This window comes from Camellia sinensis, chromosome 5 (genome assembly GCF_055761805.1).
Source record: "Camellia sinensis isolate YWXY chromosome 5, ASM5576180v1, whole genome shotgun sequence".
NCBI classification, from domain to species: Eukaryota; Viridiplantae; Streptophyta; class Magnoliopsida; order Ericales; family Theaceae; genus Camellia; species Camellia sinensis.
Window position 1 is genome coordinate 11250004 of NC_138965.1, and position 72089 is coordinate 11322092.

At 34.7% G+C, this 72089-nt stretch overlaps 4 protein-coding genes, 1 long non-coding RNA gene and 1 other non-coding gene across 8 annotated transcripts; 2 read left to right on the forward strand and 4 right to left on the reverse strand.

The window, feature by feature from the left end:
• Positions 1 to 10360: 10360 nt before the first annotated feature.
• On the reverse strand, positions 10361 to 11149 carry LOC145791217 (disease resistance protein RPV1-like). The gene is made up of 2 exons (XM_082871537.1): positions 11011 to 11149; positions 10361 to 10905 (listed from the first exon to the last, which is right to left on the reverse strand). Exons 1-2 carry the CDS (start codon positions 11147 to 11149, stop codon positions 10361 to 10363), a joined length of 684 nt encoding a protein of 227 aa, XP_082727663.1.
• Positions 11150 to 15145: 3996 nt separating this feature from the next.
• On the forward strand, positions 15146 to 19923 carry LOC114270826 (heavy metal-associated isoprenylated plant protein 26). Its single transcript, XM_028212431.2, has 2 exons — positions 15146 to 15524; positions 18969 to 19923. Exons 1-2 carry the CDS (start codon positions 15438 to 15440, stop codon positions 19350 to 19352), a joined length of 471 nt encoding a protein of 156 aa, XP_028068232.1. The 5' UTR covers positions 15146 to 15437; the 3' UTR covers positions 19353 to 19923.
• Positions 19924 to 23374: 3451 nt separating this feature from the next.
• On the forward strand, positions 23375 to 29117 carry LOC114270823 (WD-40 repeat-containing protein MSI3). Its single transcript, XM_028212427.2, has 6 exons — positions 23375 to 24242; positions 25578 to 25901; positions 26053 to 26196; positions 27321 to 27445; positions 27676 to 27771; positions 28788 to 29117. Exons 1-6 carry the CDS (start codon positions 23931 to 23933, stop codon positions 29011 to 29013), a joined length of 1227 nt encoding a protein of 408 aa, XP_028068228.1. The 5' UTR covers positions 23375 to 23930; the 3' UTR covers positions 29014 to 29117.
• Positions 29118 to 30360: 1243 nt separating this feature from the next.
• LOC114270824 (basic leucine zipper 23) lies at positions 30361 to 34961 on the reverse strand. Of its 2 annotated transcripts, none has more exons than XM_028212428.2 (3): positions 34647 to 34961; positions 33416 to 34365; positions 30361 to 30653 (listed from the first exon to the last, which is right to left on the reverse strand). In XM_028212428.2, exons 2-3 carry the CDS (start codon positions 34203 to 34205, stop codon positions 30631 to 30633), a joined length of 813 nt encoding a protein of 270 aa, XP_028068229.1. In that variant the 5' UTR covers positions 34206 to 34365; positions 34647 to 34961; the 3' UTR covers positions 30361 to 30630. The 2 variants fall into 2 exon arrangements, with proteins under 2 accessions (XP_028068229.1, XP_082724380.1); XM_082868254.1 differs by lacking the exon at positions 30361 to 30653 and adding an exon at positions 30679 to 31330 and having other exon boundaries at positions 34647 to 34937.
• A 3172-nt stretch (positions 34962 to 38133) lies between these two features.
• LOC145790429 (uncharacterized) lies at positions 38134 to 42065 on the reverse strand. The gene is made up of 3 exons (XR_014329113.1): positions 39882 to 42065; positions 39418 to 39501; positions 38134 to 39198 (listed from the first exon to the last, which is right to left on the reverse strand). It is a non-coding gene; the product is annotated as an uncharacterized LOC145790429 (long non-coding RNA).
• Positions 42066 to 42079: 14 nt separating this feature from the next.
• On the reverse strand, positions 42080 to 44206 carry LOC114270825 (uncharacterized). 2 transcript variants are annotated; one of them, XR_014329112.1, is made up of 5 exons: positions 43830 to 44206; positions 43483 to 43703; positions 43260 to 43344; positions 42807 to 43026; positions 42080 to 42685 (listed from the first exon to the last, which is right to left on the reverse strand). It is a non-coding gene; the product is annotated as an uncharacterized LOC114270825 (transcript). The 2 variants fall into 2 exon arrangements; XR_014329111.1 differs by having other exon boundaries at positions 42080 to 43026; positions 43830 to 44203.
• Positions 44207 to 72089: the final 27883 nt, after the last annotated feature.

The following is a 72089-nucleotide window of genomic DNA, read 5'->3' on the forward strand; positions in this document are numbered from 1 at the left end:
GAATGTTATACTCCCTTCGGAATTCGGCCAGGCCACCAAGTGTTTTTACTAAAAACCTATATTTACCCATTTTGTCTTAAGTTATGAATAAATTATACTTGTGATTAAGCTCGGTCGCAGAAGTGGGCTGAGTAGCTCGGTTGAGCGTTCAAAGGAGTGCCTGGGCAACCTAAAGTCTACAAAGTGAAAAAACAAAGGTGTTAAGCACAGACCGTTGGACCGTGCTAAAGAGAAATAAAGGTAAGATATATCAAATCTTAGCTCAGCTATGTGAAACGCTACGTGTCTTAGCCCGGTTTTGAGCAAGGGTTTGGTTATCTCGGTTTGCACTAGGGATTTGGTATCTCGGTTTATACAAGGGGTTCGTTATCTCACTTCGTGCAAGGGTTTTGTTAGCCCGGTTGAACCTCTAGGGGCAACGCTCGTAGTTCGGTTGAACTACGAAGGCTGATTTAGCCCCAGTCATAGCTCAGTCGTGGTCGAGGCTTTCAAACATAGTATTGCATAGACCTAGCACGGTTCAAAAGATCGGCTAGTCGAATCACAAGGAGGTTTTATTTCTTGAAATTACTAGTATAGCATGAAGTATTAGTTCGGTTGGATAAGTCTGACTAAGATTCACAGCAACTACAAACAACTTTCTAGTCCGGTTGCATCATGATTCTGGATCGAAACTAGTGTTTTTCATGTTATTTCTTGAATCCAAGTGGTTCTATTACCAAGTTTTTGCAGAAAAAACAAAGCTAAGAAGAAAATGGAAGCAGGCATGGTGTGTTTTGAAAAACATGTAATGTATTACAAAAAAGGTGCGACATCAACCAAAAGAAGTTAGAAGGATGAGTTACTTACCAGATTACAGCAGAAAATCGAAGATGGAAGCAACGACAGTGAAGAACACGAACTCAACAAACTCAGGGATTGAAGATATGGAGACACAGAAAGGGAGAAAAGGAATTGAATAGTAAAGTAAATGAATCTAAACCCTGAGGATTGTTTTGTGAAAAGAGAATGAAGGTCGAAAAGGCGGGAACTGTTCAAAAAACGCGAGGTACGAGGGCGGCGTGACAGCTGCCTTCAGCCAATAAGAGCTTACCACGTGTCCATGAAATGAGAAGCGTTTCAGTTGCTGTGATTGAAGAGACGTTTTGACCGGACAGGTACAGCCCGGTGTGAATTTAGCTCGGCTGGAAAGGCTAAAAGGGTTTTAAACCCGGCTGGAAAGGCTAAATGGTTTTAGCTCGGTTGGAAGGCTGAAACTTTTTAGCTCGGCTGGTGACAGGTAATCCTTATCATGCAGTGTAGATGGAATTAAGGGGCAATTGAGAGGGTAATTTATATGTAAATTGGGCCGAGCTAGGCAATAGGCTGTTCTTTGGGCCGTAATGAAGAGGCTAGGGAGATGGGCCACGGTCAAGTGTTAGCTCGGTCCAAAGTAAGGCTCTTGCCGCCAGACTAAGTAAAAAGGCTTGGTAATTAGTCTGGTCCTAAAAAGAGCAACGGTTAGTTTGGTCACCACGTTTAGAAGAATTTAGTTCGGTCACGCCATTCAGAGCTGAGATACAGCGACTTCGCACGGTAAGCTTAGCTTTGGCCAGCCCGGTCCAAGCTTGCTACTGTTAGCTCGGTCTCAATAGGTAAAACCAGGGTACAAGCTGTGAAGAGAGAGCTGAGATAACTAGAGTTCGGTCGTTTTGGCCCGTTTAGCATGGCTTTGTTATCCCGGTCATTTTGCCATACTATCGGTTTGAAACCATCTCACTTGGTTTAAGCAGTAAGGGGGGTGTTGAAGGATAAGCATTATCTTTCAGGAGTATGAATCCCAAGAGGACTCTACATGGAAGAGTAAAAGTCCTACTAGGATTATGCCACACAGAACCTACAAAAGCTCACAAACATCACCTATGGAGAGGTAACACACAACTTTGATTCTCGAATACACAGAGCTTTTTGTCTTTGTCTATTTTGCTGACTTAGGCATCAGAGAGGTATCCGGCACACACCCGCCGGCTAGCTCACGTTTGTGTTTTCAGGGAGTAAAGTGACGACGTACGGAGGAGCGCAAACTTGATCAACATGATTATACGGGAAGAATATTTCGTGCCCGTACAGACACAAAGAAGAGTTGGGAAGAGATGAAGATGATGATGATGAGGGAGACGAAGAAAAGTCGGGAACAGGAGATGTTGAAGACGGAGATGAATTTTCTAAGGAGCCTTGACCTTGGCCTTTTCATTGTTTTACTATGCTTAGACTAAATCGATAGTTGAATATGTTATGGATTTTGTGGTTGTCCCAATTTATTTATGAACACTTTTTGCTTACTTTTGGGAGTTTAGTATGATATGTTTTGTGTATAAAAAAATACTTATGGTTGGTGTTTTGGTGAATATGACCTCACCAGGTTGTTTATTGTTTGAAATATGGTAGTATATTGCCTTTTTTTTCTTTTTCTTTTTTTTTTCTTCTAAATTTTTGAAAATTGTGAATGAGGATAAGTTGCTTGATGCTTGAAATATGATGTATTTTGCTTGATATTTTAATGTATTGAATAGTAATTTATGAGGAGATTGTGAATGATACAATTTGTTAACTTCAAACCTTGTCATTATAAAAAATCTAATTTGAAAGTCCATAGCTTGACTAAACACTCAAGATTTTGGCTTTTAGCTTTTATTTGGATTATGGCCAATTGATTTCTATCAAGGCAGTGCATTTTCCAATAGATTTGAAAATTGATTGGGGACCCATTAGTCAATCAATTCTTGCAAAAAAAGTGATAACACCAATCAATTAGCCAATCATTTTGGAGCCCATGGCCATGACAAACAAAAAAAAAACATGCCAAAGTTTGGCATCCTTGTATAATTTGCTTCAATATTATTTACAATCAAATCATAGTGAATCTATTAGGCACTAGGCAATGTTCCAAGCTCACAATCATTTGTGCAATCAATTGTTCTGTACTCTTGCAATATGGATGCATTTTATGCCGAATAGATTGGCATCCAAAATCAAACTTACAACCCTTACACATCAATAATCTACACATACATGGATTACCAAAATCAAATTTACATCCACATTACATCATCCATAAAGAAACCATCCAAATTACATCACATTTATAAAAAGAAATAGTCATTGGTCACGTTTATAAAATTTATTTTTCATTTTTTTTTTGGCTACTAATTATATAGTCGCCAAAAATCTTTGATTTTTTTTGGCTACCAAATATTTAGTCGCCAAAAAACCTTAATTTCCTTTTGACTACCAATTTGGTTCGTCATTAACAACTTCACTTCTTTTTGGCTACTAAATGTTTAGTCGCCAAAAACTTTCTTCAGTTTTGTTTTATATTAATTTCGCCCAATATTTATTCTATGCAACCTGTACCCTGTATATAAATAAAATAATAACAATCTAAGAAAATTTAACTTTTAATGTCAAATTCAAAATATAATAGAAATTCCATACAAACCAAGCATAATCTAATTTAAAATCATAATTCTCTACAAAACAAAGGATTAAACAATACCATGCCAAATGGTAATCTATACCACGCCAAATGTAATATGTTCTATGCCAAAACTAATTGGTACGATGCCAATAGTTATCTGTACAAACAATAGTAATCCACAAAAAACAAAGGACAACATAATAACAGATTATAAAAAAAAACAATGTCCTCCACACACAAATAAAGAATATTCACATTTCCACGCCAAAAACCATTTGTAAAAATAAAATTAACCATTAGTATTGATTGAATAACATTGTCATTTGAAATTATAAAAGAAAATTATATAAAACTCGAATGTATATAATGTTTTCAAAATTGTATAATTATAGTCGTAATCGTATGTTGCATGTCCAGACAAGTTTCTCCCAAGTTTTCCCCTCCCGAAATGCAATTTTTCAGTTTATTTTAAGGCATTTTCAACTTTAACTCCCACCCTAGTTCTCCAACTTTAACTCCCAACCTATGTCTCCTACTCCCATGTTTTCCCCTCCCGGGGGCTGTTTTGAATTTTCGCTCTCAAAACGTCCCTTTTCGTCTAAGTTTAAGGCGTTTTTGGCTCTAACTCCCAACCTATGGGTCCGAATTACATTTCGTCTATTGTCACAGGTCTTATTTTTCATAGGGAACCTATCCGTGAGAGAGCCACACCGTGGTTCGGGGGCTGTTTTGAATTTTCGCCTCTGGAAAGCCCTCTTTCGACTAAGTTTAAGGCGTATTCGGTTCTAACTCCCAACCTGTGAGCCCGAATTACATGTCGTTAGTTGTCATAAGTCCTATTTGTCAAGAGGAAACTGTTCGTGAGAGCCACACGGTGGTTCGGGGGCTGTTTTGAATTTTCGACCCTAAAACGCCCTTTTTCGACTAAGTTTAAGGCGTTTTTGGGTCTAACTCCAAGCCTACGCGTCCTAATTACATTCCGTCAATTGTCACAAGTCTTATTTGTCAAGGGGAAGCTGTTCGTGATAGCCACATGATGGTTTTGAGGCTGTTTTAAATTTTTGAACCCCGAAACGCCCTTTTTCGACTAAGTTTAAGGCATTTTTGAGTCTGGCTCCAAGCCTACGTGTCCTAATTACATTTTGATAGTTGTCACAAGTCCTATTTTTTAAGGGGAAGCTGTCCATGAGATCCGCACGGTGGTTCGGGGGCTGCTTTAAATTTTCGCCCCCGGAACGCTATATTTCGACTAAGTTTAAGGCATTTTCGGGTCTAACTCCAAGCCTACGTGTCCTAATTACATTCCGAAAGTTTTCATAAGTCCAATTTGTCAAGGAGAAGCTCTTCGTAAGATCCACATGGTGGTTTGGGGGCTGTTTTGAATTTTTGCCCCCGGAACACCCTCTTTCGACTAAGTTTAAGGCGTATTCGGCTCTAACTCCCAACCTATGGGTCCGAATTACATGCCGTCAGTTGTCACAAGTCTTATTTGTCAAGGGGAAGCTGTCAGTGAGAGCTACATGGTGGTTCGAGGGCTGTTTTGAATTTTTGACCCCGAAACGCCCTTTTTCGACTAAGTTTAAGGCGTTTTCGGGTCTAACTCCAAGCCTATGCGTCCTAATTACATTCCGTCAGTTGTCACAAGTCCTATTTGTCAAGGGGAAGTCGTCTGTGAGAGCCACATGGTGGTTCGGGGGTTGTTTTGAATTTTCGCCCCCAGAATGCCCTCTTTCAACTAAGTTTAAGACGTATTCGGCTCTAACTCCCAACCTACGGGTCCGAATTACATGCCATCAATTGTCACAAGTCCTATTTGTCAAGGGGAAGCTAGTTTATGGGTTCGTATCAAATTTCATAGCACAAAAGGTTTTTATTGCAATTGTGACTTACAGTCTTTCGCATAACTGGATCATGATAGTGAAGTTGCAAACTATTTTCATGGATCCTATCTAAAATTAAATTGTAGTCATCGCTGGATAGTTGGCAATCATTGAACAGTCAAGATAGATGACCTTTCACTAGAAATGATGAAAGAAAAAATGAAAGTTTTAACTGGAGTTCTTAACCTACCGGTTAGAAATCATGGAGTGCAGAAAGTCAAATTCATTGGAGATGCTGTTGCAGCCAGTAGCTGTCTTCCTTTCTCGTTTTACTTTTCTCTTTTAAAAAATCTATTCAGAAAAAAATAGTAATAGTAATAAAAAGAAGGAATTTATATGCAAATTGATAATGCCAAAAATGAAAATTAAATAGTTTAACAGATTATTGTTTTACCTCTGTCCATACGTCAAAAACACTTTTTAAGGTGTCCTTCCGGCCAACCATCTGAGAACTGATCTCTAACTAAGAACCAATAAACCATGCAAATTATGTTTGCAGGAGATCAATCAAGAGAATAAACATGTATGAAGAAAAAGCCCAACAAAGTTTTCATGAGAAAGACTCGATCTTCGCCGAATGGTATTCTTTCTTTAAGTGTCAATTACCATTTGAATGCTTCTTCCTTAATTTTGTTATCTTTCTATATAACTACTAGCCTTTTTATTCAAGAAACCTTCAAGGAGGGAAGAAAAATTTATTCACAAGGTTGATATGCCTTTGTGGAGGAGCTATTACTCACCAGTATAGGGGTGCAACTTGGGCGGGTTCGGTCGGGTTGGGGGTATGCCCAAGCCCGACCCGAATTGTATTTGGCAGTGCCCAAGCCCGCCCAAGCCCGACCATGAACCCGAGCATTGCTGCCCAAGCCCGGCCCGAGCTTTGTATTTTGAACTCGGGTTAGCCCGAATTGCCCGAGTCCAGAAACCTGTAGGTAGATCTAAAGGTAGGCATAAAAGATGCTAATCTAATGGTAGAAGACTAACCAAAAAAAAATAAAAAATAAAAATTAAGACTAACTCTTTTACTTAATAGAAGACTAACCAAAAAAAAAATAAAAAATAAAAATTAAGACTAACTCTTTTACTTAATTTATATATATTATATAATTTATTAAATTATATATATATTATATATAATTTATTATATAATTTATATAATATATTAAATTCAATTCGGGTTCGGGTTGCTCGGGTTGGCAATTGGTTCTGCCCAAGCCCGGCCCGAATTGCAATTCGGGCATCAAAAATTTGCCCAAGCCCGTCCAGATTACAAGATATAGTTGCCCAAGCCCTAAAAAAACTCGGGCTGGGCTCGGGTTGCTCGGGTTGAGCCCGCCCGAGTTACACCCCTACACCAGTATACTCTGCAAGTGCAGCAAGTGCAATGGAATTTGCCTTTAGTCCTTCCTTGTTACATATATACTTGAGCCTACAATAACCATTTTTCAACAAATCAAGCTGCATAATTGCAATCACAAAAAGGTGACAACTCAAATACAGTAGGGGGCAATCATCAAAAATACACCCAAGCAGTGATCAATAGACATGTTCAGACCACACCCTCCATGCCTTTCTATGCCTCTTCCTAACCCGACCCCCTCTCCAACTATGAAGTACACGCATAGCACTCCCTGGCTGCACTCAAACCATGCTAAACACAGATGGAGCTAGTAACTATAATTGCATTACAATCCATTTTCTAAAAAATATATACAAATATATATATATATATATATATTACGGGAGTATATTCGGGCTCAAAATCTGATATCAAGATTTATTTTAGTATTTTGTGTGTGTGTCTGCGCGCGGGTGCGTGTTTGTGTTGAGGGGTAGTTTGAGGGGGCAATTTTTCTAATCATAATAACTCACACACCACAACCACATGTTGCTAAAAAAGTCTAAACCCATTCAATACCTCCAAAGGGCCGCACCCAAAAGTCAAAGCATCTCTCAACAATAAGTAATGTATATGAAAATTTAGATAGCCTGACCTTTCACCTGCACATACAATTAAACCTACAAACAGCCTAAGTTCCACGTTAAACCTCTCAATATACTAGAAACAAGCTAACTATCCCAATTAGTTACAATAACCCACATTGTCATGCAACGGGTAACAAACAAGAAAACTCACTTAAAAAAATTAGTCATGATGATATTAGTTGAATTCATCGATCCTACTTATATATTCAAGATCACCTATTCAAACTTCCAATATGGAATGGGATTGTTACACTTCCTCTAATTAGAAAGCCTAGAGGGCATAGGCCCTAAAACCTTGGGCTGAGACTGAAGCTGACGGATGCTCTCTAGGACAAGATTATGGACAAAATCTCTTTATCAAAATTTTGACCAATTCAAATTCAGTTGACTTATTTGAATTCAAATTTTTGCCAAAATATTGGTTTTACTTTAACACGGATGCTTTCTTTGTCATTTCTTTTTCTTATTCACCAAAATAAACAAAAAACTAAACTGTAGTGTGTTCATACCAAATAAACAAACAAATAAATAACTAGTAGATGGAATATAACAACCAAATAAATACAAACAAATAAATATTAATGAATCAAACATTGAAAATTCTGTTCTTCACTCTCAAAACAAGATCATAATATGCCCCAATATGGCTAGGAATACATACCTTTCTTCAAAGGAGTTGAAAAAGGATCTATGTGCGGGTCGAAATGTCCTCAAAAATGAAAAAGAATTTTCTTGTTTGCTCACCATAGTAGACGGATATCTCAAAATCACCAATCCAAAACCTTCCTCTCATGCTAATGTTTGACACTTCCATTACGCCCATAGTTCTGCAGCAAGTGTAAAAGCCTGGCATATATTTTGAAGGAAGACAACTAACTAAACTTTTCATTACACTTAAAATCCTGAAATAGAGTCTAACCCTACGAAATCAATTGTGATTGCATAAGAAATAGTTCCCTGTCCTCATCTGATATGCTGATAAAATCAATGACATTCTGGTGACAAGAATCATTGCTGTGGTGTTGGCTGCCATTGCTTTTTAGGCTCACATAAGAACACGAATTCCAAGTTCCTTTACCCGAAAAGCTTCTCCTGCATCCACTGAGACATCCACTTCATCATCATCTTCCATTAACTGATTCAAAATCTTTCCTATGAATGTTCACATCCTCAGTTCACATGACCTGCACATAGAACACACATACATTTAGATTAGCAGTGAAGGAACAGTAAAAGACATTGAAGATTCCCTACTCTTCTTGCTAACCAGCTGGGAATCTCACCTTGGGAAGAAATATGCTTAAATATCACATTGATACAGTTCCTCTGCAATGGAATTGACAACTTTAACTACTAACTGAACGCAGACAACATAATGAGAGAGAGAGAGCACTTACTAGAGCTTTCTTTTTATACATGTTACTTCACTGAACAGTTCCAATGCAATTATTGCCGTGGATTCCAACTCAGCCAAAGTGAATTTTTTATAATTTCAGTGCATGTCTACAATTAAGTTGAAAAATAGCCTCAACCACTTGGCTGCAATAATGTTTCACTTCCATATATAGACCATGTTAGGCATGGATTCCAACTCAACCGTTTAGATTCAAATCTTGCAACAAGCATAGAATACCAAGAGCCCCCCAAGATAGCATGACAACATTATTTGCAGTTCACATGATGCATGTTTCCTAACCAATATCATGAAGAAGGCCAATAAAGTTCATACCGCAGTTTAAACCATCTAATGATCAAGTGAGTAATCAACTTGTTCCATCTGCATGAAGCACTTTGAACGATTCCATCTTGCCCAGGTCAGGGGGCAGCCCATCCAGCATTGAGCATCCACTAAGAATGATTTCAAGGGATTTGACCAAAAAAACTTTCTTTGGAAGCTTCCTTAGATTTTTACAGCCTTCAAGATTCAACAAAACAAGGGTCCCTAATTCCCCAATTGATTCGTGAATCCCAACCAAATTTATGCAATATTTAAGGATCAATCTCTCAAGATTAGAGAGCTGTGAGAAGTCAGGGGAATTGGTAAGGCTATAGAAATAACTGAGATCAAGGATTTTCAATGATCTGAGCAATTGTCAGAAAAAAGTAAGAAATCGGTCACTACAAGAATTCATATGGATCCCAAAAAATAAAATAAAATAAAATAAAATAAAATCAATAGAAAACAGGATTAAAAAAAAATGAATCATACCTTGGTTCTCTTCCAGACTTGTTCCAAGCTACTATTTTGCATTTCAAGGGCAAATAGGCTATCCAAAGTAAAATCATTTGGTATAGATTTTAAAGGGAATCCATGCCAACACAACCATCTTAACTTCTTAGGAAATTTTTGATATTCGCCACTAAGTCTTACATTATTAAGCTGAAGTAGTCTTGAAGTGTGCATCTGTGAACATGCATCAGTTTTCAAATCATCTGATTCTGATTCTGAAAATGATTCTATGAAGGTAGGAATAACACGGAGAAAAGAGAATAAGCCACGGCGACGTCGCTTCAATGAATTGCCTTCGTTAAACATTGTATGTTCTGCAACAAAATCTTCATTTTGGGATTGTGCACCGCTTGCAATCTTGGCTGGCATATCTTTTAAGTTGAGGCTAAGGCCTTCAATTGTTGTTGTTCCCTGATAAAGAAAAGTTAGAAAAGTAGTCACTACAATGAAGAGAGAGAGAGAGAGAGAGAAGCATAATTCTTACAGTTTTATCCCTCAACACATTGAAGGCATCCTTATGACACCACACTCTGCTACACTTTCCAGGTTCCTTTTGTGATTCTCGGCGAACAATTTCCCTACCCATGTCTCTAAGCACTTAGTGCATTAACAGCTTGTTGTTATCTTTATTAACTTCTATGAGACCTCTATGAGTGAGATTTTGAATACCAATTGTTATGGAGAAATCATATTTCTCTAATATTTTAACTATGTAATCCTTGTCCTTTCCAACAAAGAAACAAGCAAATATCAAGGAATAAATTTTTCTCATGATCATCTAAAGAATCATAACTCATTTTAAGAACATTATGAATTTTCTCGGGAAAAAGTGTTCTTAATTTTGCTAATGCACTTTCTCTCCACATCAATAGTTTCACCAGACAAAGAAGAGCCCAAGACTTCCAAAGCTAGCGGAACGCCACCACAGTGGTGTATTACCCTTTTTGAGTGCTTCATGTAAGCTTCAATAGGTTTGTCTTGTCCAAAGGCATGCCAGCTGAAGAGACGGAGTGCTTCATCATCATTCAATTCCTTAACCACATACGACTTGTACACTTCATCAGCCTTTAGCAATTGCACATGTCTAGTAGATATCATAATCTTACTTCCTGGTTGAACCCAATCTCGCATCCCAAATAATGCATTTACTTGGTCCAAATCATCAACATTATCAAGAACAACTAGAACTCTTTTATAGCACATAGCATCTTTAAACTTATTGATTCCCTCAGCAACACAGTGTATTCTTTCCTTATTCCACTTCAGAATATCTGAAACAAGCTGTCTTTGCAAACAAACCAAACCATTAGGTTGTTTTGCAGTTTCTCTAATATTTGCAAGAAAACTGCTACCTTCAAATTTGTCGAAGTTTTAGTTATAAACAATTTTTGCAATGGTTGTCTTCCCTATTCCACCCATCCCATAGATCACCATTACGCTGACATTGTTCAACCCACCTTGGAACCACGGATTAATGTCTTTTACATGAGAATCTATTCCAGTTTGATAGGGGGTAACGCTTAAGACCATGAAATCCAATTTACTCAAAATCTCCTGAACAATTATTTGGATAAACTTTGACTCATGCCTGCACATTGTGTTCAAAATAGAAACTAACCGAATTAAGCATGTCATGAACTGAGACGAGATGACAATTTTTGGGATTATTATAATTAAGAGAGTAAATTATACATCGTAAAAGGTGGGGGGGAAGGTTGTCTGCCTACTATCTCTTCCAAAACCTACAATAAGCGGGAGCCTTGAGCGTTGGGAACAAACTTTTCTTTTCTTTTTAAAAGGTCTCCATGGTTAATTTAACCCTATAACTACACCAGAAAGATCTTCCAGGAATTTTATCATTTGGATTGGCGAAATGTTAGTGGTAAATTGCTATAAGATCTTAGGGGTTTGTAATGGCAGTAAGATAGGCTTAGATTAACCAGTCCAAGTCCAAATCCAACCAAGTATCTCAATGTAAAAGATAACCTATTTTTAATATAGAAGAAGGGAGAGAGAGAAAGAGACCGAGATTAACAGAGACAGAGATTGAGATAGACAGGGATCGACAGAGAGATCGGCAGAGAGAGAGAGACCACGATCGACGGAGATCGACGGAGAGAGATCGGCAGAGAGAGAGAGAGAGACTGAGATCGACAGAGAGAGACCAAGATCGACAGAGAAGAGACAGAGATCGACGGAGAGAGACCAAGATCGACACAGAAAGAGAGAGAGAAAAAAAAAAAACTACTTGCAGTAGCAGCGGTGGTGATTTGCGACAGTGGCGATGTGCGACGGTGGCGTGCAACTGCGGCCAGCGATGGTTGGGTGGTGAGTGGAGGTAAGGTTTGGTGGTAACTATTCTCTGTGTGTATGTGTGTAAGAGAGACAGAACAGAGAAAAGGTTGGTGGAAACTGTTTAGTGGTTGTCCCAATTTGTTTATGAACACTTTGAAATGTTACTCTTTTTGTGAAATAATTTTTTTCATAAAATTTATACCTTTTATTGGAATTTACATCTTTTGTGAAAACGAAACTTACATCTTTTGCGAAGTCACTTACATCTTTTGTGAAAAAACTTACACTATTTCTGAAAAGTTACATCTTTTGTGTAATAATTTCTTTCATAAAATTTACACCTTTTGGCTAAAACTTACACTTTTTTGTGAAAATACTTATACCTTTTTTGAAATGTTACTCCTTTTGTGAAATAATTTTTTTCATAAAATTTATACCTTTTGTGAAAACGAAACTTACATTTTGTGAAGTCACTTATATCTATTGTGAAAAAACTTACACTATTTCTGAAAAGTTACATCTTTTGTGAAATAATTTCTTTCATAAAATTTATACCTTTTGCTAAAACTTACACATTTTCTAAAAATTTACACATTTTCATGGAAATACTTACGCATTTTCTGAAAAGTTACTCCTTCTGTGAAATAATTTTTTTCATAAAATTTACATTTTTTTTTGGAACTTTCACCTTTTGTGAAAACCAAACTTAAACCTTTTGTGATGTCACTTACATCTTTTGTGAAATAACTTACGTTAATTTTGAAAAGTTACGCCTTTTGTGGAAAAAAAAAATTTCATAAAATTTACACCTTTTGCTAAAACTTACACCTTTTCGGGAAAATACTTACACCGTTTTTGAAAAGCTACTCCTTTTGCGAAATAATTTTTTTTTATAAAATTTACATATTTTATTGGAACTTACACTTTTTGTAAAAACGAAACTTACACTTTTTGTGAAGTCATTTACATTGTTTGTGAAATAACTTACACTAATTCTGAAAAGTTACGCCTTTTGTGAAATAATTTCTTTTATAAAATTTACACCTTTTGCTAAAACTTACACATTTTTTTGAAAATTTACACCTTTTTGTGGAAGTACTTACATCTTTTCTGAAAAGTTACTCCATTTGTGAAATTATTTTTTTCATAAAATTTACACCTTTTGTTGAAACTTATTTCACAAACGGAGCAATTTTTCAAAAAAGATGTAAGTACTTCCACGAAAAGGTGTAAGTTTTAGCAAAAAATATAAATTTTATGATTTTTTTTTTCCACAAAAGGTGTAACTTTTCAGAATTACTGTAAGTTATTTCACAAAAGATGTAAGTGACTTTAGAAAAAGTTTAAATTTGGTTTTCACAAAAGGTGTAAGTCCAAAAAAAATGTAAATTTTTTGAAAAAAATTATTTCACAAAAGGAGTAACTTTTCAGAAAATGTGTAAGTATTTTCACGAAAAAGTGTAAATTTTCAAAAAATGTGTAAGTTTTAGCAAAAAGTGTAAATTTTATGAAAGAAATTATTACACAAAAGATGTAACTTTTCAGAAATAGTATAATTTTTTTCACAAAAGATGTAAGTGACTTCACAAAAGGTTTAAGTTTGGTTTTTACAAAAGGTGTAAATTTTATGAAAAAAATTATTTCACAAAAGGAGTAACGTTTCAAAAAAGGTGTAAATATTTTCACGAAAATGTTTAAGTTTTCAGAAAACATGTAAGTTTTTACAAAATGTGTAAATTTTATGAAAGAAATTATTTCACAAAATGTGTAACTTTTCAGAAATAGTGTAAGTTATTTCACAAAATGTGTAAATTTCGTTTTCACATAAGGTGTAAGTTTCAATAAAATGTGTAAATTTTATGTAACAAATTATTTCACAAAAAAAGTAACATTTCAAAAAAGCTATACGTTTAACCATATGAAAATTTGTAACATATGGTGTAACTTTTTCACAAAATGAGTAAGTATTTACAAAAGGTGTAAGTAATTTCTCAAATGGCGTAAGTTTTCAGAAAATGTGTAAGTAATTTCATAAAAAAAACATAAGTTCTTAGAAAAGGTGTAAGTAATTTCACAAAAAAATATAAGTTTTCAAAAAAAGTGTAAGTTTTCACAAAAGACGTAAGTTTTCCCAAATGATGTAAGTTTTAAAAAATCAATTACGTTTTTTTTCTAAAATTACTTACGCCTTTTGTGAAAATTTACGCTTTTGTGAAATTATTTACACCTTTTGTGACAATTTGCACCTTTAGTCATATAATATATTATTTGATTAATTTATTTGGAACAGGTCACCAATGTGTAAATTTTAAATATTTTGATATAACTTAATACATAAAAAAATATAAATACAAAATAAAAAATGTATAAATATCTTACACATCATATACAAGGCACACCTAAGAAAGGTTGTACATATAAAATGTCACATATTTTCGAATGGATTCTGGCCCACATGGTGTAAACACTCTCCTGCTCCTGTCGGCTTTGATTTGTTAACTCAAGATCCACCTCTTAAAAAATTAAAATTTCTTATTTTTCTTATTTTTATTAGATTTTTTTAATATTTTAAACAAATTATTTCTAAATTTTTTTAAATATACCTAATATAAACATATTTAAGAAATATAAAATTTATAAAAAAGAATTTTAGAAAATTCATTAAATATTAAAAATATAAAAAAAATCAATACATTTTTCATATTTTTATATATTTATGAATTTTTTAAAATATTTTTTTACAAATATTTTATTTTTTAAATAAATTTAAATAAGATATATCTACAAAAATAAAAAAAATTACTTAAAAATTTAAAAATATTTATTAAAAATAAAAAATATAATTTGTAAAATATTAAATTCAAACATGAATATCTCGGCGAGCGCAAACGCGTGGCGGAAAACAGCTCATAAGCAGCACATAATCTGACGATCCAGATTGGACTTAGGAGAGAAAATAAAAGAAATAATTATTTAAGTAATAAGAAAAAAAAAAAAAAATTATTGTGATTTTTTTTCTTTTTTGTTTGAATAAAGAAGAAATAAAAGAAAAGAAATGATTGTGATTTCTCTCATTCTTGTTTGGTTAAGTTTTATTAAGAGAAAAAAAAAAGAAATTATTTTATGTTATATTACCAAAATAATCTTTTTATATTTTCAATTATTTTATTTCTTTTATTTTTATAGGGACAAAATTGATATTATGAAAATAGTGATTTCTTTTCTCTCCCAATCTCTCCACTTTTGGAAAAATTGAAAATGAGGCTTATAATAAGAGAAATGAGCTTCTCTCCATTTCTCTTCATTTCTTCCATTTCTCTCTATTTAAATTATCCAAAAAAATAAGAAAAATATATACCACTTTATTTTTTTTTTTTTTTTCTTTCCAAATCACTCAATCCAAACATAGCGTAAAAGACTACTAAGAGAGAGAAAATGTTTATATAAATAGTAGTAATGCCCTTTCCTCAATAGCAGCTACAAAAGGAGTGTATCATCATTCTTAATCGTTAAATCGAAGAAATTCAACTTTGCTCCGAGCTTTGTGTTTTTCTCTTTCTTCAACAACTTGTTTGTAGAGTGAGTCGAGATGGGAGTTCTTGATCATATCTCCGATATGTTCGATTGCTCTGGTCATGGTCGCAGTCACAGTTTCAAAAAACGCAGACCATTGCAGGTACATATACAAAAGTTTCAATTCAAATTTTTTTTTTTTTGGTTTAATTTCATTGTTGTTTTTGTATTCTACCTCTCGTATATACATCACTGTATTGCAAATTATTTTTAAATTTGTTAGATCTGTTGAGTTTGTGTTTTCAATTTTTGGAAATAGTAGTTTGAATCCAACTTCCTAATAGATTCTGACACTTTTTGGGTCAGATCTGACGAACATAGATCTCTTTAAATCAGTGTATATTTAGAAAAATATTTTCAGATTAGTAGTGAACTTCACAAATATTAAAAAGCAAAATCATAATTTTTTTCATGTATTTGTAATTAATTTTTACAAATACTGTGTCATGAAAATTTCCCCTTTTTATATACACTTTGGTGTTCGGCCGATTAGAGTAGAGTACGGACCGGCCGGGCTGAGATCAACCACCGTGCTACCTACCATGGTGACCCGGCTGTGCCACCGGTTCTGTGTGATGAAACAACATGAACTGCTGATAATGGTGTCGGTCATGGGCATTGTAGTCATTTCAGTAATCAATATACTTGTTGATTTAGCATTTTCAAAAGTTTGCTAGTTTTGACTTCGTTTTTTTTTTAATGAATCTTTTTAATATTTTAATTTATAAATTTACTTAATTTATATACACTTTAAAGGCATAAAATTTATAGCATGAAAAGTTAAAAAAAATTCATTACATACAATGAAATTTTATATTTTTAAGTGTATCTATTTGTAAAAATATAATTTTTTAATTAAAAAAATTAAAAAATCACTATAAATTGTCAATTTTTTATTTTATATTTTATATTTTATATTTTATATTTTTTTTATAAAATATCAAAAAATTATAAAAAAATCAATTCACAAATATTTTAATTAATTAAAACATTAAAAATAAAAAATACTGATAAAAAATGAAGAAACAGTTTTTAAAAATTCAAAATAAAATAAAGTGGGTAGAATCTTTGGTTTTTCTGGGTTGGTATCAGGACCGTCCACCTGGCGGGATCTTCCAGAATAAACCATTGGCCACGGGTTTTTGTCGTTTGGGTTGGTGGGCCAAACCTTTTGTCGGGATCCTGAACAGTCTTTCCTCTCATCATCCTACTTGGATTGGATTTGGATGGGATATACATTACAGGGTAATCATTCCCTGTAAATGCCTCTACATTGTTAAAATGTTACCGACCTAGACCTACTACTAGCTTTTCGCCACTTCTGCTTGCTCACGTAATCCAAGTGGTTGTCGTTTGTCAACAAATTAAAATAATTAAAATGTTAGAAATTTATTATAAATTATCACATTATTTTTTAATTTTTTTAAATAAAATATCGAAAAATTAATTAAAATAATTAATTTTCAAATGAAATACTTATCTTAAGTGGCCCATTCTTTTAGGATGTGCATGCACCACATGCTATCTGGTCCCACATGACTTACAATTCGAGGATAGTAATATCTAGTCTAGCTGGTAAAAGGCCCATGGGGTTGTTAGAGATTGTAATGGAGCGGGTTCCAGGATGGGTTTGTAGTATCCGTGTAAGGATGGCAATTGGTTGAGATGTCGTGTCCATTTTTTGATTTCAAATTCAACAATTTTCTATTTTTTTCTCATTTTGTCCGTTTTGACCTATTCATTCACTCTAGATCCTACATTATTAATACTCTTTCAATTTTTTCTTCTTCTATTTTTTATAATTAGGTTGGGTAAAATATAATCAGATTTTGGGTAATTTTGTCATTCCATTACGCCTCCTATTTTGATTCGTATCATGGTAGTGGAATTTATGAGGTGGTGAGTTGGGTTAATTTTGTAATTTTAAAAAAAAATATATATTAATAAAAATAAAAAATAATATGATATATTACGAAAAATAATTAATAAATTATAAAAGTTTACTTGATGGAAGATGGGAGATTTAGGCCTAGTTTGGAAAGACTAAAATAAGTCCACATTTTTTATTTTTTTTATTTTTTTTTAGTCACATCAATCAACATCTGTTCTCTATTTTTTTACACATCTTTTTATAAAAAGTCAAAAAGTGTACTTATTTAGAACATCTCAAACAAAATTTTGATATTTTATTCTTTATTATATTTAAAAAATTAAATTTAATCTGTATAATTGTGATAAAAGTTAAGTAAAACGGATTTATTCCAAAAAAAATAAAGTTTTAAGTAAAACGGAGCAATGGAAGGAAAATCTGCCCTTACAGGCATCCTAGATTAGTAGCATTTTGTTGTTTATATTTTATTTTTGATTTAAAAATTGCGACTATTGTCACCTTTACTTAGGACTACACATAGGCTTATCTGATTCAAGAGAATTGCCCAATCCAAATTGCCTGCATTTATTTGGACGGTTTTGCCCAATCCAAATTGCCTGCATTTATTTGGACGGTTTTGCAGAAGTGTTAGAGTCGGATGCATGTTAGGACTTTCCTATTGTGTGAATTGCTGGCGGGTCGCGGGTTTTTACCCTCACCTGCACTCATCCGTCACATCTTTTTATATTTTTTTGAAAATCTGGACCGTCTGATTTTTTTTAGTCTGTAGAAAGTACAGATAACGTTGGTAGCAAGTTTTTTATCCTTCTCAGCATTTGAGTTTTTTTTTGTTGTTTATAGACAAGCTTCAAAGTTTGAGTCAAAAATTATTTTCTTTGTTTTCTAAACCACAAAACAGAGATATAAACTCTTTTTGTTTTCTCCTAAAAAAAATTCTTAGAGTATAGAAACCCTATCATAGATTGAAAATTAAATAAATGATATAATTTTCATTTTTTATGGAGTTTATGAGTTTGTAAATATTTTTATTTTATTTTCTTTAAGGGGTTTGGATTTAGATGAAATTTGACAACAATTTATTTTAGTTCCCAACTAATTATTATTATTACATTTTGATTTTGGATGAGTGTAAAAGTTAATGACGAATTATTTTTAGTTAAGTTTAGGATTTTAAATGATTTTAATTGTATTGTTAGGTACTAGACAGTGAATGATTTTTAACGGAAAAAATTTAATCTGTAAATCGTCCGCAACCGCTCGTATATTCACGAACCCTATCTGTACAAATTGTAACCCGTACTGTGGATAGTTGCGGGTTCAATTTTTCTTAAATTGCAAACTTGTGGACAGGTACAAACCGCAAATTAAATTGTCAAATATCGATTCACGAGCACCCCTGCCTTTATTGGTTTCTTTTAAAATTTTGTTTTTTTTTTTTTGAAAAAATAGAAATTATTTTGTAGGAAATAAACATTAAAAAATGTTCTTAAATTTTCAATAGTTAAAAAATAGAAAATTATATAAAATAATTAGTGTTTTTTATTTTTTATCAATTTAATTTTTAAAAACAAGTTATTGATTTTAAAAATGAAACCAGATAAGATGTATATATATGATTTTATTTTTTTCATCATCTGTCTGGTGATGTGTGATCAGACGGTGGAGATAAGGGTGAAGATGGACTGCGAAGGATGCGAGAGGAAAGTGAAGAGAGCGGTGGAGGGAATGAAAGGTGTACAGTCGGTGGACGTGGACCGAAAACAGCACAGGCTGACAGTCGCCGGATATGTGGACCCCGACAAGGTGGTGGCCCGCGTGGCTCATCGGACGGGTAAGAGGGCCGAGATCTGGCCTTACGTACCCTACGATGCGGTGGAACACCCTTATGCACCTGGGGTGTACGACAGGAAAGCACCAGCTGGGTACGTGCGATATTCTGAGGACCCACGTGTCAATCAGCTCGCACGTGCCAGCTCTACTGAAGTTCGCTACACCACTGCTTTCAGTGATGAAAACCCTGCTGCATGTGCTGTCATGTGATCGTCATACTTAAATAAATATCACCCCCCAAAAAAAAAAAAAAAATTTACTAGATCACCCTTTTGTTGTAAAAATATATACAAGAGAATTGCAAATTAGTTAGAATAAGTAAAAATAATTGTAAAAATATAGAGGAACGGGTGGGGTATGTGTTCTGGTGTAAGTCAGATCATAGTTTTCACGAGTACTTCTATAATTTTGCAATTACTTTTTTTTATTTCTACTAATTTACAATTTCTTCTATATATAATATGGTTAATGGGGTATTCAAAATCTTACTCTTATATTCTGATGCATTTTTAATCGTACAATTGTGCGAGGAAGAGTGTATTGGATACAAGAAAATGAAGATTTTGAGTGAGGTTCTATTCTAGCCTCTAAAAATTGCGTCTTTTGTGGAAGAATTGTGTGTTTTGGACTGTTAGTTTTTGTTTTATTGCATTAGATATTTTGTAGAACCCAAAAGAGACAATTTGTTTTTGTTTTTTTGGTTTTTAATTTGGTTGGTGTATATTGTGTTGAATTTTAGTTTGGTTGAAGTGAAAGAGATGAATGTTGAAATGTAAACAAATGGGTTGTCATCCTTTTACGTTTGATTTTTTATTGACAAAAAATGGGGTCGTGGTTGATGAATGGGGTGTACCATTCAAAAGTTTCATCATATAGTAGGAGAATTGCTTTATGTCAATCACATTCATACCCACATGCAATGAGAATGGACTGGACATTATTGCCCTGGAAAGACATGTATGGTATTATTTGTATGATTTGTTTTGCGACCAATGTTTGATTCGATTGGGTGGAAAATAAGGTTGGACAACACAAAAAGCTGGAGTGGTTCCACAATTCTATTATGACTTCTTTGATGATGGCTGCTTGGGCTTTGTATTTTTATTTACTTTCTCCTTTAAATTTTTAATGTTTTACCTTTTGTGGGCACAATATCATTATCACCACCAATCAAGGGCATAAGTTGTATTGTTGTGGTGATGTGGTCTGCCTGTTTGGTGAGTTACAATAAAAGGTTAAAAAACACTAAATTTTTCGTTTCTTTTTATTTTAATGCAAAAATATTTTCTGAAATTGAAGGAGTAACTTTTGGTGTTTTAGCGGGTTCCCATTCCATCCCACAAACAATTTTTGGAGATGTTTGCCCAACTAATTTATTTGTTTTTTACAAAATAAATAGAAAGCAAAAATGATACCATACAAGGCAAAACAGTGAAAACAAGAGGTTGGCATATTCTTTTGAATACGTTACTGTAGATCTCAATTTTTGTTTCATGCTCCATAACACTACACTGGGCTGTTTGAGAAGTTGTTATTTTAGTTTTTGGTTATTTTAGTTTTTGGTTATTTTAGTAGGTTAAAATTTCTGTGTTTGGAAAGATAATTAAATTTTTTTATAATTGGATGTGATATTTGTGAGAGAAAAAGTGAAATCATTATAGGTTTGATGTGACATTTTGTTTGATTGGTTATTTTAGTCTATTTTGTCATTTTGTAAATTTTAGTCCAAAAAGCTAAAAAATGCCTTTGCCAAACACCTCCTGTCACATCTTATTCCCATTTTTTATTTTATTTTATTTTATTTTTGTGGATACACAGTGGCGGAGTCAGGAAACTAAATCAGAATGGACACTTTTTGATTACAACTTTAATTTTTTTTCTATAACCAACAATAAGAGGATAATAATAATTTTTGAATTAATATGAAATACAAAAACTTAAATGAGTTATTACAAAAGTATTTCACATAAAATTTTACAATTAATTTCGAATAAGATCAAAAAAAAGTATTGCGTGTAACTAGTGTATCATGAACAATATAAAAACAGTCATATATGTAAGTCTTAAAATAAATTATACAATGGTAAGACAAATTAAATTTTTACAAAATTTAAGTAAAAATTTCATATAATTGTGATATTACGTTATTATTGACATATGATATTACCGATTAATAATACAACAACATATGAAGGGTGAACTCTACATGCAAATATAACTAACCCTCTTAGTAATTTTTACATATATGTAGTGAGATCAATTATATTTGCATATCAATAATGATAGATATTACCTTTATATTGAGATTTTTTCATAAAATTTTCATACATAAAAATATAATTTGTTGTAGTCATATTGTTTTCATAAATTTAAAAATATTCTTGACATTCTATTCTAGATATTATTTTTGTTTAAAATTTTATTTAAAAATAATATTTATATACATATATTAAAAAAAAAAATCAAAAATTACGTGACCTCCCTAAGTTGCATGTGGCTCCGCCACTACATAGAACAAATAATAATAACATGATAACATATAAGGAACTAGATAGAGAACCGAAATAAAGAAGCAAATGTCATAAATCACAGGAAACATTTGAGCAATCACAACCTTCTTCTCTCTACTAAAATCATTTGATCCCACATATCTATTTTATTGTGGCAGTAATAACACTACTACGGAGTTAGCTCGTTCAAAAAAAATAAATAAAAATTATAGAGTCAGCCCTCACGACCAGGTCAGTACCTTTTGGTGGCGAAGCATAATGGATTTTTTTTAACTTTCAAATTCATTTGAAATTACGTAATTAACTAGCCTTCATGTAAAATTTTCTTAAATGCATTTATCCTATAATTATCATAAATGTTACAAAAAAAATTTCACAATTAATATCTTAAAAAGTGATCATAGTTTGAATATACGGTATAAATCAAAGTTGGTGTGGTGTGGGTTGCACTTAAGATAAATACTGATAATAACTAGTAGACGGCGGGCTAATAGGCATTGAAGATAAATACTGATGATAAGCAGTAGACGGTGGGTTAATGGGCTAAACCATATCGCTAGCAGGAATCGAGTTACCATATCAAACTTGGGCTTTCCCTTGTTCAACCTCACACAAACACTTGAGAACTCACTAGTGGATTTCTTTTTAAGGTCCCTTTGATGACAAAGTAGTTATATGAGAAAGAGACGAGAAAAGAATGTAGTGATACGAACAAAGCATACCAGAACTTATTGTCTTGTATGGGAGTGTGGTTCCATTGATCACTTTTCCTTGTCTTTGTTTCCAAGTGTTGTACTATTCTTGGGGCATGCACAACAGTATTTGTGCACAGGTTCACGTTCTCTTTGTTTTGACAGCTAATATAAGTTGCAAGGGTAGTCTCCAGTCATGTAAAGTTTTTCGCAGGTTCGGGTCGTACTTAGGGCTGTGCATAATACCGTCGAAACTGTCAAAATCGCACCGAACAGCACCGCCAAGATAAATTCATTATTATTTGTCAATTGAACCGCTGGTTTTTTATAAGAAAAATGGCAAATTCTAGTAACACTTTTATCAATCCGCCAGTTTCTATTTTTCTTCCAAACCGCACCGACCCGCACCGCTATTAAATCATGTTTTATAAGATTCTAAAAATTCTTTTTTACTTAAGTTTGCTTGTTGTTTTATACCTTAGAATATAGTATTACATTATTACTCGAGAGAAATTTTATGTATTGTAGTTGATTATTGTACCTTCCACATATGCTTGTAATGAACTGATGGCATAGTCGTTGATATTATCATGTTGTTGCTACACTTGCTGTATCAGAAGAAAACTTCGCAAGATACTTAACATCACGGTATCTCTCGTCTTTTTTTTACTCTTTGATTTAAGTTTTGTAATTTGAATTATATTTTTTATAAACAGCCAATCCGCCCGAACCGCCAAGGTAAATCCGTCATTATTTGCCAACCGAACAGCCGGTTTCTTATAAGGAAAATGACAAATTCTAGTGAAACTTTTATCAATCCACCATCTGCCATACGATTTCTATTTTTCTTTCAAACTGCATCAACTCGCACCGCGCACACCCGAGTCGTACCAAGTATAGAGGGCGATAGTGTTGATTTGGTGCGTCTAAGTATTTCATGTCATCAACTAACTTGGGGGGATGGATATTTGCCGCATATTGCGTTGACCTACCTTAATGGCCGACGAGGATGAGCTGGTTGCCCTTTTGAGGTTTAGGCCAACTTTGGGCCTTAGAAACAAGCCAAGATTCCATATTCATCAAATACGATCCACATATTTGAATTTAAATAAGTCTATTGTCCCAAAATTATCCACTCAAATTTTCTAGTTGAGTGGTTATATAATGGAGATTAAATTTGTGTAATATATAATTCATATGTAAAATAAATTTAAATTACAAGATGATAATTTTAAATAATTTTTAGATAATTAAGTCTGAATTTATAATATTACTATTAATATTTAGACACTTTTTTAAATACATAACATTATTAATATTACATATATATATATATAAAAGCTTAAATTGGCAATAGTTTGGACAAAAGCATGGGAATTTTGTCAATTCAAATATTTTGTTTGTACTGTAATTACTGGGGCAAGCCCTCCTCCTGGAAGTCAGATTGGGCTTTTTCCGATTGGACAGGCTCGATGGTCCAACCTAAACCCATCCTCATATACGGTATATAATCACTTTCCCACAGTTTCTTTGGCGGGAAAACGGAGCTGCAGAGAGAGAGAGAAAGAGAAGAGAGAGAGAGAGAGATGGGAGAGGAGGGAGAGGCTGGGATTGAGCAGGTGGAGGAGGAGTTCACGGTATGGAAGAAGAACACTCCACTTCTCTACGATCTGATCGTTTCTCACTCACTCGAATGGCCATCTCTCACCGTCCATTGGCTTCCATCGCCTCCGCTACCCGTCTCCACAGATGGATTATTCGCTGTACACAAGCTGATTCTAGGGACCCATACATCTGATGATTTCCCAAACTTCCTCATGGTCGCCGATGCTCATCTCCCCCTTAATCCGGCCACGGCACCGGCGACTGATCCCGACCACGACTCTGCGATTCCCAAGGTACGTTTTTCGATGATCAATGGTGTGTGTGTGTTTTGGTGTGTGATTTATTTCTCTCCATGTTTATGCGCGCCAAGTGTTTGATTAAATTACCAACTGAATACGTTTTGTTGAACTTGTTTGAGCTGGTAGAAAAAAAAGATTTGATTTTGATTGCGGGTTTTTATTGCCCATAGAAAAGCATCGTTCTGGCAATAAATTGCCTTTTTTTTTTTTGGTGCATTGGCTCTCTTAGTTTTATACCCAAAAAGATAGATTTTACAGTGATGCTCAAAAGATTTTACATCTAGAATAAAGATTAAAACTCACAATACAATGGTTAAGAGAAAACTAGCACGGCCTAATGCAACAAGCTAAGAACAGACGAAACAGAGGAGGTGGGTAAGAACAAACCACCACCCAAAAAGCAAAAGAGCAGTCACACATCCATCAGAAATCATTTCCAAATTCGCACCGAGTGTTTGTTGCTTGTGACTGAGCTGAGTGTGCCTTGGCAGGGTAGCTTAGCAGAGCAAGCTTAGCACCAAACTAGATGTGCATTGTGCCATCAGCCTCTGTCTGGTGTGGAATTTTTTTTACAAAACCCGTATTATTTTGAAACACATATTCTCAGTGCAATTTTTAGACCCTAGTATTTGAAGTCATGTTTTGAAGAGACAACTTCAAAAAAATTTATAGGTTGTTTTTTGGACCCAAGATTGAGAAACAAGTTCTTAACAACTTGTATTTGAGAAATTTGTTTAAAAATGACATGGATTTTCTAAACAACTCATCTCATGACAGTTGGCTTCACTTATTGTTTGGTATTGTACAACAATATATAAAATATAAAAAAAAATAACACAAAAGATATACATTATTGCAGGTTTCTGACATACCTATGCATGTTTGATCTTGTATATATATGCTACGTGTGTTTATGTTTTCTATGAACTTGAGTTACTTGGAACATGGATCGTTTTGGTATGTGAAACCAAAATAGGAATGTGATATGGTATATTCTTAATGTGGTACGATAGGGCTAGACTAATTATCATGTAGCAACACATTTCTATGAGCATTATATGACCCATTTTTTTACATTTTTTCTTGTCAAAACTTCACTCACCCTTGATTTTAGTTCATTATATTTGAAAAGTTTCCTTTTAAAGAACCATTTAAAGAAATATATTGGAAAAAACTTTTGGGATTGCTTCGGATCACTAAATTTACTATTTTGGATAATTTGTTAGGATATTAGCATTTTTTGGTAAAATTGCTATGAATGTGTGTGAAAGAGAGAGGCTGCACAAGTGGCATTGTGAGCTGAAAATATGAGTTTTTTCTTTTTAACAGGTTGAGATAATACAAAAGATATATGTTGACGGAGAAGTGAATAGGGCACGCTGTATGCTTCAGAATCCATCTCTTGTTGCAGCGAAGACTAGTGGATCTGAAGTGTATGTATTTGACTGTAGCAAACACACAATGAATGAGAAGGGGGGATCTTGTGAGCCTGATTTGAGATTGATGGGTCATGATAAAGAAGGGTATGGTTTGTCGTGGAGTCAATTTAAGGAGGGTTACCTTTTGAGTGGTTCAAATGATTGCAAAATATGTTTGTGGGATGTGTCCGCTATGCCTCAAGATAAAGTGCTCAATGCAACACATGTTTATGAGGTATTTGGTTCTTACCCTTTTCATTTTGTGTTTATTATGATTGTTTTCGAGCTAGATTTGTTGATGAAAGAGTTAGTGTTCTGTGCATGTTTGTTTTGTTTTTCAACATGGTATGTTCAATGCTGAATTAGAGTTTACCAATGTGAATTAGGCTCATGGAAGCGTGGTTGAGGATGTAGCATGGCACTTGAAGAATGAAAACTTATTTGGGTCTGCGGGGGATGATTGTTGTCTAATGATTTGGGACATGCGCACGAACAAACCCCAGCATTCTGTCCAAGTTCATGAGAAAGAGGTGAACTAAATCTTTAGAAATATTTTACTTGCATGATTGTGCCACTCTGTTACAGAAGCACATCTTGTCTTCCATCTAGGCATTCTGAATTCTGAAATGCTAACAAGTTGAAGCTTTTTAAGATATGACCATAATTTGTTTTGGCATGACATTCGTTTCATTTGTTTGTTGATTCGGTAACGTATTCATTGAAATCTGAACTTTACCAGTAAATGTTTCCAACTGGATATTTCAGATTCACCAACTTTAAAAGATATTTTGTCATTATGTAAACGTTACTATGAGGATTTGATGAATAGTCATCAGGAGAACAAAGATTAATTGATGCAGACCACAAGATGATTAAGAAGAAGCAAAATAAAATTAATAATAAAGTTTGAAATTGCTTGAAACATGTCCAAATTCACATGATGAGACCAATTAGAATCATGCATAGTCAAGTTATTAGTCTTAATAAGGTCTTACTAGTGTTTATTTTAGGTTAAATATGCTTGTTTTCAGTATTTAATATTTTCTTATAAGTTTTATAGGTCAATTATATATCAGTAATTTGAAAATTTTCTAGATGTGGATACATACACATGGGTCTGCCACATGGCATTGTCACACACACCACATCATTTACAATGAACATGGTGCCACATCTCAGCCTCTTGACGTGACACATGGGCCAACCATACACCTCCATGCTCTCCTCTATGTGGCCAAGCTATGGTGGCTAGGGATAGCACACGTGGTGGTCTAACCCTGAGCCTAGGCACTCCCACATGTGCCTAGGGAACAAACCCCTCCCACACCTGATTCCTTTGGCATTCATCCCAACCACTCTTGCACCAATTGTCGTTTTGGGATCTTCTTTTATAACTGAAGAAAGAAAATAGGAGTTAGTATAGTACATTGATTCTCAGAAGGCCTGATCCTTTATTTATGCAGAAAAATATGTACTAGAAACAAAAAGAAAGAAAATAAAATAAAACTTCTTAGGTTTCCTTTAATTGCTATTTCTGAATCTTGAAATGAAGACTCCTCCTCTTCTTTCCCTTGTGTGATTCATATTTTTGTTCACTCTCTGAGTAGGATAATTCATGGCTTTGTCACTAATAACATTCTTTTCCTGGTCCCAGGTGAACTACCTATCTTTTAATCCATACAACGAGTGGGTTCTGGCTACAGCTTCTTCAGATACTACAGTTGGTTTGTTTGATATGCGGAAGCTGACATCTCCATTGCATGTTTTGAGTAGTCACATGTATGCCCTTTGTCTTTCAGATAGATATTATACTTCAGTACCATGTAAATTCATTATGTTGATAATTCTAACAAGTAACATATATTAAATGTTGTTATATTATAGGTTGTTATTCAGTTGATGAACACTAAAAATTACTGAATTTTGGATAAAGTTGCATTTGTTTGTTTTTCCTTAATGTGTTAACTATTATCTTCTAGATCTTTAATGAAACTATTGCATTTGTACAGGGAGGAAGTATTCCAGGTGGAATGGGATCCTAATCATGAAACTGTTTTGGCATCCTCTGCTGATGACAGAAGATTGATGGTTTGGGACCTTAACAGGTATTTCACGCCTAGAAGTTGATGCTGTGAATTTGTTTAGTATCATGATATGTTACTTTAATTTCATTTCTCTTGTATATTTCATTTATGGCTTTATTCCGTTCTATTATTAAAAGACAAGGAGAAGATAATAAAGAACTTGAGTTCTTTTTCTGCCACCATCAACAAAATGGAGCATTGTGGTCTATTTGGAACACTTAGAAGTTGACTGAAGCACTAGACAACAGCACATGCCACTTAGAAAATGATACTGGAGTAGACCACCATCCAGGCATCTACAAGACTATTGACAGTTGACTATTTTTGTTTCCTAACTTTTCAATGACTATTGTCACACAGTTGAGTTCAGGAAAAATATGAATAGGAACCTCTGAAGCCATATAATGCTTAAATGCATTATTCTGTGCTATTAACATCTAGTGTTGCTCTTCATTAGTTGAGGATGTTTCAGGGATAGACTGGAAATAGACCAACCTTTAGCATATTTACACAAAGTGGCTTTTCTTTTCCTTTTTTTTTTTCCCTTCCCACTTGGACCTGTTCTCACTTGGCTGCTGGAGCTCACCAATCAGTGGACCTTACTAAAACCAACTCAATAAAGCCTGTCCCGGTTACTTGGTGTTGGCTACATGAATCCTGTTTCACCAATCCTCACTTGATCAAGGGCCACCTGGTAGTAGTAATTATAATCTGCAATGAGTAGTAATGAAAACGATCACACTGAATTGTATTCTGTGTTGTTTTATGCCTAAATGTTCCGTTGGAAGTCATGAATATGGATATCAGACTGTAGGAATCATGAATCATGATGTGAAATCAGAAATTTCTTGGATAAGCTTTGTTTTCCATGATGGCTTCACATTTGTCACTGCAACTGATATTTCAAAGTTGTGCAGTTCTAATTGTCAATGAAATTTTGTGAATATCACTGAATTGGTTTTATTTTTCTATTTTTAATTTAGTGAGATACTTGTCTGTATATTGATATCATCTTACTAATATATCACTGCCTTTAGGATTGGGGATGAGCAGTTGGAAGGAGAAGCTGAAGACGGCCCACCGGAGCTTCTTTTTTCTCATGGCGGTCACAAAGCAAAGATATCTGATTTCTCATGGAACAAGAATGAACCATGGGTTATTTCGAGTGTTGCTGAAGACAATTCGCTTCAAATCTGGCAAATGGCCGAAAGTATTTATCACGATGATGATGATGATGAAGGCAAAACATCATCCTCTAGATAAAAGCTTCAAGTGTAAAAGGATATTAGTATGCATCTTTCAGCCTAGGATATTGTTGTACTTGAAACCCTTTAACACTGTCGCTTTTTAAACATATTTTTCTCAAAGTTGGTTTTGCTTGCGTGCTGGTTGACTGGGCCTTTCTCAAAATTGGTGGCCTCTGGACAAAGGAGTAAACTTCAATTTAATCAATTTAATCTACCATCCACTAAGCATTTTTGGTCATGCATATGATGAGCTACAAGAAAACAAGTTTAAAGTACAATTATTTTTCTCTGTTTGATTGTTATGTGAAGGAGAAAAAAAAAAAGAAAAATGATGCAGGCCACTAATTAGTGTTGCACTAGGGATGTGGCTGTGGATTTCACCCACTGCCACATGTTGTGTTTTAGTTTTTGTTTTTTTTTTACTTGCCACATCATTAGTGGTGGTGTTAGTGATAGAAATTTAGTGGTCCGCAGTATTGCTGAAAAAAAAAGTATGGTTACAATTACCCGAAGAGAGAGAGAGAGACTTACAATTATTTAGAGATGCTCAATCACCGTAAAAAACAGGCATCAACTTCAAATTGAGGGGTTGCGCACAAAATGACCAATAAGAGATGTGCATTGTAGAATGATTCTTTTATTGTTAAAATTATAAAAGTAAAACCATTAAGAAACAATCTCTTTCCATTTTGGAATAAAAGTCGATGATTAAAAAGTGAAGAATGTTAAGAAACCTTTATTGTAGAATGACTCTATTATTGTTAAAATTAGGACAAATTACATATATCCCCTTGAAGTTTAGCAAAATTATAAATACCCTCCTGAGACGTATACCCCCTGAAAATACTATTTGCATAACAAATTAGGGGGTAAATTGTTATGAAAATATAAACTTCATTGGGCAATTTATTATGAAAATATAAACCTCAAGAGGGTATCTTTAATTTTTGAAACCTCAAGAGGGTATCTGTAATTTAGTTAAATTTCGAGGGAGGTATATGTAATTTGTCCTTAAAATTATGATAATAAAGGGGGCAAAAGTAAACCCATGAAGCAAATAATCTCTTTCCACTTGGAATAAAAGTCAAATGATTAAATAGTGAAGAATCACTTTCTGAATGATTTGCCAAGGCAACTACTACTAAAACCACTTTGAAGACAATTATCATTTCTTCCTTATCAATCCACATTCTTGCAATCTAATATCATATTGTTTTTCCAATTTCTTATTGACAGTCTTATGGACTGTCATTCTTATTATTATTAACCATTGGCCATCAATAATCCCACATTAGTTGCCTCCATCAATCACAACACTGGCTGCTAAGTCCTACAACCTACTCTGTCCCATTAAGCATTCTACTTCACAAAACATTATTTATATAGAACCGAGATTGAGTTCATAAACTGAACAACGATCAACACAAAAAGCAGTAAAAAGTAGCTAACGTTGAGCCTCACATAATAAATAAGAAATGCAGCTAGCTATAGAACCCGACAGCAGGGTAGAGAAGTAAAAACACTCAAACACACGATGACCTGAGGGGAAGATATCACTGAACTCCAGCAAAACCACTTATAGAGAGAGATTGTGTATCCTCTAGAATAAAGAAATCTCCATCTGATTAGCTCTTCACCTTGCTGCACGAGTCCCTCCTAATAGAAGAAATGCCAAATGATTAGTTATAAGAATGCAAATGAAAGTCAACCCCTCAGACTGCATTCAAGTTCATACATGCTCTTGTTTAACAAAAAGAAAGGGTCGGTTGTCCTCAATGGAAAGAAGTCAACAAAGAATATTTGGTTCATAGTATACAGAAATAATTTGTGGACATCTTACAAATGCAAGGGTCATTTGTAGCTCTTTTTCGGGATTCATCTATTTACCTTGCAGTTGTATATCACACAACTGTCAGAATTTTGCCAAGTGGAAGAAATTTAAGTAACATAATAGAAAATACCAAATGGACCAAACAAGGACCTCAATCCATGCAAGACTGTCTTTGGATCAAAGATTTGAGGAGGACATTGCAGACAGAAAGAAAAAAGGAAAAGAAAAGTGAATAAAATAAAAGCTAAATTTTTGTCACGTATCCCTTTTCCTTTCCTTTTCCTCCACAAATCCCTCTTCAAATCCTAAATCCAACCACAAGCTAAGAGTACATAATCTATAGATGTACAAATCTTTCTTATACATTTTCTTTTGCAATTACAAATTTTAACTTACTGTCTTTGTTTGTTCTTTTCTCATAAACAGACCAAAGCCCAACCTTACAGTCCAAATAAATTGACTGCCAAGTTCCACTGGGCTTGAGGCTCTCACCTCGAACAAGCTGCAACAAACTCAGTGTGATGCTTAGATTGGGTTGAAAAAATAATTTAATTAATTTATAGAAACTGACTCCATATAATCCACAGAATAAAAAAAGTAAAAAATACTTGGAGAAACCAACTGAAAAATGAATAAATACAATGTTGAAAGTTAATATCATACCCACAGAAGAAGTCACCCTTTGACAAATTTAAAATTTAGCTGAAATCTATAACCTAAAAAATTATGAGGCATATGTGGAAAAACTATTACTGTAATTAACCATACATACAATATATGAAAGAATATGTATAACCATATGGGGACTGGGGCTGACAACTACACAGTTGGAACTGAGAGAACAAAAGTCTATTCTGCTTATTGTTTAGGCAATTCTACCCAATTTCTACTCTTATGAGATAAATAAAGTCCACATTTTTCCAATTTTAAGTTGTTCATCAAGATTTATCCACTAACAAGAGAACTATCAGCCAACACTCTATTCAACACCACACAAATTACAAAGGAAAATGAAACAAGATATCAGTCCAATCATAAACACATTTTTAAGAAGAAAGTGATGAAGACAAGATATACATATATGTATATAAAGCTGAATTTCATATAACAAGGCCATAGGAGGTCCATGCAGTTTGGTCACCAATATTGCAAAATGCTACTCAATTGAAGCATATAAGCACAAGTACTCCAAAAATGTTGCTGTATATGTATTGGGTACTTACCAGGTGGGGGTACGCGTACCGGGTACGCCGTATACATACGGGGCATGTCATATACGGTATGGGAAAGTTCGGTACGGCAAGGGTACTCCATGGTTATCGGGTGGGTACTCCACAACAGCTGATTGTTTTTTATTTTTTTATTATTTTTTTCTTCAAAAGTTGGAATTTGATGCAACTCTACAGCCTTATACCTCTTTAATCATCTTCAAAAAATTTAGGTAATTAGGAACCACCCACTCTTTACTTTTATTGAGTAACTTTGCCCTCATCTACTTATTGTTGTATACGTAGTAGACAATTAGAATTATATAAAAAAAAATTAATAATATTGAAAATTATATTGATGTTTCATTGTTACTTTCATAATATTGATGTTTTTAAATTGTTATTTGAGTATTTGAAAATTATATACTTGAATGAAGTGAAAGAATTCACAAATTATTGTCTTAATGGTTTTAGGAATATGAGTTCATCAAGTTCAGGATTTTACTTTAGTATTGTATTGGTATTGTTGAATATTAATTTATTTTTAGTTTTGTATTTTCTCTTTTCATGTAGCCGACCCCATTTGATGGGATTTAAGGCTTGGTTTGGTTTGGTTAGTTATTGTTTTGAACTTCGATTTGTAGGTGGCATGTTTAGCTATAAATTAAATTAAAAAAAAATGATGTACTTTAACCGTACCCGTACCTTACTTTTTTTAGATTTTAGCGTATCATCGTACCCGTATCATACCTGTACCGACACCCGTGCTTCATAGGCAACTATATATATTTTCATAAATAGTCAACCAAAGTAACTATATAACATCATATTTCAAGTATTGTTGCTAACAAATGACATAAAATTGTCATGGAAAACACAGACTAATTGAAAGTTGAAAGTTTGAAACTATAACAGATACAGATAAAAAAGCATTCTTTGTCATGAATAAATACAAGAAGACAGACTGCAGAATTATGAAACTCTAATACTAGCACTTCTTATTGCAAAGTCTCAGATAAAATCATCATCACTCCAAAGTCACAGCTGCCTCTGAAGGATAAGACTCTTCTAAAACTATATTAAATCACTAAGAACCATTTGCATTGCCCCTGAAATAAGCTACAGGCAGCTAAAAAAGTGGCAAAGAAAGCATTTTCAAATAGAAAAAACATGCTTTTAAGATAGTCAACAGGGTATAATTGTGAAAATCAAGTCTGCTTCTAGTTAGGAACCAAAAAAATCTTAATGAATATCAAACATTGAGATAACTAATAAGCACTGATTACAAACAGACACAAGAACAAGGAGCAAATCATATGTATTTATTATCAACCAGACCAACCCACAAATATAAAATAAAAAAGAAACCAAAATTTCACCTTTTCTCTTGTTTGCACCAGAAGAATTGACTGTTGAAGCTCCATTCCCTAGTCCACAGCCAGGTAACTCCTTCAGTCCAGCATTCTCGTTCCCCAAACACTGCAGATTTTCAAATTCACAACCACTGAAGCCTTGACCATTTATCGATGCATCTTCCCCACTTTTGCTTTCCGCCCCTGGTTGAAGGCAGTAAACCTGATCATCACACTGTACATTACATGGACTCATCACGTATGCACCAGGCAAGTTTGGATTAACCGGGTTTTGATACATATCACCATTCTTGGAAGGCTTCTGATAAGGAAAAGATCCAATCTCCCCTTCAATCCTCCCTCGGATGTCCACAAGCAAACACTTGAGCCTTGCAATCTCGGTCTCCAATGCAGCCTGACCTTGCAATCTCTTCACCAATTGTTGATTCACAGCCCTCAATCTCACAACTTCATCCTCCAACGATGCAGTGCGAGCCTTCTTCTTCTCGCGGTACTTGCGAACTGCTTCACGATTACCCGTTGGACATTTCTTTGATTTCTTTTCCGAGGACTCTGCAGTATCATCGGTGGAAACCTTATCTTCAGTTGGGGCAGGCACAATTTTGGTGTGCACATGAAAACAAGTGTGTGTATGAGAGAAATCAGGGCCTGGTGGGTTGCAAGTGTGGGTATGAGTGCATGTATCCTTCAGAAGTTCATCGAAAAAGCTATCCATAGAGCAACTGCTTGGGAGTTCACCCATGTTTGGACTTGAAAACACGTCTTGGTTTGAAAAATCAATCTCCCCATCGTCCATCGTGACGAAACAAAGAAACCAGAATCCAACAGAAGAGTGATAGGTTCAAAATTTTGACCAGTATAACAATTTGCTGTGTTTTCTCGATGTAGACCCTCAATTTCTTGATAGGTCTTAGCTATTTCAAGTTGGGTGTTGCAAATCTCGTTTACCCGAAACCCTAGGGCAAGCAAAGACAACAATACAAGGCAACAATCACGATTTTAAATTCATAACCCAGATCAGAAGTTGTGTTATGAAGGGAATTAAACTACACAACTTGAACGATTGAAGATAAATCAAGTGGGTTACATAAGAAATCAATTTTAACCAAATATAAATTTCACAAACACTGTACATTCAAGCATAAAAGTCACAAATCAGATTGCCTCACAGAGCACCAGGATAGAAAAAGAATGGAACTTTAATTCCAAAAACATCGAAAATTCAGACGTTACTTACCATAGAGACCCTTTAACGAAGTGAGTTCCGCGAAGTTTCAAGTCCAATCGGCTATGATTGAGTTCCTCCCAACAAAGCTCGTCCACAAAATATCATCAATTTGAATTGTGAAACCCTAGAATATGGTGTTACTGAGAGAAGGAAATTGAGTGAGATTGAAATGGAGATAAAAGAAACCCTCAAAAAGGGTTGATGAAAGCAATGGAGAAGAGAAATGGAGGAACCAGAAGAGTCAGAGGTTGAGAGATTCCAAAGGTGGGCTGGTTTGGGACGTGGTTTTTTTTTTTTTTTTTTTTCAGTAAAAAAGTTTTGTTTGGGATAAATCTTTTTATTTTTTTTTTATTTTTATGAGAAAAAAAATAAAATTATTATGGGTTGAATATGATGTGTTTGTCTTATTGAATTAAAAAGTTTATTTTATCATTTTATAACTAAAATAATTAAAAAGTTAAAAAGTCTGGTATGCCAAACAAAAGCAGTATAGTTTCTCAATTTAGGTAATTATTCAGTAATTTCAGAGTATGAACACGTGATATTTTATAATATTATAATTTGTGGAGAATATATGTAAGTGAGGTATTATGTTAGGTGATTAAAACATGCGAGGTATATTGAATAATATTTAATTAGGAAGTACATACACGTAATATTCTAAAAATATTGAATAGTTTTCCCTTAATTTATGTATAGTATAAGGTCTTAATTCAATTTACTCATTCAATCTCAAAATAATTGTTTTTTTAAAAAAAAATCTAACTTTTCTATAATATAATTATTATATTTTAAAAATATGAAAATATTAAAATTATCCTCTTGATGGTATATTTTTTAAAATATAAATTGTCCTAATTGTATTTTTTTTATTATTAATAAATTAAAAAGAAAGATAAAATTATAAATTTATATTATTTTATTTTTTTGAATTTTAAGAATAAATTAATATTTTGAAATAATAAAAAATAAAAAAATAGATTAATATTTTAAGATAATAAAAAATAAAATAAGGGACTGATTGGAAGAGTAAATTATTTGGGGGAAGTGATGTAAAGCAATAGGAAAAAAAAAGTATTGGGTAATTATAGCACACGTTTTGAATGATTAGGGGGGTGAGTTTGGACTATTTGTCCTATCGGATTAATAGTCTATTGCTTGTTTTATTTTTTTTGTTTCGGACTAATAGTCCAAATATGGGACTATCCTATCCCATGGGGAGGTGGGATAGAAACTATAGGATTGGTATCCCATGAGAATATTTTGTGAAATGTCTATTTTACCCTCTATGCTATTACTTAGCAAATAATTAAAAAATGATAAAATAGTCTTTCGAACATTTATAAATTATTTTTTTAGTGTTGTTAATTTAAAATTATATATTAAATAAAAAAATTTAATTATAAATTATAAATTTAATTTAATTAAAAATAATAAATTATAAATTATGGCCTTATAAATTAAATTTTTTTAGTGTTGTTAAAAAATTAAATTTACATATTAAATTAAATTATTTTTTTAGTGTTGTTAATTTAAAATTATATATTAAATAAAAAATATAAATTATAAATTAAATTTATTTAAAAATAATAAATTATAAATTATGGCCTTATAAATTAAATTTTTTTAATGTTGTTGAAAATTTAATTTATATATTAAATAAAATTATTTTTTATTGTCGTTAATTTAAAATTATATATTAAATAAAAAATATAAATTATAAATTATAAATTTAATTTAATTGAAAATAATAAATTAAAATAATTAAAATATTGTGCAAAAAATAAAATAAAACAAATTTTTATTTAATTTAGCTAAAAATAATTAAAATATTAAAGTTATGTTTAATATTACTATTACTTAGTAAATAATTAAAAATGATAAAATAGTCATTTGAGCATTTATCCTTCTCCATAATATTCCAAACAACTATTGGATAACTAAAAATAGTTCAATTCAAACATCTAATCACATAACTAAACAAACATAAAATACAAATTTAATCCAACCAAATAGTCCCAAGACAATGTATCCCAAGACTAATAGTCCGATAGATTACAATCCGCCTTATCCAGTCCGTTCAAACAAACGCACCCGTACGGTACTAGGATAGGTCAACAATGTAACAATGTGGGTCCTTAACAACAAGATTTTTATTTTCTTAACAGAAAAGAAGAAATTAAAAAAAAAATTGTGTTACATTTTTCAATTTTTTTTCATAAATTAAAATATTTAATTGGTGAAAAAAATAATACTTTTTTTTTTGAAAAATTAAAACCAGAAAAAAAAAATGCAAAATTTGACCATTATAATAAAATAAAAGTTAAGATTTTAATGTTATCAATTTAAATTTTAATATTTTGATTTACTTTTAATCTGAACTATTTTTCTGTTTGGTTGATTTTTTTGGGGGGGATAAAATTAGTATCTATTTTGTTATAAACCCTAAGGTAATTTTTTTTTTTTTTGGTAATTTGTCTCTTTTTTTTTTTTTGTGGTACTAAATAAGTAGTTGGGGTCACTCAATATTTTCACAAAAAAAATTTAATCTCTTTAAAGAAAAATTTCACAGAGAAATTACAGTTTTACATATTTCAACTTGTCACAAAGAAATTTCACTAATTTCTCTATAATGAGCTTAAATTTCTCTAATAATATTATTGAGGGACCTTATCTAATAAAAAAAATATATTGGACCTCTCTTACTACCAAAAGTTAGAGAGTGATGTTTCACTAATTTTGTCAAGCCTTATACTCCAGTACTCATAACCAACTATATAGTGTGTTTGTTTATTTGATTGAAATATTATGTATAAATAATAAACATATTAAAATGCCTGTTAATCCTTTTCTTATTTTATTTTTTATTTTTTATTTTTTTCTTTTGAACGCGTTAACCCTTCTGAATTCCTAATGTAAGGTTGGCCCAAATATTTTTCGTATTTTCTTTTAAGCTACTGAAAGGAAGAGACTATATTGAATTAATGTATATTGATGCAATTGATACAAATTAAATATTAAGGATCAAAATGAAATAGATATTATTCTTTAAGAATTATTCATGTAATTTATCAGTAAAGAAATTTTATTTATTATCGTATTTGATTCAATCATGCACCTTACTATTCATTCAATTAATGTCATATGTAAATATAAGATCCATCATACTTAATAAATAGTGAAATTTGTCATGTAACAAGAGGAATCCGAATGGGACATGAGACCCAATTTTAAGTACAATCAAAATACTTAAAATATATATATATATATATATAGTTTATAGTTATGAATTAATTAGATTATGTGTTTTGTTTATACACAAGAGAAATTATGTAAAAAATAAATTATTAGTGATATATATATATATATACTAGTGTATGCCCATGCCTAAAGTCACGGAGGAAATAATATTGGGATTATCTTCTCTTGTTCAATCTTTTATGTGGTACATGAAAAATTATTCACAAAATAATTTCGGAAAAAATTGTTCCTTTCTTATTGCAACATTATTATTCTTACCCAAGTTATCAATCTTTCTTGTTCTAATTGAAGAGGTTGGTCTCATTTGAACTTCGGCTAAAATTAGAAAAGAATAAAATCTCAGTGATTGCAATATTAACAAACCATCTCTAATGTTTTAAAAGAAAAGGCATGGAAAGAAAAATAGTATACTGCTGCTCACCCCCATTGTGCAAAATTGAAGTGTATCAAAGCCCAAAGTTTAGCAGGAAAAATGTATCAATTAGTTAAATAAAATGTATGATTAGCGAACTCATGAATATATTACACTTAAGGCTCATGAATATAGTTACAACACTCATTTCACTTTCCTAAGCTTAAGTCTCAAACTTTGCATATTACACTTCTCTTTTGCTAAAGCTTAATTAATAAACCAATTATAGAGAAAGAGAAAAATAGAAAGGGAAAAAAAAAATGGAAACTAAACCTTAATCAAGAAAATCACCTCTTTGGGCAATCAACTAACCCTCCAATCAAGCATATGTGTCTATGGATTACACCGATCTCAAAACATCAAACACTATTTATAATAATTGCAAAAGCAAAAATCATCAAGCACTAATTGCAGAAGTTCTAAACACATTATTAGATTTTAGGTCTTAAACACATCATCAAGCACTAATGTTTATAAATGACTCCCTCCATCATCAAGCACTAATGATTCAACAAATATATTTAATTTCTAACATTGAGCAGTCTTTTAGAGACATGAAATTCGGCATTTACGTAGATAATTTTTCAAGAAGCAATTTGTTTAACACCATTTCACTTTTTGCCTCCCTCCATCTCTACTCCCCCCCATCCTACACACCCTATCTGTTTTTTAATTTATGTAGCAAATATTTTATGCACTCAGACACATGTAACGTCCACCTAGGAAACTACTATATATCAAAAAAATGTTTAACAGAGACAAATCCATATAGATGGAAAAGAGAGATTTATTGACCAAGAAAAAGGTTCTTTATTTGATAACCTTTCATGGATATCTATGGCACCACAATGCAAGGAGCGTCCGTTTCAAAAATCTTCAAACCACAATCTAAAAAGAAAGATTTCATAAACTCACAACTAAGATCCAATTGAGAGCATTCAAACTATTTAGAAGTAATGCAAACAAAAAACAAAAAAATTGCTAATTTTTTGGTCTTTCCCCAAAACAATAAATAATAATAAAAATAATTAGTAAAGAGAACATCGTCCAAAAAATAGATAAATTTATAAATTTAACCCAATCAAGTAAAGGGAACTTTTTTCTCACCCCAGTCAAAAGTTTAGCAGAGGGGAACTTTTTCCCAAACCAAAAGTTTGATCATTCGATCAATCTCCTTTCACCTTTCATTCCCTGTGAATTAACAAACACATTAAACAAATCAAATAGAGAAACAATTTATGAAGCATTTGGCGAACATATGAAAATGGTTTTTTATCAAACAATTTATCAAGCATTTGGTGAACATTGTAGTAGCAAAAATTATGTAGTGGCTCAATCAATTATTTTGAACTTCAATTATTGCAAAATTATACCCAAATCCTTACAATGGAATGAATAACAATAAATTTAATTAAAATAATAGGAAATAGGTTGTAATTTATGCCAAGTGACATGAAGAAGTTGGTCTTTGAACTATGGAAATCGAGTAAAAGATTAAGTCATCAACTTACAACATGAATGTACAAAAAAAATAAAAAATAGAAGCAAAAAAAAGATGGAATCTTAGTTACCTCTATTCATAGAGCCTTTAGAACTATTCTCCTCACCAAATTCCAATGCCTCCGTCATCTTTACATGAACTGATAATTTCTCTACAACACTCCAACTCAACATAAAATTGTGCATTGATTTTAGGAGAAAAGATCTTTCATACTTAAATCTAAAAAGAAAAATTAAAGTGAAAGCAATTTCAAAAATCAAAACACATTTGAAAATGAAACCCATTTCACATTTCAGAAATCAAACATGTTTAATTTTTCCAATACAAACACAAATACAATTTCAATTTGGAACTTTGTATTTAATATTCTTCATTAAGCTAATAGTATGTTACCTGTAGATCAATGATATGATTTTGATAAGAAAAATTATTGTACAGTAGAGTTGAAAATGCAGATATCAAAATCTAAAACCAAACACAAAATTACTATAAATAATACATGGAATTCAAAAATAACTTCATAATTGAAACAATAAAAAATTGGGGAAAAAATTTAAAATTTGAAATCATATTAACGGAGAATTCTAAGAAAATAAAAAGACATTCGCTAATGAGATTAATTAAAGCTTGAACAATGGCCAATTAAGTCATGAATTTCAAAATCAATTAATTGAAAAAGATTCAAATCCTAACAGTTAACAGAATAAAAATTTAAAGCCATGGTTTTTTTTTTTTTTGGGGGGGAGGGGGGGTAGGTATTTAAAGCCATGGTTGTCTAACTTGACTATACAAAATATGTATTATTTTAGTTAGGACTCATAAGATCTTTGGTTAAGCCTCATGTGATGTTCGGTCATGATTTTTTTTTTTTTTAAATATAAAGTTATACCATTTTCTTCTTTAATTATAAGGTGCATATAGTAGAAACCTTTTGAGAGGTGTGTACATAGTCTTTCCCGCTGCAAAGATTTAAGAAATTATGGGAATGATGCCTATTGTATTAGCTTCTACCGGAAATATATATTAAACTGTAAGAAAGTGATACTATAGACACCTTTCAAAAGTGCGTATGGTTTGTACCTAAAATTTTAACCACAAAGATTCATGACTACAACCAATTTGAATCATAATAAAAAATCCATAACCAAGATCACTTTCAATTCATAGCAAAACACCACAAACCCTCACATAAGGCAACTTGGATTCATAACCAAATATTAAAAAAAGGTATCATAACGAAAACTAATTTAAGTCCAAATAAAAATCTCATAACCAACTTTATTATAAATTTGACTGGCACAAAGCTCATAACTAAGTACCAACATGATTTATAACTAAAACCACAAATTTTCATAATTGAGGGATATGGTACATACTTTTGAAGGGATATGTATCATAAAATTCCTAACCTGTATATGAGAGATTTAGATAGAAAATGGGCAGCATCGTGGCTTCCACCAATCCCTCTATAGTTTGGCTACTGACCATGGAGTGAATGAGTCCAACATAATCTCTTTGGCAATCAGAACAATCTAAGTGATACTTGAGTTAATGTATAATAGAGGTCAAAATAGGGCTCTAACATAAAGCACTTTCAAAAGTGATAATCAAGTTGATGCTCTCTAGCCTCTAGAACTGCAGGCAAGGGAAGTAAATTGTGAAATGAACTATACACATCAATTGTATTTCAGCCTTAATTGATCAATGAAGAATTTATTTCTAATGCAAGCTTAAAACAGAATCTATAAATTAAAAGATAATAGTAGTAGCATCACATACCAGGAAACTAACTAAAACTTTTAAGAAGATAGAAATTTAGAAGAGTTTATTGAGGGACTTATCTGCTGAAAAATGTAGGACATTGATCAAACAGGTGATAGGCTTTAAATGAATGGATACATATCACCAAGATGCTTCCCAATTTTCAAGATCCTCTGGCGAACAATCTCGAAGCTCTTTCAATGTCTTGGAGTTGAGATCATAAGAAATAACTTTGCTAGGAACAACTAAAACCAGAGTAAAATCTTTTTCATTCGCTCCCTAGTAATAACAGAGCACGTAAAATTTACAGAATCTAGTAATGGTTGTGTTTACTACGTTAGGGAATAAAGATAAAATGGGACTAAAATTGACCAGGTACTTCACAATCCAACTGCTGTAAATAGGACTGAAGGATTCTAAATCTCAAAGTAGAATTCTGATAAATCTGAATAAGAAGCAAATGCCCATCACATTTTCCAAACACACACACACACACACACACACACACACACACACACACACAAAAATGGATTAAGCATCCAACTCCAGCAGAACTACATCATTCATTGACCATGCATCCATGTTCTGCATCTATTAAGATTCCTGGCAACCTTTTGAAAGTTGTTATGCATTGCATTGACTCCACAAAGAGTGATCTTTTTCATGGTTATAAATAAATTTTAAAAAAAGTAAGCCCAATTTAGTCTCCGTTGGATAGCGGTCTGGGAGGAGATAGATTGGGTTACCTAGCTTTGGCATTATTTGCACTAAATGGTTGTCCTCGAAACCACAACCTCAAGGTTGAGGAACCCACAACTCACAGCCTCATGCTGATAAATAAAAAGCATAAAAATGTCTGAATTTTAAGCAGCCTAAAAGGGAAAAAAAATGGTGATAGTTTACGGACAAATGAGCTCAAATCATGATAGTTTACGGACAAACTAAAAAACAATGGTGATAGTGAAGGAGATAAAAGTGTAATTAACCCTTTTTCTTTTATGAAGCATACTTTATCAACCAAAGGATACATATGAGAACTAATAGATAAATAAAAATTTAAATGCAAAGCTATTACCTTCTGCAATATCATGGACAATTGCCATTTTTATACACCTGACGTTTGGAAAAAAAAAAAAAAAAAGAAGCAAAAAATGTTAAAATCTTTAGAAAATGCAACAATAACAAATAACCCAGATGGAACACAAAAAAAACTAAAAGCAACAGAAACCCTAACTTGGACTCTGGATATCCTTTGATGACCAATTTTTAGTCACTATAAATGATTCATTTTGTGTGTAGATATAGCAGGAGGAGAATGGGTCACTGTTGTGACACTTTCCTTGCTGCTCCTAAAAATGGCACCGGTTTTTTTGTTTTTTGGCAAACCAAGTCTCCTCTTCCCAAGGGGTTCTCTTCTGGCAATGGAAGACACTCTCCTACTGCAATCACCACACCTACAATGAGGTAAAGGGAGAATATAAACTTCTCACAAAATCAGCCAACTAAACTAAGCAATTTCATTCTCTTTTTCCTTCATAAATCTATACTCTTTTTTTTAATTATAAAAAAAAGTAATTTATTGACAATAATAATAATAATAATAATAATAATAATAATAATAATAATAGACATTGCAATGGACAAATTGAGAGGGAATTGAAAAAAGACACCCAAAACACATTAATACCAATTATCTCCAGTAAATCAATCCAAGGGATCAGCTTCTTGTTGAAAACTTCTTCATTCTTTGATAATCATAGGCTCCATAAAACCTAGTAGAACAATAATTCCCAGGTTATGTTCTCAAACCCTCATGTTTTAGTTCAAACCACTAAACCACCAATCCCTAAAGATTGCAGGGATTAACCCAACACAAACCCCAATATTGCAAAATATTACTCTACACATACCATGCCCTGTTAGAGAGGAGAAACACATGAGCTGCAAATTTATTCCCAACTTTGCATCTCTACACTTCATCTATACATACATATTCGTAGTACCATATATAGAGATGTTAGAGAGAAGTCTGTCAGAGGCAATGAGAGCCATCAACCCCATTCGATACATATGATCGGCTATGGACTCTGGATTCTCAACACCTTCGCATCCATCCCGTTCTCTTCGTCGTCTGATCAAACCTCAAAAAACCCCCAAACCCAAAAAACAAAATCACAAATTTAGGCAATGATATTCGAGTCCAAAACAATCAACACTCAAATGAATCATACATATATACATATCTAAACAAAAATACCTTGAGACGGTGACAAAGAGAGAGAAAATCGATGGCAGAAGAAGCGGGGACCGAGGATGAATCGCCATTAGAGGATGAAGAAGGAGGCGCGGTGGCCATTCGAAAAACCCTAGAAGGGTTGGATGAGAAAGTTCGAGCTCTGAAAAACTTGAATCGAATGAGTTCAGTCGAAGCGAGTGAAGGTACCAAGAAAGATTTACAGAACACTCGACTCCTACTGTTCATTTTTTCAATTTACATTTTGGACCGCTAAATCTCGGTTGATGCTCAAAGAACATTTGTGCGGGAAATAAAGACATCTCAACCATTGAAGTTGAGATGAGATAATTTAAACCATTGGTTCAAAATGTATTTGCAAGACATTTTATATATTTTTAAAAACCTTCTTTCCTTATTTTATATATATATATATATATTGGTTACACGATGTACAATAATAGGTGAGGAGTCACATCACAAAGTGACTAAGTAATTTATAACGAATCTTGCTAATGACAATTTTAAAGACGATAAATAAAAAATAAAATATCAAAATATTGGTAATTTTAATACATTCTTTACATATTTTAAAACACTTTTACATATTTCATTGTACTTTTTTTATAAATAGCTTTTACTCATTTTTTTAACACAAACAAAAAGCTAGAGACTATTTTTAACATTTAATACTCTCAAAATATTGCACTTTTTTTATATAAATAGCTTTTACACATTTTTTTTAACACAAACAACAACATTAGAGATTACTTTTAACATTTAGGTTTCGTTTAGAAACTAAGTATATTAGTTAAAAAGTTATTATAATTTATTATATAACTATTTTTATCTTTTACATATACTTTTTTTTTTATAAAAAATTAAAAATTATTAAAATAATATATTTCTAAACTAGGCTAGTACTCTCAAAATATAAACATCTCAACAATGAGTCAAACAAAAATCAACGGCTCTAAGCTTATCGTTAGTCAGGGCCGTAGGAATATACCGGGGTGGCGGCTCTAGAGTGCCATCAGGAGTTTTCAATTGATTCCACTTTAATACCAAAAGAATATTATATATTTTTAAATTGCCAACTAAACCACCAGAGTTGTTTGGTTAGATTTTTTTGGCTAAAAAAAAAAAAAAAAAAAAAGTATAAAAGACAAAATAAATTAAAGAGTTGTTTGAGATGTGTTATATAAATATACTTTTTAACTATTTAGTTAAAAAAGTAGAGAGAAAAAAGATATATGTTTAAGATAACTGTTTGACTTTTTAAGAAAAGATATGTAATAAAATATTATTGTAAAATCAAAATGACCATTCTACCGTTGATGACTTTTTGATTTTTGGATAGCTGAATGCAAAGGGCACAATAATAATTTTGCCCTCTAGATTTCCCTCACAAGCTTCCCCCAAAGGGTATTGACTTTTTGACTTATGGCTTCGTTTGAGAAGTTGCTATTTTAGTAGGCTATTTTAATTTTTGGCTATTTTAGTAGGCTAAAATTTTTGTGTTTGGGAAGATGATTGGATTTTTTTGTGGTTGGATGTGATGTTTGTGAGAGAAAAAGTGAAATGATTATGGATTTGATGTGATATTTTATCTTATTAGCTATTTTAGCCTATTTTGTCTTTTTGTGAATTTTAGCCTAAACTAGGGTATTTTTTTTCTTGCCAAACACCCGTAATATTTTGACTTTTTAACTTTTGTAGGTTATCCCAAATAAATAGCAAATAAGTTAATAAGACAAAATATTATATTCAAATCATAATTATTTTATTTTCTCTCTCATAAAAGTCAAAAAGACCAAAAAAGTCAAACTAAAGAAACTTGTAGTCCCAAGCTAAAGGGGTATTTTGGGAAGATTGTTAAAAACTAATTTTTTGGTTTTTTTTTTTTTTTTGTGAGAGAGGAAGTAGGTTAAAAGTTGAGAAGTGACTTTTAATCCATTTTCCAAAATGAGAAAAATAGGTAAAAAGCTAAAAAAGACAATTAAAAAAGTTAATTGCCAAATGGCAACTCCCTCGAAGAAAAATTCGTGGAATGATGTGTGGATTTTTTCTATTTTAAATCGGAAATAAAATTTTTATTACAAAACTAATAAAAAATTTGATCAATCTTATATAAAAGTAGTAAAAAATCTCTTGAAGAGATAACAAACTTTCATAGGAGGAAGAATCTTAACCTCCATAGAGGGGGAGAAAAAATCCTCACAAAGGAGAGACATAACCTTCACATACAAAAAATTATTATAGCAAATAATAAAAAACCAAACTAAAAATAATTAGATCCAAGTTGCCAAATGCATTCAAAATTCCATTACATTGCAACCTTCAACTTGAAATCTGAAGACCTCACTTCCGCAAATTAGGATGAAACATTGAGTTTGAGTTGGCTGCCTATCGTGAAACAAATGTATTAAACAACATCAATCTTTGGATTGTGAGAAGATCTAAAACTAGATCTTAAAGTTTTGGTTGTGAGGGTAAAAGTTTGGGCTCAAGCCAAACATCAGATCTGGAAGATCAGAAAGATGGAAAGGCGACGTCAACATCAGTGACTAGAGGAAATCTGAAGGAAATGAAGCAGATCTGATGAGGGTGGATCCATGGAGGCGAAAATGTAGTAGACCTGGTGGCAGTGTGGAGGTGGTGGCGGCATAAAAAATGGTTGAAAGAACAAGCTTCAAATATTATTAAGTAAAAAGACAAAGGAAAAAAGAAAAATGATGGAAGGAGGAGAGAGGAGGCCAACGGCCAGGACTCCTGCCCACCCCAACAACACACCTAGTAGAAAGTTTAAAGAGAGAGGCTTAGAGAACGATACTCTAAATTTAGGGAGAGAACAACCCTAGCTAAAATCCAAAATCAAACACTCAATAGATTTAATCTTATTTATAGTTTAAACAACACGAGAGTTGGTTGAAAATAGTATTATAAAAAAATGCTACATTTTGCTAATAAAAAATCTATTGTAAAATTAAATAGGTGATCAGTTAATAAGTAAATGCCTAGTCACATGCATTAAAAAATAATGCATTTAATAGTGTTAATAACGAAATAATTATATAACTATCTTACAAGTTACAATATAAAAACTTGTTTGGACTTTAAAGTTTAGGAAAATACTATGGGGTGGAGTGTATACCATATGTTTGTATTTTTTTAAAATAATTAATTTAATGTAATAAATCTTTTATTTTTGTGATACGAGAGACATTTAAGTTATCTTTGTCAAATGGTTGAGAATATGTGACAGATATAAATAAGAGTAATTTTTTGTTTATAAAATTTGTGCTACTTGCAACAACAAAGCAATTCTACTGGTTGTTTTTACAAAAATGTTTAAGACCCCCTTTCTCTCATCCCTTTTGACTCCCTTTGCTTTTGATTGGTCCATTTTTCTTTTTTTTTTCTTTTTTTTTTCTTCTCTCCCAATCCCCAACCCCGATGTGTGTGTGGGGGTGGTGGGGGTGGGAGTTTTGAGGGGGTCTTAATCAGTCCTCTTGTTTTTAATGTGGCGGTGAAAATTAACAATAAGTCTAGGATACATAATTATTCATAAAAAGTAGTGCTAACTACATTATAAGGGTAAATTACAAAGGCTCATACTTTCCTTCGGTCCGTAATTAAATTAAAGTTATTTTGAATGATTTAAATAAGTGTATTTTTTGATTTTTTATGAAATATAAGTTGGGCATGGGTTGGATTTGAAGTGATGTGATAAAGAGGTGATGTGACTTAAATAAGATGATGTGAGTTAAATAAGATAGTGACTTTTTGACTTTTTAACTTTTTTAGGTTATGACAAACAAGGCAGAGTACTGTTAGGTCTGTAAGGGTCCACCACGGGTTTTATTTTGATAATCTGAACCGTTTAATGTATAGAACTCGTTGAGTACTATATGTCTGTAAAAAATCATGTTGATCGGATATCGATAGTTATTTTATCGGATGGGATTTCTGTCAATCGTTTATTTTTTCATCGTCTAGTTTTTTATACAAAACTATTTTGATTACGTAGCTATCGATATCTGATTAAGGCCGAAATGTACATCATTGAGGCCGTTAATTAGAATCTCTTAACTTCACTTGCTGGTCGAACTGTATATTTTATGTGTGTTGAGTGTCAATCAGGTTGTACATCGTTGGAGCATAAAATGAGCAAAAAGACAGAATTTGGGCAGAGTTGACTTTCCCGCACGTGCGTTGACTTTTTCTGGGAAAGTCAAACCGACGTTTTAAACCTGTTTGGACGAGATTGGAAGCATAAAAAGGCAAGTAAAAGGCTGGATTAGGGTTCTGAAATTGTTTTTGGACCTAAAGAGGGAGGCTAGGGTTTGCAAAAAGAGGAAGAAACAAGAAGCTTCAAAGATGTCTCCCATGGTTGTTCCTTCTCCTTCTACCTCCTTCCACTCCTCCATGAGTGGCTAGTCTTCTTTTCTAAGGTTTTGATGAAACCCTAGCCATGTAATTATGTAGTTTTCTTTTTTGATTTTATATTATGTAAAGGTTTGAACCATTGTATGGAGTTTTAGAAATTCTTTATATATAATTTTCATTATCTTTTCAAATATTTCAATTTCTGTGATTGTTGAATATTATCCATACATGAGTTTTCTATTCCTTCACATTCAAGGTATGGGACGAACCATGCTACGAGGAACGAGTCGTATCACTACCCTAGTTTAGAGTGAACGATTCGTATTACATGAGATGGTTCGTGCTCGTACATTGAATGTGATGATTTTTCTTGTTAAATGTTTTGAGCTTGTAGTTGTGAAGCATTAATTCGTTCAAACTAGAGCATAATTAATTTCAATTGGAAACCCTAATTATGTGGTTAGTGGTGAATTCGCTACCCTAGGATTTTCCCCCAATTTAGTAAATCCAATTTCATTTATTATTGATAATTTAATTCCTTAGTTTAATTTATTTATTATTAAATTAGGTTATGATCATCCAATCTTTTTATCAAAATTAATTTAGGAATTTAACAATTAAATTAGTTTAATTTCACAATAGTCCCTGTGGATCGATACCTGGACTTGCCATTATTCTGATAGAATTTGGTATAGTTTAGTATTTAATTTTGGTGTGTTCAACGACCCATCAATATCCGATCAATGTGATTTTTAATAAACATATAGTACTCGATGAGTTCTACACATTAAACGGTTCAGATTATTGAAACGGGGCCTGTGGTGGGACTCCATGGAGCCAACAGTACCCTTCAGTCCGATCACGGACTTGAAGGAAGTGAGCCCCAATTACAAATTGCTCCTGTGATTATAGAAATTACATTCCACTCATGAGGTTTCTAATTTCATAACAAATCGTTATTTTTATTAATAAATTATCAAATCAATTAACAGTTTTTAATAATATTAGAAATATATTTCAATTAATAATTTAAGTAATTTTATTATTGTATAAGAGAATAATTATGAATTTTATTTTTTTTAGTTAATTTTGTTAAATAAAAAATTCTGACAAGGGAATATATGAAAACTTTTAAATTACAAGAGACAATCTGCATTTTAAGTAAATCTCATGCAATGCATTTATAATTTACTTACATTATAATTATGATCAATTGATTTTAGGGAATAAATTTAACCTACAATTTTATGCCATAAAAAGTATCAAGCTCTTTTTATAGAAATTTAACTTGCAACCTTACCTCGCACAGTAGAGCTATAACTACATTATAATTATATAATAAATTTTATTTAGTAAAAAAAATTATGTTACTTATTTGTTTGTGTACTATTATTCCATGAGACTTTGAAGACATTTAGCCATCAATCAATTGGTATAAAGATATTAAAAGTAAAACTTATTGATATATTAATGATTAGAAATTTGATGTCTAAATTTATCATATATTCATAGTAGTAATAGGAAGTAAACGTATAATTATGCCACAATTGTATGCGAAAAAAATCATGATAAAAGGAAGAAAAATAGAAATTTTTTTAGGGTGGACCACTTCAATTTTATTGGATCTCCTATTCCTTTAGAATTTTATACAATTCAACCTTGGTTAAACACTTTAATCACGTTATGTGATTTTGATGTGATGCAATCATTTGAGTTGGACCAATCAATTTAGGTGCTAAGGGAATGTTATAAATATCTTAGAAGGTAAAATACAAAAGAAAACAAAACCATATTTTTTTTGTCAGTATTAGTTGAAGGTTCAAAATAGAAGACAAAGAAATATTAAAAAATTGTACATATACATAAAATTTAGGGCTGTGATTCCTACACCCAGTGGGGCGACCCCACTGACGACCCCCAGTGAGGTGTCGCCTCCACATTGGCCGGAAAAAAAAAAAAAAATAACAGTTTTTTTTTTCCACCAATCACATGCGACCCCACTACCCCACTGGGGGTCGGAGGCATTTTCCTAAAATTTATATAAAAATTTTCAGAATAATGATGTGATGATATTATTATTATAAATAAATTTATTTTTAATGATATTTTATTTTGAAATGAAAGGTTCATAATGAATCACATCATTATGTGTAAATTTTTTGTTTATATAATATTATTCAGAAATATTTGCTTAGGCTATATGTTTTATGAGAATTGGTATTTTATTGTTAGAAATGGGTTTTGAAATTTTGGAAAAAACAGAATTTTTCTTCAACTTTGGTCTATTTTTTAGGTAGGACCTATGCACCAAATTTGGCGGATCTAAGTGGTAACACGTGTTATGCCGCATTGTGATTCATGTGGTATATTTGGTTGCTCAAAACCATTATCGGGTGAATGAGAAATTGAAGCCAAAGTGAGCTCTATGGAAATGAAATTTTTGGTTGAAATTCCTTAAGGTTTGAATAAAGACTTGTCCCACATTGGTTTGGTGGGAAGAAATTTATGGGTTTATAAAACTTATGATTATAACTTGGAGAGGGCCCTAAGGGACACCCTATGTTTGTAGAAGGGAGAGGTTGTAGGTAAATTGGGCTAGACCTATTGGATCAAAAAATAACCATGCGCCGTCATTCGGTTGGGCAGGTTGGGCTGGGCCTGAGCGCGGGTGCGTGGTTGGGTTGGATTAGGCTTGTCCAGCCCAATACCTATGTTTTTAGACAAAAAACATTTGAAATTTATTTTCTAAAATTAAACTCTAATTTTTTGAAATTTGAATTTCGGAAATTGAATTCAAAATGGGCTCCGTTTTTTTCCCCCCCACCTGGACAGATTCAAATCTATTAAACACGGGTTTTATCTGTTCAAATTTTGAACCCAACAGATTTGTATCTGTTTATTTCAAATTAAACAGCCACCACTCCATCTATAAATAGGCAGCTCCTCATTAGATGTTTTCACTTCAATTTTCGTACTTCTTCTCTGCAATAATTCTCTACATTTTGCTACATTAAATTTCTGTGAGAAAGAGTGTAAACACTTAGTGTGTTTATTGTGCAAACAATTTGTAGTGCTGCTATTATTTGTTGTTGATCATTTTATCCTGAAAGATAGACGTCCACAATATGAAAGTATCATGGAGAAGATGAATTTGTCTTAACACAGTATTAAACATTGGACTTGATTAGAAAATATTTTCAAGAAATTAATTTGGTAAGTAATTATTTTATTTTCTGGTTTATTATTTTTCTATTTTAGATTTTTATTTTTTTTTGTAACAAAATAAATATCTGTTTTATTTATTTTATTTTATTTTCCGGTTTGATTTTTATAATCAAACAAATTTTTTCATTTTCTTTATTTTTTCTGTATTTTGTTTATTATTAAGTACACAAACATAATTTATTTTTCAAATACTGAAGATTATCCAACATTTATGTGTATGAATCGGCAAAGATTAATGAGCATGGATTTTTGAGAATGATTTTATTTAGAATGATGTGTTGTATAATTGAGATTTTAATATTTAAATATATCAAAAATCACATAAAAAAGTCGAACTAACGGTGAATATCAAGTTGGGCCGAGTTGAAAAATGGTGCCCAAACTTGTTAATCAGACCTTTTTTTTGGTCAGCCCATCAGCAAAAACCATAGGCCAAGTCATGCCCAATAATTTGGCCCAAACATATAGTGGGGCTTTTAATTGGAATGACTTTTAATTTGAATTATGATAATTGCTAGAAAAATATTATTCACTATCGCAGGCTTTACTTAATTCGTTTATTTATATTTATACAATAAATCTTACACGTATATATATGGTATATCATATTAAAAAAAACATATAGTATGACATAACACCATATTAAAAAAAAAAAAAAAAAATAGTATGACAACATTCTAATTTTTTTTTTTAAGTACATTTTACGTTCTTGTTATGGAAGTTGCTTGGAAGAACGGATTGATGGAAAGTCAGAAATTAGAGAAAGAGAAGGTGAATCAGCACCGTCGTTTGTGACTTGATTGGAGTAGATTCAAATCGTGTGAGATAGATTTTGGTGAATTTTGTATTCCCCTTTCAACCTCATTGACTGATGCTTAATTATTGTTAATGAAAAATTGTTTTTTTTTAATATTTAATTGTGAAGGATGATGAAATAGTTGTATTGGTAAAATTATAGTTTAAAAATACTTTTTACCTTTGATTGAAATATGTATATATATATATATATATATGTGTGTGTATATTTGTTGGCTACATATTTTGTATAAGCCAGTTACAATTCGACGCGTGACAGAATAAGGGCAGTACGAGAAGACTATGCAAGCTTTCGATCGTGATCATACACATGTCAGTTAATATTGGTTTTCATAAGATCTGCGTAGTACTGGATCAACAAAGAGATGCAAAGTGATGTGGTTTCAACGGTTACTCACATTTAAATTTAAAATCAGGAGGGAAGCCTAACTGCAGGTATAGGCATAGTGGGGCTAACTATAAGGCAACATGATCAGTGATCATGGAGGAGCGTTTCGACGGTTAGAAGTGCAGTTTGATGGTTATCCTTGAGAAATATAAATAGCAAAGAAGGCCCTAGAAAAAGGGTCCCAAACTCAGATCCAAAAAATCAGTTTTATCTACTTTATTTCCTTTCCAGTTTTACATTTCCTGTTCTTTATATTTCTGTACTTTAAAATTCCTGCACTGCATTTTGTTCATAGGAGTAGTTTCAAGTAGATTGTTACTGTAAACCTCTACGAGGCTGAATTGGATCATTGTAAGCCTTTTGTTTTACTTAATGAAATACTACATTTATTCTTCATTTAATCATTGTCAGTTTATTCCTCCTAAGCAAAGCCACCAGTAAAAGTCCTCTTCATTGAGGCTGAAAGAACTAAAACACAATCGTCTGATAATTGGTTGGCAATTAAATTTCTATAAGGACTGATTGATCCGTACTAGCACGCTCATAATTACAAAAATAACTTTTGAAAGCAAAAAAAGCCAACATATATTTTTGGCATGCCCAGTGGGACTAATTGAAATGGATAGACGTAGGAGACAAGGAGAAAATGAAAGCTTGGAAGAAGGCGTGGAAGGAGAGGTAGAAATGCCTAATCTAGAGAATAATGTGATAATACATCCTGTGGAAACACCAATTTTATCAGAACTTATGGTCGAACAGATCAGCACTTCGGAACAAGTACCACATGTTCATAATATTGGATGAGGCCAAGGAATTGGACCATCCACTGTTCCGTCTACTCAGCCAATGAATCCATGGGGTGGCCTAGTAGATGTCATGGGACAACAGTTAATAAACACAATGGAAAAGTGGGCAACATCCTTTTTGGATCGAATGAATACCCACCAACCAACAAACACAAGGCACATGGAGGAAATTTCAAATGTCCCTCAACAAAGATTGGCTACAGCTAAACAGCCTATGCAGAGTAATGTACATACTAATGGTCAAACTAGTAGCCAAAACCATGAGAGACCACCACCTCAGTCTTGGTATGAGCCTCTTTCGAGGCCTATGGCAAGTCAAAATGCCTTATTACTTAACAGTGAAGTCATGCAAATTGGTGGATCTGGCCCAATACAGGATAATGGTGTAAGGATGGTTCCAAATCCCATGTTTGAAGCCATACCTGGTGTAGACCGCCCCGAACTTCGCTCCGCGCGCGAGGGCACGAATCGTTGTTCTAGCTACTATAGTTCGGACTCCTGTCACGGTTCTGAATCTAATCTCACAAAGTGCAATGTGAGACTGATAAATCACCAAAGAGTCCAAATCTGGCAAATCATTTTGAAAAATCGATTTTAATAAAAAATCGTTAAACATGGACTGCTTTGCCAGATTTCAGAGTCGCCACCTAAATATTTTTGTTTTGGGAAATTTAGGAAACCCTAACTCGTGCCTAAGGCCACGTGTCCGTCACCACCAAAGTTACCTTGACTCGCGAACTTGGGTACGAGAGGGGAAGGTCCTGAAATGAGCACCCCTGCTCGCCCGATCAAAAGATCGGCCTCTACTAACATGATATGTTGTTTTTGAAAACACATGCGTTCTTATTCTGGTTATTAATCTAGAATTACTATGTGATGCGCACAGCATACAAGTATAGATTAAATCACTCGAGTTGGAACAAAACATCTCATGTTTGTTTTTGAAAATGGTTTGGAGTTGCTACTCGCAAGTAGGCTAAGTCGCGGATTTGCCACCCTCAAGTGGGCTTAGAAAACATGTTGATTTGCCACTTTAAGTGGGCTTAAAACGCACATTTTGATGAATTGTTCCAATTCAAATAATGAAGCCTTCATCTACAGGCATTCATGCAGTTATAGCGGTTAAGCAAATAGCCTCATGGCAAGCATGCTACCATGGCAGTCACTTACACACATGCAAGGATGCTAAAGCATAAACACTTACAGTGTACTTCGAGCCAAAAACAAAAGCTAGTTAGGAATCATGCATGATTCTAGCTATGTTAACAATGCCTAATGCAACACATGCAAAAATGCAACTAAGATAGGCTCGGCTATTCTAAGATGTCATGTGAATGCAACACTTGATAACATGCTTTGAAACACGTATTCAAGAAAGTGTATTAAGATACAATGCAGTTTGAATGATATGCCGAGCCCGGTGCATGCAAGACAGATGCATGATACACGCATACAAGCATAAGAATACGAATTGAAATATGCCCTAAACTAACCATCGAAAGCTGATAAGTAAAAAGGAGAAAGAAATGGGGTTGGAAGACATGCATCACACACACGCACACTTATTACAAAATTTTCCCTCTCGACAGAGGGTCCGAATAAATAAGCTAAGCTAATTAATTACAAATCGAATTAAAACTAGCTATACTAATCTAATTATAATATTACAAAGATGAAATCAATTAGCTAAATACATTAACTAATTAATCAGCAAATTAACTAACTACACAAAGCAGTTAAAACAGCCTTGAGAGGAGGGGTGCATGCATGTTCGGTCGGCTTCGCTCGAAAATCCACTACCGTGCCTCGTGATGCCTCTGTTTGCACACTTCTGGACTTCTGAAAATTGTGCCAACTTCCAAGGTACTTCTGACCCACCTTATGAACATTTTGATGGATGATTGGCCAAGAGGAATGGCCATCAGCTAGTGTTTATGGCTATTGGCCAATTTTGATAGCCGATCGGCAGACTTGGTGGCCGGTCGGCAGCTTTGATAGCCGGTCGGCCACTACTTCCTGCAAACTCTCCATTTGCTGCAACAGAGCACTAACAAAGGCATGGCAGTGTATTTGTAAGAAAATATGTGTGTAACCACACTCCTTATCATGTCTAAAGCTCAAAGGAGTGTAGTGCCCGGCTCTCGAGCCACCAATCAAGCATCTCAATGCATGATGGCCAAAGAGGCCGAGTTGCATAAATCAATGTCAATGAATGCACACAAATACCACATAAGACTCGATGAACCTCCACCTTATCATATATGATCAAAGGTGTCGGTGACTAAGAAATGAGGCATGTTTTATCACTTTGAGTATGAAACGTTCCTCGTGTTTGGATTGACGTCCAACCCAAACACAATGCAACACACAACATGCTAACACAATACAATGCAACAACATGCAAGCAACAATGCAATGCAATAACATGCAAACAACGTGAACATGGAAAGGGCTATGTAATGCAATACTCAATGGACCAAACCAACCTCAAACAAGCCTCATGCATGCCAAGACAATGGCCAAAACATGCTGAAAATGAAGTCCAAAAGCAAATACAAGCATGCATACACATTGGTTCACAAACAAGGCATGAAGACAACAACTCTCAAACATATTGAAGGAGTGAAAAATGTGAGAGTGTGGCAATGACATAGGCTCTGCAATCATGTAAGGAATGATGCCAAATCATGCACATAACACAAGCATAGCATGCTAGGAGGCTCAAAGCTTAAGACTAGCAAAGAGACTTACACCATGGCCATATCAATCGAGCCCCAAAGGGCCAAGGTGACTCAAAACAATCCCAAGGCAAGTCAAAACAAGGCCAAAACATGCATGGACTAGAGCTAACACATGTTAGAATGGGAGGCATAAAGCATGACACATACTAGGCCAATGAGGAGGATTATACTACACCTACCAAAACCAAGCATGAGATGACTTCACCAACAAAAATCAGAGCTGTAACATGGAAAAATAAAACCAAATACACACTGAGATGGTGGCCCAAAAGCTTAGGCATGATGGCATACATATTGGCTCATGTTTAAGGCATAAAGCACAACCTTCCAAAAGCATTGAAAGAGTGACACATGTGGGTGTATGACAATGAAACATGCTTTGAAATCATATATCAAATGATGCTAGATCATGCAAATAGCCTAAGCAATGCATTCTAGTGGACTCAAAACACAAAGCTAGTGAGCAAGAATGAACTATGGCTATACAAAACAAGGCATGCATGACCTAAAACACTTAAATCAGACCTAGTGCATGCTAAAACATGGCCAAAAGCTTGCTGGAGTGGAGCCAAAAACATACTAAAAAGATGGTCCAAAGCATGATGCATGTTAAGGCTATCAAGGAGGATTGCACTACAAGTATATGAAACATGCAACAAGTGATCAAACCAACCCAAAACAAAACTAAAGCATGCTAAAATAAGGTCTAAGACATGCTAAGATGGAGCCAAAACATGCTAGAAAGACATACTACTTTGATGAGCCAACAAGGCAAGCAACTAAGACACAAGGAGAGGGGATGACCCCCTCCTATTTGGGACCTCAAAAGACACTTTCCACCACTGAAATTCCTCTAAGTTTCAGTGGTGAGAAGGCCAAAAAGAGGTGGTCCCAATAGCTTAAAAGGATAGCACAAAACAAAGTCAAACAAGGCACAAAAGGGAGTAGACCACCCCCAACACCAAAGAGGCCTTAAACAAACACTTTAAGCACTTAAAATCAGAACTTTTTTCAGTTGAAAGCAAGGCCTAAAACAGTATGCAAAGGGGGCCAAACACTTAAGCAAAACAAGCCATAAAAGGGGTAACAACTCACCCTTGAAGAACCACAGCAAACCAGCACTTCTGAGCAAAGAAAACAAACTTTGAGAGTCCAAACAAGGTCCTCTAGTACCTCAGCAACAAAGCAATGGTGCTTTACTAGGTGTTGTAGTGCAAAAGTAAAGACAAAACACACTTTTAAGCAATATATAGAGAGAGAGGGAACTATAGAGAGAGAGATATATATATGTTTTTGTATATCCAATTTTCAGAACCTCTGGAAAGGGAGAGGGACCTCCCCTATTATAGAAATTCAAGTCCTAAGCTTGTTGGACAAGCCAAAGACTTGGTTCAATCCCTCCATACACGTGTATGGAGGATGAAATCTATGCTCACCAACTGTCACAGCTGGCACAAAAATATCTGCAAAAGCAAATAAAAAGGCCTCGGCCAAAAAGGGTGCCGACCGGCCACCACTGATGGCCGATGAAGAGAGGGCACGACCGATAGGCACAGGGCCTAGCCGATGGGTTGTAGGGCTGGCCAACAAGCCACTCTCTTCCCTCAGAAACAAAACCACAAGTTCTTGGTCCACGACCAAGCACAAAACACACAAACTGAGATGTTCTAAGGCAAGACGCGCAGCCGAGACCTTCAAGAACTCAAAACGAACACGAGCATGGATGATCATTGAGTGTTCAAACGATGACGTCCAAGTCTTGAGGACAGTAAAAAATGAGGTGTCTACACCTAGCACGAGGGGGTTCATTAATCCTTTGTTAGAATTTATACCCCAGGGGTAAGAAGGTTTTCCTACAACTGGAAGAGACACAACACCTGTTCTAGCACCTTTCGCAAGTCTTTTTGTAGGCCAGGCTCAAAGGGGCCACCCATATCCCTAACAGCAGCCAGTACCACAGGGACAACCAGTCCCAAACATACCACCCTATGGACCAAAAGGACCCCAGGCACAAGGTTGTCTACCAAATCCTGTGTTTGCTCCTCCGGCAGTGGTTCAATAAACACAAAATATGGTCCCTAGGGACCAAATTGTTGATATTATTAGAGAGATGTTTGGACCAATGGCTCGGGGGGTTCAAAATCCTGTGTACAGGAAGCCATATCCAGAATGGGTGGATAGGGTACATGAATACCCAAGGGGGTTTAGGATACCCGACTTCGCTCTTTTTTATGGGAATGGAAACCAGTCAACGGTTGAACATATTGCTAGGTTCGCTGCTCAGTGTGGTGAATTTACTAACAATGACTATATGAAGTTAAGATTGTTCCTAAATTCTCTAACTAGGGTAGCCTTTGTATGGTATATTAATCTTACACCTGGCTCTATCCAAACTTGGCAACAAATAGAAGAGGCATTTCATGCCCAATTCTTTCAAACAGAGCCAGATGTTTCCATAGCAGACTTGGCAAGATTGACTCAAAGGCCTGATAAGAAGGCTACTCAGTTTATTTCCATATTTAAAAAAGCGTGAAATAAATGTAGGATCATCTTACCAGAGCCTGAATTCGTGAGATTGGCTCAAAATGGTTTAGAGTTTAGGCTTCGAAAAAAGTTTGACTCAACTGAGTTTAGAGACTTAGTGGAATTAACCTATAAGGTATCTAGGTATGAAGCATTACTAGAAGAAGAATAAGATCGAAGTAATGCATCATACAAAACGTATTATAGAGATCCCAATTATGAGATTGATGCAACAGAGATTGTAGGGAAAGAACCTGTGATCTGTGAAGCATTAATTCATAAAGACACAACAATTGACCAGCAGTTTAAAAAGAAAGACCTTCATAGGAAATACTCTTTCGATTTAACAAAGGCAGATGATATTTTTTATCGTTTGCTTGCTGCAAATTTCCTGAAATTACCAAAAGGAGTCAAAATTCTGTCTCTAGAGGAACTTAAAGGAAAAGTGTATTGTAAATGGCATAATTCTTGGTCTCACTCAACTAAAAACTGCATTGTTTTTCGAGACAGGATCCAAGAACAGATTCGAAAGGGGAGTCTAAAATTCCCAACTAAAACAGAAAAAGCCATGGGGATTGACATTAATCCGTTCCCAGAAATTGGAGAAGTGGCAGCCAATGTTATCATGCCAGACTTCCAGAACTTGTCCTTGAAGGAATTAGAAGAAGTCAATGTGCAGATACATATTGCTAGCCAGGCAACTGTCAAAAAAGACACTGCAAATCTACCAGCTATTGGACAAGATTTCTCAGACTAGAGGGAAGACTCTGATGAAGAAGCACTGGATGATGATTCTTTAGAAGCAGCTGTTATGCAAAAAATGTGTCCCAGATGCAGGCTGGGCTACAAGTGATTGAAAGGGCTTCCAATTGATGGGAAACAATATTAGAAGGATGTGCAGAGGCGTCCTAAACCAACCAGTGCTTATAAAAAAAGGCCATATCTAACTAGTATTAGGCAGCAACCATTAATGGCTGAGCCAACAGTTGCTAGAATGTATTCTAAAGGCAAGAGGCCTTTATATGAGTCCAGACCACCTAATCATTACAGAATAGAGAGCAGTCATCCTGAAAGAAGACCGGAGAAGGGTTCAGTTTATGGGATTAAAGCCAGAGATTGGCCTCCTAGACCAGCCTCACGCAGGACGGAAAGTGGCCACCTTCATCGAAGGCCTAAGTTAGGACCAAAGCAGGGAGTCAGGGCCAAGCAGTGGCCTTCGCAACTAGCTTCGAAGATGGCTTCGAAGGAAGAAAGAAACAGTTCAACAACTGGGTTAGTAGGTTCGTAGGTACCTGGAGTTCCAGATTAGTTTTTCATGCAGAACAAACCTAGGGAAATGTCTTCCCAAAGAAATGTTGTTGGAAACCAAGGCAGGATGGTCAAACCTCCTTTGGTGACTCCAAACAATTGGGTATTGCTTAAGCACCAAAAAATAAAAGAACCAAATATGGTCCCAGTGATTTCTAGATCCCAAATAAGGAAGATCCAACGAAGGTACACTCAGTACCAGAAAGATCTGAAAGAAGGTAGAGAAAACTCTTCATTGGTTCAGCTAAAGAGCCAGGCAGAAGGAGAAGAAGATTCAAAGTCAGACCGTAATCTAAAATCGACTCTTCCAGACAAAAAGAGTTGCAGCAGAGAACAATTGGCTAAGGTTCACTCTGAGCTAAAAGCCAAAGAAAGGTCCAGTTTGGCAGGATCAGAAAAGGCTCTGATGGAAAATGATAGTGAGATAGAAGATGAAGTCGTCCCAGGCTAAAGGAAGGAGATGGTTGAGGAAGAAATGTTTAAAGCCTTCATGGCTGAACAGACATTTTTGGTCAAAAAAATAACAGAAACAGACCATTCGAGGGAAGTTACTAATACAAGAGTGCTAGAATACAGCATGGAGGACACTTCTGAAGTAATTGAACAAGTTGACCAAGAGGGAAAGCAGGTACAACCAGTCGTCCAATTTGGCTCGTTTCCTCCGGTATCAGTGAATATGGTGCTTATATTACCACAAGAGTTTCAAGCTGAAGATGAAAACCAAGGTTAGGAGATTGACCCAATTCTAGTCTCCAGTGAAGACTCCCAGGTAAGTATGGTGCAAGACGAATCCGAGGTAGCCACACCAATGGAAACTGAAGACGAGAGTAAGGAAGAGGTAAGTATTAATCTCTCATACCCTTTTGAGTATCCCACGACGTCCATGACACAACATGTCAAACCCTTGTATATCAAGGCCTTCTTCAATGGAATACAGATGAATCGGGTGCTGGTGGATAAGGGGGCAGTAGTAAATCTGCTTCTAAAATCTTCGTTGAAGAAACTAGGAAAAAAGAATCCCAGACTAATCCCAACCAGTACAGCTATTTTTGGTTTCGCTGGAGATAAACAGATGGCCTAAGGTATTTTGCCCATCAACCTGAGTGTGGAAACCAGGGACTGCATGACTGCATTCTTCGTTATCGACAGCAATGCTAAGTATAATGCTTTACTTGGAAGGGATTAGATTCACACCAACAAATGTGTGCCTTCCTCTTTACATCAGAAAATCATGATGGCTTTGTGCAACAGAGAGACAGAGGAGATCAATACAGATCCCCAACCCTTCATAACTTGTGCAGATTTTGCAGAAGCCAATTTGTATACTGAAGGAGTAGCACCACTCAGTATACTGAGAAAGCCTGATGGATCAGCCGAAGTGACGGCTGAGGAGGAATTAGCACACCTGAAGCACTTAGTCCAGGAAAGTGCTGATGAAGAGTTTGTCATTAAAGATGACAATGATGCTGGTTGTAGGCAAATAGATGGAACCCAGAAGGCCAAATCTCTGTCTTTAATTAAGGCCAAGTTTGGCAAATTGCCAAAGAGTCAAAAAGCCAAAAAGTTACTCAAAAAGTTAAAAAGTTATCACTATTCACCAAAAGTCAAAAATTACGGCTACACAACTCTCAATCCTAATTTTTCCCTGCACACTAATTTATACAATTTTTTAATACACATTTTTCCATAAAAAGTCAAAAAGTTAACCCAAACAACTATATTTTTTTCCTCAACTTTTTAGTCCAAAAAGTCAAAAAGTGTACTTATTTAGGACATCCCAAACAACCCCTAAGTTTTCAGCATTGGACATACAGTCAATAGTCCAGAAAGTGCAAGAACTAGAGAAAGAAGCCATAATAATTGGTTGGAAGTAGGAACAACAACAGGTCAGATGTTTGGCCTTGGATAAATACTGTGCTTTGGATATTGAAATAAAAGTCCAAGAGATACAGGAGGAGGATGTCTTGTGGACAGACTTTGTTTATGAGGAGGAGGGTAAGGATGTTGAACCAAAGAAACTGGGAGCAGAACAAAGTAAGGAGATTGTTTCGAAGTCAGAAGGAATCAAAGAAGGAGCATCAGTAAGTTCTCAGATACAAGATCCCTTGGAGGTTAAGTGGACTTAGGGGAAGGTTCCGTACAGTAGCCCACCTATGTAAGTGCTTGTTTGAATGCTCTTGACAGGGACCAGTTGTTGGTGGTCTTAAAGAGATATAAAGATTGTTTTGCATGGTCTTATAACGAACTACCAAGATTGGATAGATCATTAGTGGAACATAGGCTCCCTATGAGGCCTAATTTTAAGCCATACAAGAAAAAATCAAGAAGAATGAGTCCAGAAGTGACTCAGAAAGTTAAGAAGGAAATTCTTAGACTCCTCAAGGCAGGTTTTATTAGGACAACCAGGTATGTTGAATGGCTCTCCAATATTGTGCCTGTAGCAATCCCAAAAGATGAGTATCCTATGCCTATAGTGGATTTGTTAGTAGACAGTTCAGCAGGGTATCAAGTTTTATCAATGATGGATGGGCATTCTGGTTATAACCAAATCTGTATTGCAGAGGAGGATATCCACAAGAGAGCATTCAGATGTCCTGGGAATATTGGCACCTTCAAATGGGTTAAAATGCCATTTGGTTTGAAGAATGCTGGGGCTACGTGTCAAAGGGCTATGAACACTATTTTTCATGACCTCATTGGAGGATATTTAGAATGTTATATTGATGATGTTATAGTAAAGTCCCAATCCATGAAAAAACATTTGTTTCACTTGGAGGCAGCTTTCGAAAGAATGAGAAGGCTTAAGTTGAAACTTAATCCTCTCAAATGTGCTTTTGGCGTATCAGCTGGAAACTTCTTGGGCTATGTAGTACACAATAAGGAAATACAGATTGATCAGAATAAAGCCAAAGCTATCATTGAAGCTAGACCTCCATCAAGTAAGAAAAATTACAAAAATTCCTTGGACATGTTAATTTTCTTCGAAGATTCATTTCTAATACTGTAGGGAAAACTAAAGTTTTTTTTTCCTTGTTGAGGCTGAAGGATGAAGAGGAGTTTGTGTGGACAGCAGAGCATCAAACTGTTTTCGAAGGAATCAAAGCCTACTTGGCCAACCCTCCAGTGCTGATGCCACCAAAGGGTGATAAGCCCTTGAAGTTGTACATAACTGCAGCAGAGGATTCATTCGGAGTTTTCTTAGCCCAAGACAATGAAGAAGGAAAGGAGCAAGCTCTTTATTACCTTAGTAGGTTTTTAAATTCTTGTGAATGTAAATACTCAGCTATAGAAAAGTTGTGCCTTGCATTGTATTTCGCTGCAATGAAATTAAGATACTATCTTTTACCTACAACTGTCTTGGTAATTACAACCACAGATTTGGTTAAGTATATGTTATCTAGACCTATGTTGAGGAGAAGAATTGACAAATGGATATTAGCTTTATCAGAATTTCATTTAGAATATATTCCCCAAAAGACAGTAAAAGGACAAGTTTTAGCTAATTTTTTGGCAGACCATCCATCTCAAACAGAAAGCCAAGAAATAATTAAACTTGGTATGGCTAGTGTTGAACCATGGAAAATGTGGTTCGATGGATCAAAATCCAATGGTTTAACTGGAATTGGTATAGTAATTAAGTCACCACAGGAGTAAAAACCACACATGGTTTCAAAGTAGATGAAATTGCTTGTTTCAATAATCAAGCTGAATATGAAGCCTTAATAATGGGATTGGAAATACTTATTTGATTACAGGCTCATGTAGTTGACATATTTGGGGATTCCCAATTGGTGGTTAACCAGGTGGAAGGGATTTTCAAATGTCAAAGTATAAGCATGTTCCCATACTATGTTGTTGCATTACATCTGCTTTCTCAATTTTAGATAACAAATGTAACTTATGTCCTAAGATTCTTGAATAATAAAGCTAATGATGTGGCTCAGAAAGTTTCGAATTTCAAGAGAAGGGATAATACCCAAGGGAACATAAGCCAAACAACATATCAGAAAATAATGCCACCATTGAATAAAAGGAATGTGGTCCTGGAAGTCAATCATAATGACTTACAATAACAAGATTGGAGGCATCCAATAATGCAGTATCTGGCTGGCCCATCTCCAAAAGCTAGTAGAAAAATTAAATTGCAGTCTATGCAATACATAATGTATGGTAATGCTCTCTACAAAAGGGAGGAAGATGGGTTATTGTTGGAATGTTTAGGCCCAAAGGAAGCATTGACAACTATGGCTGAGGTTCATGAATGCATCTGTGGTGCTCATCAGTCTGGTGTGAAGATGAGATGACTACTTCGAAGGCATTCCTACTATTGGCCAACTATCCTTAAAGACTGCATAAAATATGCAAGAGGTTGCCAGGCATGCCAAAAGCATGGCACAATAAGGCACGTGCCCATAACTGACCTGCATGCAGTTGTGAAGCCGTGGCCATTTAGAGGATGGGCCATGGATATGATGGGGAAAATACACCCACCCTCTTCGAAACATCATTGTTTCATCTTAGTGGCCACTGATTACTTCACTAAGTGGGTCGAAGCTACGCCATACAAGGCTGTAGACCAGATTGAAGTCATTGGATTCATTAAGGAATTAATCCATAGATTTGGTATCCCACAGACTATAACTGTTGATAATGAGATTGTATTTGATGGGAAAATGGTAAAGTCTTTTGTGGTAGAGTTTGGAATTAGCCTTGTTAATTCCACCCCCTATTATGCACAAGCCAATGGTCAAGTTGAGTCATCCAATAAGTCTTTGAAAAAAGGAATACAGAAAGCTGTAGAAGACAATCCTAGGGATTAGCATAACTTATTGTTAGATGTATTGTGGGCTTATAAGACTTCTCCAAGGTCAAGCACATGAATCACTCCTTATGTCTTAGTATATGGGCATGATGCAGTGCTACATGTGAAAATTAATGTTAAGTTCTTAAGGGTGAGAGGCCAAGACCAGTTAGATCTTGAGCAATACCATCAGAGTATGTGCTTGGAATTAGAAAGTATAGATGAAGCTAGGATTCTGGCATTAAACAACATTCTTTTCCAAAAGAAGAAAGCAACCAAAAACTATAATAAGAAAGTCAAGCACATTGGCTTTGATGAAGGTGATTTGGTATGGAAGACAATACTCTCAATAGGGATTAAAAGCCATAAGTTTGGCAAATGGTCACCTAATTGGGAAGGACCATATCAAGTTAATAGAGTTCTGTTTTTTGGAGCATACCATTTGAGAAATTTGAATGGATATGTACATCCCAAAAAGATTAATGGCAGATATTTGAAGCCTTATTATCCAACCGTGTGGAAAACACAAGGAATAGAATAAGTGATAAATAAAAGAACATGAGAACACTTCAATGATAAATAAGAATTTATTTCATAAATAGTCAAATGCATGTAGCCATAGATTGGCCCAAAAGTCAGTACAATGTTTAAATTATTCTTTTACAATAGATGCTCTATTCTTGAGGGATGGAAACAATTGAATGGCTGTAGTCATCTCTTGCTTTTGATCAGCTAGCTCTTGATTAGTGATTTGCAGTTTGGTAGTAGTCTGATCCAAAGCTTGGTTAACTGCTGATAATTCTTCCTCAAGTTGAGCCTTCTTCTCCAATAGTTGAGCTCGAAATTGGGAGACAGAGGAATGCTATTCCTTCAATTCTGACACCTCAGTATGTACTTTGGAAACAAAGCTCTGATCCCTCACCAATTTCTCCCCCGCAGCCTTGGCACCATGGCAAATGTTGATGTAAAAATCTATGGTGGCTGCTGCCTGAGATAAATAACTTAAGACTGCCATACCGGATTGCTCAACAACCTTGCAACACTGGAGGAAGCCATCTTTAATTATAGGCCTTTGTAAGGCTTCGAAAGAAATCCTCAAAAAAGATGCCAGTAGCTCCAGATAGCTGTCTAAGTCTGTCGAAGGCAAGAAAGTCTTACCACTGGAGGAAGAGCTCTAAAAAATTTCTAGCAGAGAGTCAGCTAGAACTAATGGCTCAGTCTCATTGCTAGTTAGTGGAGAGGTGGAAGGTATGTCAAAAAGATTGGCTAATCCAGCCTAAAAAATATCCACCTCATCCATTGACATGGAAGGTGCAGAAAGAGCTCTGGTAGAAGGAAGAAATGACTGCATAGGAATCAGAGAAGAAGATGGAGTATCCTTAACAATCTCTATAGTTTTTGCTACTAGCTGGTCAAGAGAAGAAGGACTGGAGCTAGGTAAAGATAATGGACCATGAGTTGGAGAGCTGCCAGTACCTTCTCTACAGGAATCAGCTACCATCAAAGACGAAGTGTCAGCTGGAATTCCCTTAGAGGGGGAGGAGAAGCAAGGCTCGAAAGAGAATCAAATTGAGTAAAATCAAAAGACAAATGAGGGAGGTATGAAATTAAGCCAAAAGAAAGAGGAGCAGGGATACTTGGCCTCAAGAAAGGTATGGAAAATATAGGGCCAGAAAATGGGAGAATTATTTGAATAGGCTTCACATCTTGAGGTTGTTCAACTTCGACTGAAATTGACGGAGTCCTTATTGTAAGAATAGGTAAAGTAGTTGTTGCTGTAAAAGAAGAAATACAAAACAATGTCAAACCTCAGTATTGAGAATTTGAGAAAAAAAAAAGAATAGAAATACGAAGGAGTTTACTGGTTTCAGAGGTAATGGCTATGATTGGGAAGAGTTTAGTGTCCAGTAGCTTGTTGTTTTCTTGCAACCTCTTTCTGGAGTGCATCAACAGCGGCAGCTTTATCCCTGAGCATTTACTGTTGCTTCCTCTTCTCAGCCCTTTGGAATACAATAAGCTCTTTAGAATGCTCTGCTTGCACTACTTTACCAGATGCTTCGTGGATAGGATCCCCAGTGAAATCAGCAAGAAAGACAGTCATCTTCTTTCTTCTTTTCAAGGGCGTTTCTTGTTCTTATTCTACCTTTTCTTCTTCTACTGCCTGAACCCCAAGTGCTTCTTCTTCAGGATCAAGTAAAGCTTTATTTTCTTTTGTTGCTATTTGCTCCTGAGAAGATCTAAAGCTTGGGCTTTTTGGGGAGAATCTCCCGGTGAGGCACCCGCACCACTTTCACCAAAAGAAGAATTAGAGGTAAGGCTAAAAGCATTATAAAGAAGAAGAAGAGAAAAGAAACAAGGGTACATACCTTTCTTCGAGGCAGCTCGAGTAACTCTAGGAGTAGTTGAGGCAGCAAGAATAGGCTTTGTAATGACAGGTGCAAGAACTGTGGTAGCAGGAACAGTGGAAGAAGTAACAATTCCAGCCTCTTTTGATTTGGGTTGAGGTATATCCAATACCATTAATAGGTCCTGGGGAGGAATGGTCAAGTATACCTCCATATTGGTCACCCACGAGTTTTGGCACCTTTTCAATAGGTTACTTTGAGGAATGAAAGGGAAATACTCAAACTCAATCTCAATCAAGTCCTGGATAAATTTCGAAGTTGCTTCTTCTAATCTGGATCTTCGAACCTTTAAGTCCCTACTGGTAAGACTTAAATTGGTCTGGCTGCAGAGAGGCATTGAGAACCCTTGTGAGAGGCCAAATTGCCTAGCAAATTGAGCAGGACAATAGGGCTCAACAATGCACTTGTAAGCTCTGGGGTTCATAGTCCCAATGAATAACTCTCTAGGGATCAGAATAGAGGCCCATATGTCCTTATGTTGGGTTGAAGAGTAGAACCTATCACTCAGAAAAGCTTTCAACTAAGATGGGCCAATGGTAGTAGATTCAAAGGGACGGAAGTTATAGGAAGAAAAGGAAGCTGGTGTAGACGTCCCTGAATGCCCCGGGAGGAACGAGTCCCCCGTTTCGTTTGATATTGGGCTCACTACAGTTCAGGACTCTCAAATTGTCATGGTTCTTAATCTGAACCAAAGAGTCCAAATCCGGCAAATCATTTTGAGAAAATAGATTTTTTTGAAAGAAGTACCAAACATGGACTGTTTTGCCAGATACAAAGTCACCACCTAAATGTTTTATTTTGGGAAAACTTAGGAAACCTTGACTCGTTTGCCTAAGGCCACGTGTCCGTCATTACCAAAGTTGCCTCGGCTCGGGAATTTGGGTACAATTGGGGAAGGTCACTTCGTGAGCACCCCCGCTCGCCCGATCAAAGGTCGGCCTCTACTAACCATGATATCTAGTTTTGAAAACTTTATGCATTCTTATTCCGGTTATTAGGCTAGATTTACTATGTAATGCGCACAGCATACAAGTATAGACCGGATCATCTGATTTGGAACAAAACATTCATGTTTATTTTTGAAAGTGGTTTGAGGGTGCTACTCGCAAGTAGGCTAAGACGTGGATTTGCCACCCTCAGGTGGGCTTAGAAAACATGATTTTGCCACTATCTAGTGGGCTTAAAACACACATTTGATGCATTGTTCCAATCCAAATAACCCAACCTTCACCCACAGGCATTCAGGCAGTTATATCACATAAGCAATTAGCCTCATGGTAATCATGCTATCATGGCAGTCACTCACACACATGCAAGGATGCTAAAGCATAAAACTTACCGAGTACTCCAAGCCAAAACAGAAGCTAATTAGAAATCCATGCATGATCCTAATTATACAGAAATGCCTAATGCAACACATGCAAAAATGCAACTTATAGCAGACTCGGCTATTCTAGACATGACATATGAAATGTTACAGCTAACACATATTCAACTTGGAATTGAAAATACAATGCAGTTAGTATGATGCGCCGAGCCCAGTGCGTGCAAAACAGATGAATGAATGCAAACATGCTATCATACTGTATGCTAATTGAAACATGCCCTAATCTAACCATCATAAACTGGTAAATAAAAGGGAGAAAGACGTGGGGTTGGAAGACATACATCACATACAAGCACACTTATTACAGTTGTGTCCTCACTCAGAGGGTCCGAATAAATAATATACAGTCCCAAATTAATAGTTGCAGTCCAAATATATACAAAATCCTAATTAATTAACAAATTAAATTAGGAAAGTAATAAATTGGCATGCAAGCCAGGGACTGCCTCAAATCTGCTCCGGATGATGAATGATGCATGCTCGGGTTGCCTTGTGCGGAGAATCCCTCGCGATGCCCCGGTTTGCCTCTGTTTGCAATTGTTCTTGGAATGCGTGCCAAGCTCTGGAAGGCTGTCGATTTCTGATTTGCTGCAACAGAGAGCAACAAAGGGGCATGGCAAAGTATTTTCACATATGTATGCATGACTACTCTTCAGAGAGTGTAGTCCTCGGTCCTCGTGCCACCAATCACACATATCGATGCATGATGGCCGAGGAGTCGAATTGCACGACTCAATATGAAATGAATGCACATATAAACACAACAAAACCTAAACTCCATCATAGATAATCCGGAGTGTCGGTGACTGGGAATTGAGACACGTTCCGTCACTCGAAGTACGAAACGTCCCTCGTTTCTCGTGCTCGGGCTAACTTCTATCCCAAGCACAATGCAATATGCATGACATGCATGAATGCAACTAATATACAACCCAGCATGCACAATGCTATGAGATGGCATACACAATGCACGATGTAACAAGGCATACGCAATGCTCTAACATACAACCTAGCATACGCAATGCTATAAAATGAAATGGCATACTCAATGCACAATGGACTTACACCAACATGAGTGGACCTCAGCCACACTCACATTAGTAGCCATGAGATGAAAAATGAGACACTCGAAATGCGTGCACACATGCACGCAAACCGAGGACCGAACCCAAGGCATAGCATGCAACACTAACAAGGCATGGCAAGGCATGAAACATGGTATGCAAACATGTAAATTTCAGTGCTGAAATATGATGCAAAACAGCCCCGAAACATGGAAATATGGCACCCGATGCATGGAATGAACCCGAAACACAAAACTAGGCATATGCATTGGCCTATAGCTATACAAAACATGCATTATTTGATCATGAAGTATGAAGACAGAAGTAAGACAGTCCCAAAACATGCATATTTCCAGTTTATAACTAGTCCCAAAAACGAATGCAAATAGGGCTAATCTATCAAGCAAGAAAAGGCCTAAAATAGAGATTAAACACAAGGGGACAGCATCTGGCCCCAAAAAAATAAGAGCCCTTCAACAAAGTTGAAGAGGGGCTCAAAATAATGCACTTTACAGTTTATGACCAAGTCCAAAACAGTGCACAAGTAAGCTTAAAACACTATGCAAAAATAGGCCTAAAAGAAGGTTTAAACACAAAGAGAAAAAAGGGAGCCTCAAACAGTAAAGGACCCTTGATCAAACATGAAGAGGGGGTCAAAATATGACTCTTTACAGTTCGGGTCGGAGCCCAAAAATACAAGCACAAGGAGCTAAAAAAATATGCAAACAAAGGGGCCAAAAGAGGGATAAAGAGGCAAGTGATAGAGGGAAGTCCCAAACAGTGAAGAGTCCTTCAACAAAGTTGAAGAGGGGCTCAAAATAAGGCAACTCACAGTTTATAGCAAAGCTAGAAACAGTTTACAAATAGGCCTAAAATACTATGCAAGAAAGAGGCCTAAAAGAGATTTTTAACACAAAGTGTAAAAAAGAAGCCTCAAACAAGGAGAAGCCCTTAATCAAATATGAAATAGAGCTTAAAATAAGACTATTTTAAGTTAGGGTCGGAGCCCAAATATGTGAGCAAAATGGGCTAGAATATAGATCAAAATAAAGCAAGAAAAGAGGAAAAGAAGACTTACCCTTGAAGAACCAATCTTTGACAGCCTTTGGACTAAGTTTGGGGACTCTTAAGCTCTGGAAATGGCCTTCAAGTTGCTAGAATGGAGTGAGGAGGAGGGGTGCTATGGGTTGTAGAGTAAAGGGTGTAGGAATGGTCCAAGAACAAAAGGGTTTTGATGTTTGGAATAGAAGGGAAGGGGGATTGAATGCAAGAGGCTTAGAACCAATTTTTGTAACTCTAAAAACACAGCTGGGGTTGCTGGTTATATAGGCAAAGGAGTGGAGGAAAAAGGGGGGGAAATGAAATTCAAATTTCCCCCTAAAAATAGGCCTAAAAGAGAGATAAAGAGGCAAGTGGTAGCTGCTGGCCTCAAACCGAAGAGAGCCCTTCAACAAAGTTGAATAGGGGCTTAAAACAAGACATTTTACAGTTTACATCAAGCCACGAAACAGCTCACAAATAAGCCTAAAATACCATGCAAAAAAAGGCCTAAAAGAGAGTTAAAGAGGCAAGTGGTAGCTTCTGGCCTCAAACCAAAGAGAGCCCTTCAACAAAGTTGAAGAGGGGCTCAAAAAAAGACATTTTTAAGTTTACATCAAGCCACGAAATAGCTCACAAATAAGCCTAAAATACCATGCAAAAATAGGCCTAAAAGAGAGTTAAAGAGGAAAGTGATAGTAGGAGACCTCAAACAGCAAAAGGTCCTTAATCAAACATGAAAAGGAGCTCAAAATATGACTATTTATAGTTTGGGTCGGAGCCCAAAAATACTTGCAAGCAAGGCTTAGATATAGAGCAAGATAGGAACAAAAAAGAAGGAAAAGAAGCTTACCCTTGAAGACCAATGGACCAGCAGCTCTTGGTCTGAGAAATGGTGCTCCTAAGTTCTGAAAAATAGCTCCAAGTTGTTGGAATGGATGGTGGTGGGGTGTATACCAAAAATCGGAGCAAACGGAAGTGGTTAAGTGGTCCCGAACCGAGGCACACGGCCGTCGGCTCCGAAAAATCGGAAATCGGGCTCCAAACAGGAAAAACGGCCTACGACCACAAAATGTAGCCTACGGTCACTGAGATATGATCTACAAGACCTCTCCCTCCCTTCGGGAAGAGAAAACAGAGAAAAGGGAGCCTGGTTCTCAAACCGAGGCAAGACACGAAAGAGCCCGGAAGTCTGGAGGCAAGGCTCGCAGCCGAGACTCTGAAACTTCTGAACGAGCACAATATGCAATATCACCGAGCGCTCAATTAGTGACGTCTGAGTCTTAAGGTCGGTAAAAAATAGGGTGTCTACAGCTGGGAGCTGGTGGAAGAAAGAGAAGTAAAAAGCAAAGGTAGAAGGATAGAGTGAAGCGTTGGCTAGCCTCATGCCATG

Coding starts and splice junctions, on each gene's coding strand:
- LOC145791217 (XM_082871537.1), bottom strand. CDS start 11,149: ATGTGCAGGCATGAGTCAAAGTTTATCCAAATAATTGTTCAGGAGATT. Junction 10,906..11,010: donor CATTAATCCGTGGTTCCAAG/GTGGGTTGAACA, acceptor ACAAATTTGAAG/GTAGCAGTTTTCTTGCAAAT.
- LOC114270826 (XM_028212431.2), top strand. CDS start 15,438: ATGGGAGTTCTTGATCATATCTCCGATATGTTCGATTGCTCTGGTCAT. Junction 15,525..18,968: donor AAAAACGCAGACCATTGCAG/GTACATATACAA, acceptor ATGTGTGATCAG/ACGGTGGAGATAAGGGTGAA.
- LOC114270823 (XM_028212427.2), top strand. CDS start 23,931: ATGGGAGAGGAGGGAGAGGCTGGGATTGAGCAGGTGGAGGAGGAGTTC. Junction 25,902..26,052: donor ATGCAACACATGTTTATGAG/GTATTTGGTTCT, acceptor AATGTGAATTAG/GCTCATGGAAGCGTGGTTGA. Junction 27,446..27,675: donor CATGTTTTGAGTAGTCACAT/GTATGCCCTTTG, acceptor GCATTTGTACAG/GGAGGAAGTATTCCAGGTGG.
- LOC114270824 (XM_028212428.2), bottom strand. CDS start 34,205: ATGGACGATGGGGAGATTGATTTTTCAAACCAAGACGTGTTTTCAAGT. Junction 30,654..33,415: donor TGGTGCAAACAAGAGAAAAG/GTGAAATTTTGG, acceptor TTCTTCTATTAG/GAGGGACTCGTGCAGCAAGG.